We start from the raw sequence: 72,089 nt of genomic DNA on the forward strand, positions 1-72,089 counted from the left end.
CAGCTGAAGTTCTCTCTCCTTCCTGCAGATTTTATTTTGGCTTCACTTCTTGTATTCTCTGGGAAGAGCTCAATGTATGCAGCGATGTCTGACCACATCTGCCTGTTGTAGAGTCCTATTATCGCTAGGTAGTTCGCTGCTCTGACAGTAGTGGCAGCCACGGTAGAGAAGCGTTTCCCAATATTATCCAGCCTACACCCATCTTGATTGAGTGGTTTTGTAATAGGGGTGGATGGGTTCTTTGAGCGATGCGTCATAACTGAAAACATCTTGGGATGGCCAATAAAACATGGCGATAAATCGTCCGGTGCTTTATACGTTTTATCCAGTCTAGGCAGCAATGCTGACACTAACTTGAATCTTCAGAGTTTTGATGCCTTCCTCTCATATAAAATCCACAATAGTGATGGCCCCGATTGATTTTTTCATGGGCTCTTTGAAATTGTATAGGAAGCAATCCAATTGTTTTGTTGTTAAAGGGAGGTGGAACATTTTAGCTGCTTTATCCATAAGGATGTGGAAGCTACGGATGTTATCCGGTGGGGAATTCATTGGTGATGACACAGGTGGGGAAGGTGCTGGGATCAAATAGACATCCTAATCATTGGGAATTGAATCAGTGTCAAAGTAAACAAAGGTATGCAGTTCCTATAAGTGGAGAATGAGGGAGAGATCCCAGGAAGACAGTAGGTTGTCCTTTATGAAGGAAGGGAAAGGGGAATCCCTTCTTTCAGAATTGGGGCCCACACACACCGCCAGTTGGGTGTCATGCTTCATCATAGGGCATGCTCCTCATCAGGTCGGCGCTGCAATACCCGACGGGCACCCTATGAGGGGCTCTTTGGCGGAGATCTTTTATTCTTTTCCATATGGTGCCGTGGGTGTACGGGGCCTAAGATTGTAGATGAGTTTTTTGGGAAGGTCAATTGACTGTGCAAAATTAAAACAGGAAATGGAAATCCAGGGAGAACAATTTTAATGACCCTAGCTTCCAATCTGGTTAATATGGTTAATAAGTGTAGTGGCGACATGCCCTTAAATTAACTACATGTTGACAGGGAGGTGGGATGCACCCTTTGACAATAAATACCGGGTACAGCTCAACGTGTGTAAGAAACTGGCTCTATATATACTACAACAAAATGAGGTATAGTGTGTATAGAGTCCAGGTGACCCCAGAGGTAGGCAGAGGTTAAAGTTAGATAGAGCCTTACTCTCTATCTGTGGTAGAGTGGTCAAGCAGTAAGGCAGTATCAGAGGACATTGTTAAGCATTCGATGTACACTCAGTCAGCAAATGATTTCACACACTCAAGAACTGAACTCTTTGTATTAAAAATATACTGTTGTTTTATTTTTAGAACCAATCAAGCCTGGCACAGGTAAGCATTAAATACTTTTCAGTAATAAGTTGCTGAATATAGGACAGTTTGAAAATGCAATAGAAATTGTACTTTGTTTGATTTACAGGCGATGCAGTAGGTTGCAACACTTGGCAAATACAGTACATTGAAATGAATAGGCGTTTTCAGTAAATTACAGGTAAGTTACTTTTTATGTTACTTTTCTAACTCAGTGCTGGATACCTAGATTCAGCATTGGGACATTTCCTGCAAACAGGTAAGTAAATATGTTTTGGTTATTTGTGCGATTTTTAATTAATATTTTTAGATTTCAAAACATCACACAAACACTTTTTGGAAGAAAACTGTCAATGTTATCCTATGGAGGAAAAACAGGTTATCGGTTCACAGGTAAGTAATCAACTGTGGAAGTTAAGGTTCTGGGGTTAGACTCAGGGGTCCCCCAGGGTCAGTGATGCACTATTGCTGCACCCTCAGTGGCACTAGGGAGTCCAGGTGCAGAGTGTTGAGGCCTAATGTTATCCAATGGGGGATACGGGGCCTTGGGTTGGTGGCTACTGTTATTAAAATAATCTGCAGAACCAAAGAAGCTCTTTTGGTACATTTGAGATTAAAAAACGGCCGAGAAAGTGAAAGTAATCCCGGTAAAGTGCGGCGCTCGCGCCCGCGCACATGCACTGTAGCTCTAGGCTGGCCTGGTAGCACTTTTTGGAGCCCTCTCAATAAGTCTCGCCAGACCAGCGCATGCGCTGGGTCAGACGAGACCTAAAAGACGTATCCAACGATGGAAAGAATCCAACTTTTACTGGACATAATAAATTCCCTATCAAAAAGAATGTCAACTTCTGTTCGAACTTTCAAGTCAATGTTGGGAAGGTTGTCTTCTTGCATGCCCTTGATTCAAAACGGTCATCTTCACGAGACCTCTGCAAGAACAGCTGGATGCACAATGTTTACAAACTCAAGTTACGTTTGAGGACACCATCCATATTACTTCAATTATGAAACCGGCAATGTCATGGTGGAGAACAAAAGAAAATCTCTTTTACACCGTCAGTTTGTTATGACAACAGATGCATCCTTGATGGAACTAGAAATTTAAGGAAAATGGTCATCTCAGGAATCAAAAATGCATATCAACCTTCTAGGGCAAAAGGCTGTTTTCATGGGCCTACTAGCTTTCCTTCCCAGGATTTGCAAATCCTCGGTCCTGGTGAGGACGGACAACACGACAACCATGTTCTATCTCGCCAAACAAGCGGGAACGGGATTGAAGCCACTATCTCTTCAAGCCCAGCAAATATGGAACTGGCTTATAACCCACAGCATCTTGTTACAAGTTGGACACCTTACACAGGTGGAAAACAAATGGGCTGATTCTCTAAGCCGCACTACAAGGCAGTGTCATGAGTGGGAAGTGAACCAGGACCAGATGCTTCAGATCTTCGATCAGTGGGGTACCCCTGACCTGGATTTATTCACTACACTTCAGAACAAAAAGTGTGTATTGTATGCCAACCTATTTCATTAGAGGAAATTTTGGGGGAAAGTCTTTTAGATGGCCTGGATAGGGATGTTCGCCTACGCATTTCCGCAATTCCCTCACATTCCTCGAGTGATTTGGAAAAGGAAGCAGGAGCCGGGTCGCCTCATTTTGATAGCCCTGGCATGGCCGAGGCAGTTTTGGGTACACATAGCTTCTTCTCCAATCTGTGTCCTCACATCCTGTTCAAACCACTGGAGAACCGCATCGCGATGAACAAGTTTCCCATCCGCCCAAAATGTCAGCTTGGCTCCTCACGACAATGAGTTCAGATCACTGAATATTACTCTGTAATGTAACTCATTCTTGAGTAGTTCTGCGCTGTGACAAGTAAATATTTTTGCACTTAATGGTTCTGCTATAGGTGAAGCAAATACAATCGACATCCTTTTGTTTCTTCTCCAGAATAATTACAGCCTTGCTTTCTTCGTCTTGTCAAATCAGGCCTAGCCCATACATCAATTAAAGTGCATTTGCCTGGATTTTCAAGGTTTCAGAGGATGATGGGCGAAGTCCCTCTGAGGTCATGAAAGGAATGTTTAAAGCTTCTCCTCCTGCAGAATGTCCTCCGGTATCATGGCAGCTGAATACAGTCTTATCTCAGCTCATGAAAGACCCATTCAAACCTATTCACAAGGCAAATACTGAATATGTTTCATAAACCAGGCTCTTGTCCTGGACAACCCTTCTGCAAAGCGAATAAGTAAAATCCAAGCCTATAACATTTCAGAACATTTCTTACAATTCAAATATGACGGAGTCATATTGAGGACTAATCCCAAGTTCATTTGGAAGGTCCCAACTTTGTTTCACTTGAATGAGCCTATTGTGCTATCAACGTCTTTTTAAAATCCTACTGCAGCAGAGATAGCCTTGCACTCTTTAGATGTCAGACACAATTTGAAATTTTATATTGAAAGGATGCAGACTTTTAGAAAGTCTGACCAACTTCTGATCTCTTATGCTGTGCCTAAGAAGGGTTATGCTTTGTCAAGGAACAGTATAGCCTGTTTGGTGTCTGCAGCAAAACAACTGTGGGACTCCCACCATGACAATGGAGAAGATTCAAGCATGTGAATCTATGAAAGATTCAATACTGGAGAAATGTTGTCGTAGTGGTGGTGACCGTCAACGTTGTTGCAGACGAGGAAGTCTTTAGCAGCGCCGTCTACAAGAACTCAACGGAAGGGATTTGGATGATATTTTCAGTTGATGCTTCCTTCTGTGAAGGAGTGGTAGGCTCAGGTGGAACTTTCTCTGAGGAAAGTCTCTCATTTGAAGAACGTGGACGTTCCTCTGACCTTTTTTATTGTCCAGGACCCATGGTGGGTCTTCTTCCTTGCCTTTTTAGGTAATCCTGGAGACAGACGGTTGAAACATTGAAATCGAGTTGAAAAAAACAGCTGTTTGTGTCTACATTTTCACCTGTAACTTCTTCTAGCTATGGCAGATTTTTTAAAGCAATATACCGTTCAGTTCGTGAGACCCTTTTGGTTGTGGCTATATATAGGGCTAATAGGTACACCAAGGACCTGAGGTAACCAGTCAATAACTTAGCTGCACCTTGCAATGGTTTTTCATTTTGTATTGGTTATACAGCAGTTCATTTGGTAAAATATAAAGAGTAAAGAATAGGCACCAAGGAAAACCTATGTATTTCTGAAATAGGAACAAGATATGGAGTTAAGAAGTAGTGGTTATTTGCACATCTCTGAATTTTTGGGTAGCCATACTAGCATGTGAAATAAAGGCTTTTTTCAAAATGTCTTCTTTTTTACCCACTGTGTTACATTTGGAAGGTAGAAATTGTTAGAAAGACAACCGGTAATAACACTTGTTCTACTATTCTATGTTCCCCTGGGTCTCCTGATAAAAATGGTACAGCACTTGTGTTAGTAGGCCTAGTGCCCGCGACAGGAACCAGCCCAATACATTATGTGAACCCAGCACGTTTTTCCACAGAAAACAGACCCTTTTGTAGCAAAGTGCCTTGCTGTGGGTTCTTGGGCCCTAGCTCAGCCAGGACCTAGAGAAACCTAGCAAACCTGTAAACAATTTTAAACTATACACCCGAGGATTCCACTTGTGTGGCTCTCACCAGGTACTAATATCCAGAATCTGCTACGAACCTCAAACTTCGTGAGAAAAACAACATTTTCCTCACGTTACTGTCATGGAAAGTCCTGGAATATGCAGGGATCCACAAACTTCCACCCACCTAGCATTACCCCAAGTGTCCTAAAAAAAAAAAAGGTACCTCACCTGTGTGGGTAGGCCTACCGCCTGCGACAGGAAACAACCCAAAACGCAACATAGACCTATCACATTTTTCCTCAGAAAACAGAAGACTTTTTTGCCAAGTGCCTAGCTGTGAATTTTGAGTCCTAGCTCAGCCGGCAGCTAGGAAAACCTAGCAAGAATGTACATTTTTTTTAAATCTAGACACCCAGGGGGATCCAGAATGACGTGATTTGTGTGGCTCTCACCAAGTACTGTAACCCAGAATCCCTTGTAAAGCTCAAATTTTGTAAAAAGAAAAACATTTTCCTCGTATTTCTGAGATGAAAGGTTTTGTAATATGTGGGCAGCCACAAACTTCCACCCACCTAGCATTCCCCCAATATAAATAATACCCCACTTGTGTGGGTAGGCCTAATGTCCGTGACAGGAAACGGCCCAATATGCAACATGAACCCATCATGTTTTTCCACAGAAAACGGACCCTTTTTTTTTATGAGTGTCTAGCTGTGGGTTTTGGTCCCCGCTGAGCTGGCACCCAAGGAAACCTAGCAAACCTGTACATTTTTTAAATCTAGCCACCCTGAAGAGGCCAGAGTGGGGTAACTTGTGTGACTCTCACTAGGTACTGTTATCCAAAATCCTTTGCAAAGTTCAAACTTTGTAAAAAAAAAAAAGAAAAACCAGTTTACTCACATTTCTGTGATGTAAATTTCTGTAATCTGAGGGAAGCCACAAATCTCCACCCACCCAGCATTCTCCCTCCCACCCCCACAAGTCTCTCGATAAAAATGGTACCTCACTTGTGTGGGTAGGCCTAGTGTCCGTGCCAGGAAATGGCCCAAAACGTAATGAGGACGAGTCACATTTTTCCAGGGAAAACTGACCTTTTTTTGCAATGTGCCTAGCTGTGGATTTTTGGCCCTAGTTCAGGCTGCCATCTAGTGAAATCTACCAGAGATATTTCTGAAAACTAAACACCCAGGGGAGTCCGATGATGTGTGGATCTCCCAACGTTTTCCTACCCAGAATCCCCTACCAAAAACGTAAGGGAAAAAACTGCCCTTTTTGGACTCACTTTGGTTACCCCTCAGTTGTTTTTTAGGTCTCGCCTGGCGATCGCTCAGCGAGACTTATGTAGGGGCTTCAGAAAATGCTCCCAAAGTCTTCCCAGGCGGATCGGGTGGCGGTTACGTGCACAACCACGCGCATTCCATTTGCCACCCGCTACTTCCTGCCCGTGCACCGCCTCACGCATTCAGAGATTTAGTAAGGGGCACAAGACCTTAGAAAGGCGGTTTATGGCCAGTGCATGTGAGGCATTCAAGCGCGAAGCTGGCATCTGGCATCGGACTTGAAAGCAGCAGACTGCTTTCGCCAGCGCGCGCTTGGCCTCACTTCCTGCATCCCCTCTTACAACAATTAACTTTCGTTATAACTCACACCCCATATGCTCGTTCCCTCCCACCCTTCCTTTGATGTCCACTTTTCTTGTTTAGAAACCACGCCACACTGCTGCACGCCACACACTGCTGCACGCCGCACACTGCTACACGAAACACTGCTGCACGCCACACACTGCACGCCACACACTGCTGCACGCCGCACACTGCTGCAAGTCAAACACTGCTGCATTACTCACTGCTGCATGCTGCACGCAGCACACTGCTGCACGCAGCACACTGCTGCACGCCTCACACTGCTACACAAAACACTGCTGCACGCCACACACTGCTACACGCCGCACTGCTACACGAAACACTGCTGTTCGCCACACACTGCTGCACACCACACACTGCTGCACGCCGCACAATGCTACACGAAACACTGCCGCACACTGCTGCACGCCTCACACTGCTGCACACCTCACACTGCTGCACACCTCACACTGCTGCACGCCTCACACTGCTGCATGCCACACTGCTGCACGCTACACACTGCTGCACGCCAAACTCTGCTGCATGACACTGCTGCACGCCGCTGCACGCCACAGTGCTGCATGCCTCACACTGCTACACAAAACACTGCTGCACGCCACACACTGTACACCGCACACTGCTGCACGCCTCACACTGCTGCACGCCTCACACTGCTGCATGCCGCACACTGCTGCACACTGCTTTTATGCGAGTTTATGCTACTGACATTGTAAATGACAATGCCTTTTATTTGTTTTAAAACCAAAACATAAATAAAAGGCATTGTAATTTTACAATGCCAATAGCTCAAACTCTTATAAATGCGAGACCTATTGCATTGCAAATGCTTGTTTTAAATAAGTTTTTAGGTTCTCTGCTTTGGGCACCTACACAAGCGAGGTATAATTTTTTCCAAGAGACTGAGGGGAACGCTGGGTGGTGGGAATTTTGTGCCAGAGCAGTGATCCGACATATTTTCCACACAGAAATGAGGCATATGCAAATTGTTAGCTAAATTTGAGGTTTGCATGGTATTCTGGGAAATAAAACACTGAAGGATCGACGCAAGCCACACCAACAGCCAAGCACCACCCATTCACACAACCAGCAAAGTGATAGTCCAGACACACAGGGGGACGTCATCCACGCAGACCGCTAGTCAAGCGACTGTCCACACAAACTGCCAGCCAAGCGTTAGTTCACGTACACTGCCAGCCAAGCGTTCGTCCACAAACACCGCCAGCAAAATGGAGGTTTACCCACAACCAGCCAAACACCAGTAAACACAGACCATCAGCCGAACTCCAGTTCACACATACTGAAACATTCACTAGTCTAGTGGTTTTCTGCCCCCCTTTGGAGCAGATGTACCTAAAAATATTGCTGATCTGCCCCCAAGGAGTTTATTTCACATGCCTCAATAAAACAAATATACAGTTGATGAAATGCATACAAACTTGGCTGTGTATACAGTAAGTTCTTGAAGTACACTTTAGAATTGCTTTCACATTTTAACCCCTTCAGTGCCCATGACGAGCTGGACTCGTCATGGGCCGCGGTTGCGCTGTGCCCATGACGAGTCCAGCTCGTCATAGACCCCGCCCGCTAATGCAACGGCCGGCACAGGGCGGGGAAGGCACTGAAGGGGTTAAGCACGCTAACCAGGTTATATGTGCCAGCACCTATGTTGTAACTACAAGGAGTTCAGTGTGCACGTGCCTTGTTGGGCCTGAGGCACTTCACTGTAAATTAATTAGGCAAACTTGTCGCACTAGGCTTGAATACTCACTTTTTATCATACAACGGGCAAAACTGAGTACATTTGGGTAATGTGGATTCTATGTGAATCATCTAGATCCAGAGCCCCGAAGTTCCGCAAGCCGAACAACTGACTTTGCCTTAACGTGGTTAAGGCAGTCGGCCTTGTGTTCTGGATTGGTGGGGAGAGAGCATCATCAGAAAGCGAAAAGGACAGGTAAGAGAGATTTGGAGTTGTTTTTAGGGGCGAGATTCAGGGTAGTTTTTAGGGGTTGGGGGTTCAGGGTAGCTTTTAGGAGGTTGGAGGGTGTATTTAGGGCTCTGGGGTGACGGAGTGGGTGGTAAGCTTAGCCACGGATAGCCGTTTACCGTGCATGCCTTTAACACGAAAATTTGTGGTAAAGGAATGCATGGTAAAGCAATTTGTGGTTAAGACACGGTTATTGTAGAGACCGCATTGTAAAAGTAGGCGGGTAGAGGAACTCGGTGTTCCGACATACAACCGGATTCTATGGAACTCACCGGGCAGCATACCTAGCATGCCATTCGTAAATAACGACACAGTGCCCAAGTCTTCTTCTCAGGCTGTCAGATTCCTTCTGATTAAGCAGGTGTGCTTTGAATACAAAGGTGGTAGCCTCATTACCCCACATCCATTTTGAATTTTGTAAATCGCAGTTTTGGTTTTCTTATTGATCTGTGACACTTTGTCACAGGTGTAGAAGACAGCTCCGTACACCATGGCTTTTTCTTTGCAGCAGCCGCACGCGGCGCATGGGTGAGACTATTATGAAAACGGCAGTGGGGTTATCGAGTGATCACCCCTGCTGCCAAATTGGTAGAGTACGTCAGCGCTGCCATGTGAGCGTGAATCGGGCGATTGAGCCTCCGGACCTCCCAGGAATGTGTTCCGGGCCATGTTATGAACCACTGCACTGCTGTTAACGTTACATCAACTGTAGAAATATGCTTTGAAACGCCTCTTTTTTTGCATACTCTCAACATGAGACTGTGCATGCGTATCAGATATCATTCATCAGGCCATACAGCAAAGGCTACTCGTCCCACCCATGGTGGTTCAATTTGCTAATCATTAGTGTCCATCTTGCTAGCTACACAAACTGCCATGTTACATCCTTTCTAAACTTGACTCCCAGTCAAAAACTTCTTCAGGGGGTTATGTGGGGGGCAAAAAATCACAACTCATTCAACCAAGACACACAACAACACACAGCCCAGCCCGTACCTTTTGAATGAAAGAAAACTACTGTAATGGCACATCGTAACCAAGAATCAGACATAGGGCTACAATCCTGTGGGACCCTGCTTGAGGTGCTACACTCACAAGTACCTCCCTGCTAACAGAATTCCCCCAGCATCAATAAATATGGTCATGTAATCTGGGACAAAGCACTGATTAGGCACAGGAGCTGTTTACTCAAATAACCTCCAAGCTGTAGATGCACCCAGCAGTTCAGTTTGCTTTCACCTCTTTGCTATTACCTAGTTAAAGGCTTACTTCATTTTGCAGACCTCGATCTGCTGCTCCACACCAAGTTTTAGGTACCACAGTTGTGCTCTGTTGCGGTTTGTGGTGGGACAGGGAGGGCCCATGCATTGCTCCTGTAGCTCTTGAACTGTATGGTCCACAGCATAGCTCCTAAGATGACAGACGGAAGATGTCCGCGCATCTGCTCCCACAGCAGCTCCCTTCTTCAGCAGCAGTAGTAGTAGTAGTCTTCCTAGGCCATGAGCACATGAAACATTGCACAGGTAGGTACAACCTCTGGGTGAGTCTTGACCTTGTGGGTGCCTCTGGTGGCTGTGCCCAAGATGATCAGGGTTCCTACCCCTGCAGCAATGGAGCACTCAGACCACGACAACAGCAAAGGCAGCACCAAGCTGTGATGGCAGACTGCAGAGCACTCTTGATTCTTGGTATCTGCACAAATCTTCATTGGGTTCATGATGAAAGCCATTCAGGGAGACTAGTTCAACACACTGGTCTCTCTTGGCTTTGGCCCCTAAAAATTATCGGACTATTCCATGTCAGGACTACACTAAGCATCTACTCTTTGCAAAATCCCTCCTCTAGTATGGCTAGAAATTCTCATTTTCTCTATCAGCAGGCAGTGTGCCTTCTAGGGAGACCATCTGCAGTAAGTGCAGACTTCAGGCAGTAACCCCCTCACCTATGGCAACATGACCGTCATGCAGATACCAGTCCTGGTCAAACAGTAGTCCGAGTAATCTACCAATAACACTTTCCCACTGGCATAATTCAGAAATTGACTGGAGTGGTGTAGGTTCCACTTGTATACACAACTTCTAGACAGAGGATGTGATTCCACTGTCCAAAACTGTTGTGGGGTCCTCTGCAGGCTGCTCTTCGGGGGTCAGCCTTTTTGTGGTCATGTTTCTTACAGTAGATAACATTGGGGCGGTCAAAATTCTGGAGCGGCCACAAAAGGGTTTTAAGTCCAACAACAAATGGGGTGGTATGTTCCTACGTTTAGACATTTTCCACACAGGTGATGTGGATCCACGGTGTAAGGTTCAAGATGAGGTTTAGGTGGTTCTCTTTTACATATGCTCCTTAGAAGCAGCCTTTGTGCTATGCAATAGCACTCTCAGTAGGTAGCAATGAGGATGGCCCCAATTAAGATCATACAAAGCAAGGGTACAATGAAAAGCGAGATCTCTGTACCAGTCTGTCATCAGCCTTGCTGAAACAACAATCCGGGACAGAGGAATCACTCAGAATTAACTTCAGTCTCATACCTCACCACTACCATGACATTGCTCAGGATGACGTAATCAGCAGTCCTGTGCCCACGAGCTCTTTGTTTACTTTCAGGGGGATCCCAGTCACTATCATTCACTTCAGCGTCTGGGTCTCCAGCCAGAAAATACACTACCACTAATCAGGGACGCTGTTATCCACCCTTTGTGTGGCATGCTTAAACAGGAACAACCATAAATAGGTCCCAGTGCTCCATCAGCAAACATATGTGGTGCGAGAAAACCACCCTCCCAATCACAGGAAAAAACGTCAAGGCAAACTATGGATCCATGAAAACACTACATGCCATCACCGCCATTTATGCATGACTCACTAGGGGGAGCTGACAGTATTCTATGCCACCTGCAAGAACACACTTGGTGCACCCCTACAGATCTTAGACGATTTCTGGACTTTGTGTTACCAGAGACAGGCCTAAGCCTCTAGATTAGCATGATGCTAGGGCCCCAAAAAACCGGTCAGGATACAAGTTTCACAGGAAGTCTGGCACTCAGGGAAGTGGTACATCTGTTCACCATGTAGGGGATATTCCTGTACAGCTTTTATTAACTTCCTTTACGGAAATGTTGCACGAGTGTGCAAACAGTACCAGCGTTCTAGTCTCCAGTGTGCTGCATACTTTCAATCCTTATATAAATCAGGTTTTTAATTTTAGAGAATGAAGAGTATGTTACTAACCGATTAATGTTGCATACTGATCATAACAAGACAACCCCCAACATGTTTAGTCATTCTGTTCACCCATATCATGCCAAGAATGTAAAATCATGCCCGAGAACCAAAAAAAGAAAATCAAGCTGTGTGTCACTTAAAGTGGTCGCTACAAAACAAAGCTGAATCGCTGGGATTTGTTGTATGTAAAATAAATTGATGTTTATTTGTAAACTTAGCAGGTCTCATATGGTCTTACATATTACCACAACTTGAAACAAGTCATGGTTGTGGGAAACTCAGTTAAGTACCTAGATTGATGAAGACAGTACCACATTCTCATTCCTCCACACAAATTAATCCATATTGTAAATTGTTCCAAGTCCAAACATCCTGCTCAAAAGAAGTCAGAAGCAGCTAAAGAAGTCTTCATCCAGAGTGAAGCAAATAAATAGCAATCAAAGGGGCATATTTAAGCCTGGGGTTGTTCCAATCTTACACCAGGCAACATGATGCAAGCATGACAAGCCCAAGATGTTCTTTGCCAAGCAAGGCCACCTTAAGTGGTTTCATAAATCTGGAGTAACATAAATCGCTGCATTAGGTATTCCATGGGTATTCTTACGAGTGGAGCATGCCCTAGGAGGAACATTAAGTACTTGTTAGGGATCAATGAAGCAAGTCTGGATCCATTTGACAATCCACCTGGCTATGCAAGGCTTGGAGAAGTGATAACGTGTGAGGTTTAGCAAAGGGAAGGTGAAAAAAGTTATTAAAGATTTATGAAATGGTTTGATACCTGCCTTTTCACATCCAACGCTCTTTCTGCCACAGATGCTGGTACGGAAAGATTTCATTGAGAGGAAATGGTAAAGCTATGTTAGGGAGAACCTTGCTGCTAGTACTGAAAGCTACCCACTCTTTATGTACTCGTATACATGGATCTGGAGTATCAAGAGCTTGTAGCTCACTGATCCCCAAGGAAAGAGATGCCGACTAGTAAGGCTGCGATCCATGAAAGAAAACTGAAGGGTCAGGATTAATGGTTTAAACCGTGTCCTCAGGAGGTGGGCGACTTGGAGAAAGACCTAGACTGGTCAATGTTAAGAGGAAAAAAAACCCTGTATATGAAGCCCATGGCTGCCCTAAGAAGTGGGCATGTGAAATTCCTATCGTGGAGATCTGTCAGCCACTTTTCTCCCCCATTGAAGAGGGCCCCCCCCCCCTTGCTCCAGACAAATTCCGATATGACTTAGACACACTAATTGATGTACCCCATCTCCAACTTGTGATTCTCTCATTACTCCTCTGTAATGTGATTGATATGCTGGTGCGGATTACTAAAAAGTTTTAATTAAAAAAATATATCAACAATGGCTCCATAAAACAGATAAGTACTATATTGAGATAGACCAGCTAGAGGAGCAAGAGGGGCATTACAATTGAGGACCTCAATTAACACTTGGACACCTGGAATTCGAAAGTCCCCCCCCCCCCATGTACGTATCAAATACCATGAGATGGTGTGGCGTTTAGTTTGGAATTATTCTTAATTCCTAGTAATGGATAAATGTTTTCCAGTTTGTTAAATAGCTCGCCCGACGCCCATGTCTAGCCTGCTTAAGGATAAAAGATATTTTTCTGGTAGCCGTCTGGCCTAGGTTGCAGCAACTAAAATGAGGGACTTCAGACAGTTTCCTCAAGACAAACAGAAGCAGCAGGAGAGGCTAAAAAGTATATGCAAATATCTCAAACTAGTTGATCCACGGTGCATTCCCATTGGGCTGGACATCTGGCAGCAAAGTATTGGGTAATTTGCATTTTAGGGTGTTGAAAACGGGTAGATTTGCAAACAGCCCACAGTTGGAATTAGTATGGGCCTGCAAATGTGTAAAGCAGAGTAGAAAACAAAAAGTTGTATTCCTGGAAGGTGCTCTGCCACGAGGTAAATCTTGTGGCACGGTGCCAAATGAGAAAGCTGTGGCAATTGTGTGCCTTCATGCTTTTGTATATAATGCATTGCTGTGATGTCTTGTTTTGATTAGGGCTAACTGTGCCATAAGTGATCAAGAAAGCCTTTGAGAGCAATTCATGTGACAAACTCTATGAAGTTGACGTTTCTCTTGACATTCAACAGCATCTACCACAGAAGAAACGCGTCTGGTAATCACCACATGGGGAAACTTGGTGTGCAAGATTAACCTGGCACACCAGGTTGGCAAGTGTTCACCATTGCAGACTAATGTTCTTAGGCCTGAAACACCACAAGATCTACCAATTGACCATGGGCCTCCGACCAATGGACTGCCAAGATTCAGATTAGTTTTTCCTGCCAAATAGAATGTTAGTTTAAATGAACAGATTTTGGGCAGTGTAATCATGTATCTTGTAAATTAGCCTGGGTAGCCATTTGGTTTGAAATAGCCCTGTTCTTAAATCCGATTCGTTGCCTAAAGATACTACCACCTTGTTAGTCCCGACTATAAACCAGTCCACTGGTACAGAGTTACGGTCCACAGGAGTACCTATCAGCAACAGATCTGAACGTTCAAACACTGCTACCGGTTTAGTTTCGTATTGTGCACAAGGGACAGTGAGACTTGCCCAGAGAAGGCACTCTCATTTAATAACTGGGAAACTGTTCAGAAAGGAGTTGAGAATTACATTGAGGAGACGATACTCCAGATTTTAAGACGGGGTGTTTAGTTCACATTAGCATATGTTAAAAAGATGAGGTGGCGAGTGACTCGCGTGGATCACTGTCAAAATATTTCTAGTTTGGTGGGGACTGGGGTCTGCAATAGGAGCTGTGGTGGGGACAGACAATAGAAAGATCTGCCGGTGCCCACATGTATCTGTAATTTCAGGGTTGCATCCGATTACAGATGCAGGTGACATGCATAAATGTAATCGCTGAATACATGTTCTGTGATTTGTAAGATTACCAAACATATGTAGGAGATGTTTATACGAGTGATATCCATATCTACCTCTATTAGCGAGATGGCAAGAGCAGGGTTAAAATAAGTAAAAGGGCTCAAAAGGCATGAATACGTGCAGTCACCATGTGGCCCATAACAAACGTGTTGAAGCGAGATAAAAGTTGTCCGGTATACATGGGCTAGCGATTAATGCATGCGGTATTGAGTCATGATGTCGTGGGTGGCTGGGCTCACTAAGGAAACTTGAAGCCGCGTGGATGAAAAGGGAAACGCGGCAAGTTTCCCCTTTATGACGGGGAGGGGGGGGGCGACAGTTGCACTCCCTTTAATTTCAAAATGTAATAAAAGAATAGGTTATTGCATCCATTTTATCCCACTAGAGGTCAGATACTGTTCACAGACACCAGCTTTGAAATAAATTCGAACAGAGTAAACAAACGACCATGTTGACGGAGGTTTATTTCAGACTTTGAACAATGTGGCACAACAATCACGTTAAGAAAAAGTTGCACAAAAATCCAGCCGAACAGACCCCATTGCCGCAACATTGTCCCTCCCTCTGAGCAGATCAAATTGAAACTACGGATGCAGACTGTTGTCTCTATAGAATTAGAGCAACACGATCCCGATTCACTTTTTAAACTTGCACTCAAAAACATGTATTTGAAACTTCATTAACTATAAAAATGCAGCGAAATAAAAACATCACGCAACAATAGAAACAAGTAACGAGAAAGAAAAAAACAAGTCTCGATTCATGAATTTGACGAGAATTTTTGGAAGAGAACTGAGAAATGACAAAATGGTACGTATTAGATACAGTCCATAAAAAACAGGCTCGTCCGATGCAACGTGGCCGCCGACAATCTATGAAGATGCGAACTTTCTTACGCGACAGCAACCCGAGATTCAGCCTGCGTTTATTCTACCTGGAAAAAGAAAAGCACAATAGATGAAAATTCAAGTTTATAAGTTATTTGCCCCATTTCCTTAATAAGGGAAGAGTCATGGCGAAGAGTGCTATCCAACTGCATAACACTTTAAAGAAGTGCCACAGGACTTTCCGAAAACCCCACTTGTTGGGAGTTCGCTAAACCGCCCGCCAACTTTCGTCAACCTTCAGTCAAACATTATAGAACTTTAGCCACAATGTGACTGAAGAAACGCGCAGGTGGGGTGGGCTTGACACCAAGGCATGTGCTGCTTTAGTGCTATTGGACCATAACACAGCAACCATACACAAAATTTGTCCCAAGTGATTTGCATACCACCGCCCACCCAATAACATTTAAACATGGTCAACCATTAAGCAGTCTTAGAATTACTTCAAATGAAGCGATCAATTAAATAACTTATACACGCGACCACAAATTGAACTTTGTGTCGTTTGGTGTATTGGAATTGAGCATTTATGACTCCCAAGCGGAGAAGTAAATACACAATCCCAAATTTAAAAAGCAAAATATCCCCATGTCCTGACCGCTCTTTACCACCACGTGTATTTAACTTCGGTAAGGGCACAGTAACCAATGCAAAGCATGGCCCCAATATCAAACTCAAAACACCCATCTGCATTCAATGCAGTTAGAATCAACCTAATGCAGAAGATGGCAGGAATGCACTACCCTGGTTCTCAAAGGCAGTACTGATTTATACCTGCAGGACAAGCATTCCCAACGATGCTGACTTGGGCCCAATCTTAATGGATTAGGCGCATTCACTGACAGACTAAAGCCAATTTCCCCGAACCACCACACACAAACGCGTTTTCTGTAGCTGGTGCATAGCTTTCAACTAGCATCACTTCAAAGGAACCGCACCCCTCTCAAAACTAAAAACCAATTAAATTTGACTCACCTTGCGCTTAATATGCAGTGTACCGCGACCTCTCCGTATACGCTTCCCGCCCATACCGAGGAAGGTCGTAGAGAGCACTCCGAGAGACCGACGAAACTGGAGACAGTCGTGTACGCTCGTATGCGTATCCATTTCCGAGTGTGGTAGACGCGGCTGAAGAGCGACGCAGGGGGCTGCGGTCTCGCCCGAAGTAGGAAGCTGTATAGGAAGTTGATGGGGCAGAGACCAGGCGTCTCTCATAATCTAGGGAAGCGGAGAGAGTATCTCTCAGGGCTGTAGATGACATTGGTGGAAGAGGGGGCAACCGGCGATCTGCATAGGGGTCTAAGGCCGCAGCACTGTAAGCCCCTGCACGATATCTCTGGTAGTAGTCGACCACTCCATACCGATCCCGATCATCATAATATAAACGGTCTGTGTACGCTGAAGGGTACGAGGGGGCTCGTACAGGCGGGTACGGCTCAGGGGCTCGCAACGGCGCAAACTGCTCAGCAAAGTTGTCCGGAAATTCAGGCCCACGTCCTGTACGATCTATTGGACACTCTTTGGACCAGTGTCCTTCTCGCCCGCACCGGTAGCAGCCGCTAGTTTCTCCCATCCCGGGCGTACTCCGAAGTCGGCTCGTGGACAACTGCACATGCATCCGTTTGCCTTTAAGAGAGTAGACGCAAGAATAGTTGATGTAACACGTTATATAGAAACAGAATTCAGTCGTCAATGTTAAGTGCATGTTAAAAATTGACAAAATAATGTAATACAACAGTTATGAATAACTGAGACCCCCGCACCCCAGTACTCAACCTTAATGGCTGAGCCCCAAGCACTGAACACCATACGTGCATTATACCCCAACATAAGGTGTACCATAAAGCATACTTTCAAATCTAGTGTTTAGCCGACATACATCAATGCTAAATTGTCGCTCACAGAGTGTAATCCCACCTAACTCGATCCAAATAAATTAACTAGGCCGCTGCAAACTAAACATGGGTTAAAAAGTTCTGAAATAGACGGTCTATAGTTACATTAACAGCATTCTCGGAATGCGTGTGGAACCGAGAGGACTTGATTTAGGTGGCTAGGGCAGATTACCCATGGACAAATTAAGGCTAGAATTTCAGACACCCACCACTGCAGGTTAGCCTGCTTGGTGCAATGGTACCCATGACCTTAACTTTACATTGCTCTGAGTGATGCTTGAGATTATTGCATTTCAAAGTCAAGATATAGTGCCATTTATTTTACTGCTTCCAGGTAATCTACCCTAGGTAATCGTAATATTTCACTGTCTATGTTAATTTCACCTTTGAACTCTGTGTTGTCTAGACCCTTGATTGCCTCAATAGCATCCTCGGCACGTTCCATGTGAACAAATGCGTAATCCTTCACAATATCACATTCGAGCACAGATCCGTATTCTTCAAACTTCGCCCTTAATTCATCGTTGGTGCAACCGGTACTGAGGTGGCTGACATGAAGCTTGGTGGAGGCCTTGGCTTTACTTTTGCTGAGCTCAACGTTGATGGTGACGCCGTGAATTCTGTGGTGATGGAGTTTTCTGACAGCCTCATCAGCAGCACTTTTCTTTTCGAAGTGTACAAATCCGTAATTCTTGATGATGTCGAATTCGACCACTTTTCCATACTGCTCAAAAAGGGCCCTTACCTCCGATTCCTTTGCCTCACGGGGCAAGTTACCAACAAAAACCTTAACCATTTCTGGAGAAGAAAAAAAAAAATCGATTTAGTAAGTTGCTCAATTTTCGGCGTAAAAGTAGCTTCAAGACCATTTACAACTTTGCTCTGGCCCGCACTCACACACACAACAGTACAATCTAATGCGTTTTTACGAGGCTGACTTACAAAAGTAGGAAAGGTTTTAACTTATACATTAAGCGCACGGTCCACTCTTCATTTCGCGGATGGGATGAATTGGACCCCAATTCACACGACTTCCCGCCAAAGTATTTGAAAAGGCGCCGCCCCAAGCCTGAGCAGAAAGCAATCCCCGTAAAGCAACAGCGTGCGCCATTTTAGACTGCGATAAAACTGCCGTGAAATGGGTTAGAACACGTGACCGGATCTGTAGTCATACCAAACCCCAGCTCTGAAGCACAGAGAGTAACCAACACGGTCTTCCGGTATACTGCAGAAGGGGCATGCGGGAGGTGTTCCATGGCAACCCCGCCCCCCCCCACCCTCTTCAAATTGCGACAGTTGTAAGATTACAGAGTAGTCCGAGAAAGTGCACGGTACACACATCATTGCTAAAACTACGTCCACTCAACAACGCATCTTCGCTCATACACCACCCGTACAATCGAAACACGGTCTTGCCCAATGAATCGTCTCACTAAAACTAGGCCCGCCATTTGTTAACGTGTGGTTATCAAAGATAGAAGCAATACGCGTATACGTGGGGTTGGATCATGTTTTTACGGAGTTCTTGACTCAACCAAAACCTTTAAATGCATATTCAACCAAAACCTTTGAATGCATATTCAACCAACAAACAACCACAATTAGTCATAGACCCCAATAGGCTTAAAATGGCGCGCATGACTATGAGTAAACTATTGCCTGCGACATCCAAAAGGCGAAATATCATATCCTCGTCTAACATGGTAATACGTTGCCTCCATCACAAGAAACGTCCTCTAACACGCTACAACCCCACGGTAAAAGTGTTAAGATCGGAAAGGTGACTCACCTGAGCAGTAAGGGACACGTCCTCCACCACGAACGACCAAAGAAGAAAGAGAGAAAATGGCGCCTTCCCCAGCGCTCACAAGAGCAAGAACTCACATAGGTCCGCCCACAGTGGGCAGTCAATTTCTGTTCATTGGTCACGAATCAGCGGTGTCCCTTTGTTTACTGACTCTAAGTGGATCACGTTCTACGTCAATCAAAATGGTAGGCGGAAGTCCTGGGATCAGTGAGCCAATAGAAAACTAGTTGGCGAATAAGGCAGACGCAGATCAAGCTTCTTCGAGAAGTGTTCATTGGTTGGCTAATTTCTCTACGACGATTAAACGAACAAAAACTGGGCGGTGTTCAATAACTGAAAACATGGCGTTTCTTCCGTATCTAGCCCCACCTAACATTAACTTTTTATTTGAGTGAAAAAGCTCGTTTCCCTGGCTTGAGGTCAGCCGATCTTCAAAACATTATAAATTGCCAATAGGTCTTGACTTTACGAGGGATCTTGGCATTGACAATGTACTTTAGCCATGCTTTACAGCAGCAGAGACAAGCAACAGGTCTCTCATTACTGAAAGCATGAGCTACTGGGCTAATGTTTTCTAGCTGCCCAACATTCATAGAACTTCTTAGGTGAGATTATCAGTTCTGCTGCAGAGTTGCGAGTGCACTCTGTGATACTCGTTTTAGAAGCTATTTATAATCGTTGCTAATCAAGTCATATCAATAGCTCCGAAAAGCAAAGTCAAGCTAAATTAAGACCATTATTTGTACATTATGAAGGCCAACTTGACTGCTGATGTTCTGTGCAGGGTCATTTGGCCTGGGCACTGATGAAAAAAGTGGCCCACATTCGCAGGGCGTGGCCCACATTCGCGGGCGGGCCCTTTAATTACACACCATTTGGTTACTCTTAGTGGTCTAATTTGTAGAGAAATATTTACTAAATTAAGCCCTTTAAAGCTTACAAAGCCAGTAACATTGCTAAAGACTAGGAACACTGCAGTTCTGAATACTGAAAAACAGCGAGGCCCCTTTCTCTTAAAAAAATATTGCCCAGCCCTACAGTGTAGGAGCACCTGAAAAACAGTGAGGCCCCAGGTATTAGTAAATGACTCAGCCCTTCCCAGTAGGGTGACCAGGCGTCCTGGATTTGTCCAGACGGTCCCCGTTTTTCACCAGCTGTCCGGGCAGATTTCGAGAAGTCAGACCCCCCAGGATATAGCGGCATAGATTAGCAAATTTAGCGGCACAAATATGGAAATTTAGCGGCACAAATATGGAAATTTAGCGGCAATTTTGCGGCGTTTTATTTGGCAGTTTATCCTACAACAAACACAGATCTCTTTGTTTTTTGAGTTATTTAACACCATGAAGCTATGTTTACATAACTGCATAAGCACATAAATATATAAACATGTTTTATTATGAATATAGGAAAGAGCAAAACTATTCATCATTTGAAATGTTCTAAAAAGAGGTTGCATCTCATCTCACCTGCGGCCCAAATTACACTATCCCCTCCACCCACAACCAAATTGCTATTTTTCCCCTAAACTAGACATTCCCATCATTGCTCCCAAACCCCTAAACCCATTCCCAAAACCCTAGAACACCCCAAATTACCATACCAAAAACGTGCATTACCGCGACCTCGCACAAGGCCTAAAGTCGCGTCAAAAATGCACTTTGAAACTAGGCCCAAAACACCCCTTCCCCTCCATAGATTTCCTTCAAAACACTTGCAAACAAAATTAGACATTCCCACCTCTGATCCAAGCTAAGTACATCCACTCGGAACCACCTGGAACACCCTGCAATCGAACCCCAAAAACATGTAAACACTCACATTTAACATGGGCTCCTATGGCAGCTCCTTCCTTCCTCGACTTTGACTAAAAACACCCTTCCCATCGATCGATTCCTCCCAATCTTCCTGCACACCCATGAATTCTCCCTCCCTATCACCCACAGCAGCCCCGTTCCTCTCGAGCAAGTGGAACACCCTTAAAACCACTTCTCCACCATCCCAAAAACGCCCATTGGATAACATGGCATTTCGACCCTTTCAAAAAAGAGCGTTTTTTTTGCACTTCCCCTACTTCGAACCTCTTGAAACTCACTGGGACCGTAGTTCCAGCGATTACGAAGAATCTCAGCAAAAATTACACAAATCCATTCAGTGGAAGGGGTACGACTTTTGCGTCAAACACGCGCCCCCCGCAAACACGCAGAATCGCCCCAAAATCAGCCAAATCTGGATCGATTTTTGCCAAACCACTGGCAAACCTTCCCAACACCAAACCACACAAATCCAAACCAAATCCAGCCAGCTCACAGCAGCTTACCTGGGCCTCTGGGCCTCCTGAGACGATGATCCACCACCAGCACCAGCCACAACGATACGATGACGATCCAGACCAGGTGAGTCGAGTCGTCAGCACTGCCTGCTGTGAGGACCCCCCCTACCCCCCTTCTATTGGTCTATTGGACCCGTGGCAAGAGCCACTGGCCCAATAGAACAATAGAAGAGGAAGAGGGGCGGGTGGTCTGCTGTCTGCTGCTGGATGGGGGTGGGATGCTGCCAGGATGCCAGGATTTCGCGGGCACTTTTGTAAAAATCGCGGCATTTTTACAAAAGTGCCGATTTCGCAATTTTTTTGCAAATCGCGAAATCGCGAAATCCTGGAGGGTCTGAGAAGTTTAGCTCAAGTCCCGGTTGTTTGAGAGGGTCGACTAAAAACAGGGGGAGGTGTTTTTCATGTTTTACAAAGCGGGGATAGTTAGCAGTTGTTTCAAGAAAGCAATTTAATTCACAGGCAAGCTACTGGGTTTAAAAATAGCATTTTATGAACAGGGGCGTAGGAGACACTAAAATTCTGGGGGGGACAGGGACAACCTTGTGCACTTTCCAGTGACCCTATACAAATCACCGCCCGTTAAACAAATACAATCGCATACTTTCGAAGTGAAATATTGAGAAAAGCAGGCATGTAGTCACAGTTTGCATGTATGCTTTATTGTTATTTACATTCATATAGTAATGAGACCAAATGTTTAAAAAAAACATATATATGAATCTTGCATCTTAATGCACAAAGCAAACAAAGGCCGCTGACTTAGGGTGGGGGCGTCGTGTTTGCAAGTGCATTAGGGTTTGAAAAGTACCTGCTGCTGCATTCTTGGTCTCCAGCAATTTTCAGGCAACAATAAAAATGTGAAGATAACTTTGGTGATTAATGTTCTTTTTTGAGAGAGATCGAAGGCTTGTCTAGTGAAAGTTTTAATTCAATAGGTCAGTGAGTTACTGCTTTTGTCTGAGATATTCTTTTGGTATTTGAAGTTTATAAGTTAAAATCCTAACATTGAACAGTGAGCTATTAACCGTCATCAAAGAGCTGCATAAAAACTTCAATGTATAGATTAGAACGTTATGATTTTTGTGAGAAGTTGGCCTGATATGTAGTGCTCACTATTCTAGTGATCACTGTGTATCATTCCAAACGACCCTTATTGATGATTGGTTGTAAGTCAACCTTATAGACCAGCTATCCTAGTAGCGTGGATATGAGCAGTCTTAGGCTAAACTCTAGAGGGCGTGTTAAGCCAGCTGTTTACCATCACATGTACCCCTTGAACACCAAGTGAAAGGACACCACACAAGTTGTTATGAAAATAAAGGATATTTATTTATAACAAGACTACCCTGGCTCTTTATGAGTCAGGGAGCTAAGCACAATACAAAACTCTTAGGAAAATACTTCTGGTTGCACAATTTACACAAATGCCCGAGGGCACGAAACCATTACACTGCAAGTGGAAGGGGAAAGTTAGAAAGTCTAAAGTTACTGATTCCGGAGTGATCCGATCAGTGGGACTAAACGAAAAAGGAACTGGACACTTGTAAAGCGAACCTGCGATGGAGCACCGAAATGCTCGAGTTACCTAGCCCAGAGGCTGCGGCTGTGGAGGGTTCGGCAAGATGTCGGAAGTCCTCGCTGTAGTCTCAGGAGCCTGAAAGAAGAGTTGCTGGCAGGCGACCAGTGTCGATGTTCAGCGAGATCCAAGCCTGGATCGGTGATGAAGGAAACCTGAAAGCAGAGGGGACTCAGTTCTCAACCGCTAGCCAGCGATCGTGTGGGCACCAGGAGGGTACCGGCTGAAGTCACCTCGACCAGGTGAGTGGATGACGTCGGACTCGGCTGTTCCTCGGACCAGGAGGCGCGGCGGCGACCAGGATGGAGGGCGAGCTGTCCCACGAAGGTGTCTGCTGTCGATGATGCTGGGCCCAGGAATGGGGCAGCGGATCTTGGCAGTGGCAAACCCACGCGGTGGAGTCAAGATGGCGTCTGGAGTGGACCAGGAGGGTCCGTGGTACTCCTCTGTTGAAGGGGAGCAAGAGCCAGTCTGGAGCAACCAGACTAGTGATGAAAACAATCGTGGTGCGTCGTGAAGAGGGCCACAAGCAGGTCGGCAAGTGGTTGAACAACGCGGTGAACAGCAAGGAGCGGAAGGGCCCCCACGCAGATCTCGTGGATGCTGGGGAGGCAGACTTCGGTGCTGGAGCTGCTCAGGGTTAGGGCTTCTCAAACCCTAGGTGCACTCACTCGAGGGTCCCTCGGTGGGCGTGCTAGATAAGCGTCGTGCAGGTTCTGAAGATGGCCGGTCCCGCAAGTCTCGTCACACCTACGGCTCTCAGCTGGGCTGATGAGGTAGGTAAAAGGTCAGAGATGGCAGGGGACTCGGGTCTCGTCGAGCTGGGCAGTCTTGATCCGTAGGAGAGACTTACAGCAAACCGCAAGCGCTTAGGTGGTGCCTGCTGGTGCAGGGTGGCTACTCCTTAGCCACAAGGGAGAGTCTTCAGAAATAGTCAAGAGTTCCTCTCGTGGAAAGTAGTTCAAGATTCAGAATTATCCAATTTGGGAAGGGGACTCGCTCCTACCTTTATTCTAAGAAAAGGGGCTGGCCCGTGACTAGGTTCTACCTATGGGTGGAGCCAGGAGGGGGGTGGTTACACCCCTATCCTTTGTCCGGCTTCGCCCCAGCTCAGGGGCTGGTGTGCCCCCGAAACTGGTTTGAGCCGGGCTATGCACAGTGAGCACCGGGGTGCCACTTGCAATCACCTTCCTTTCAGCCCTGCCTACCTGGGATACACAAACCCTGTCTGGGATGGTGCTAACACCGCCCTCGACAGGAAACCCTTTGTCCAAACTCCCTTCGCTGGAAGGTCTCCCAGCAGCAGGAGGTCAGACTTGTGTCTGGTGGCAGCATCCATTTTGTGATGCTGAGGCCTGAGTCAACTTTAACCGGGGTTCAAGGTTACTTCCATGTCGTGCCCCTCTAGAAGGGGGGAATGCTAACCCCGTCGCCAGAACTGGCGAGGGGTTCGTATTCCAATTCGTATGACACCTTACTCGACATGTGTAGGTGATGCGATGCCAAAGTTAGCAAATAACCGCAAGGATTAAAATGCATTTAAAAGTAGTTGGCCCGCGTCACCATGGAACGGCCATTAGGACTTGGTTCCGCAAGCCGTCGATGGGCTCAGCTCGCGCCAGAGCACCGTCCCACATGATTCCCTGCACTCTGCCTTCAGGATTGATAAGGCCTGCCATAGGAGTGACTGATAGGAATCCATGTGTCCATTTTAGGGTTAGGTGTAGGAATACTACACCTACAGCAACGGGTGATTACACCATGTGGCCCCAGCTGTCGTGCAGCCAGTTGTGTCAGATTTGGGCGGCCATTCCAGGGGTGGCATAATACATGCTGCAGCCCCTGGTAGGCCCTGGGTACACCGATGCCCTGGATACCTGTGGTATGCTGAGACAGGGACTGACAAGGCGGCCCAGTTCCAATTGGTGGATGCACCTAATGTACATGTGTGTTAATTTTGAGAGAGAACAGCTAGGCTGTGGGTCTGATTGGCAGGCCCACAGCCGGGGAAAGTCGTAAACCAATGAAGCAAAAGCAAAAATCTGGGTGATCATAGGATTGCAGACCCTACCCTCCTACATGACCCCCCCCAAACTTTGGGACAATAAGCTAACCTTGACCAGGTGAGTCTTCTTGCTCTAAGTGGAAATACCTGGAGAGCCCATCGGCATTGCCATGATCAGTGCCAGGTCTATGCTCCACTGTGAAGTCCATCCCCTGTAGGGAAATGGACCACCTAAGTAGTTTGGGGTTTTCACCCTTCATTTGATTTAGCCACAAGAGGGGCTTATGGTCGGTCTGAATCTTGAAGTGAGTGCCAAACAAGTATGGCCTCAACTTCTTCAGGGCCCAAACCACAGCAAAGGCCTCCCTCTCAATAGCTGACCAATTCTTCTCTCTGGGGGTCAGCCTCCTGCTAATAAAAGCTATGGGCTGGTCATGACCATCAAAATTCAGTTGAGATAGAACAGCTCCCACACCCAGCTCCGAAGCGTCTGTTTGGACAATGAATGGTCTGGAGTAGTCTGGACTCTTTAGGATAGGTGCTGTGCACATGGCCTGCTTTAGGTCATCGAATGCCTTCTGACAGCTTGCTGTCCACTGAACTTTTTTTGGCATCTTTTTACTTGTCAGATCGTTTAGCGGGGTCACAATGGATCCATAATTTCTGACAAATTTCCGGTAATAACCAGTCAGGCCCAAGAAAGCTCGAACCTGGGTGGTTGGAGGAGCCCAGTCCTGGATGGCCTGTATTTTGCTCTCCAATGGTTGAACCTGGCCTCCACCTACAAGGTGGCCCAGGTATACAACCTGTGTCTGCCCTATCTGGCACTTAGTGGCCTTGATAGTGAGGCCTGCCTTTTGCAGGGCCTCTAACCCTTTCCTCAGGTGGACCAGGTGATCCTCCCAGGTGGAGCTAAAGACAGCGATATCGTCCAGATACGCCGCGCAGAAGTCGTCCAACCCAGTGAGAACTCGATTCACCAGCCTTTGGAAGGTGGCAGGCGCATTTTTCAAACCAAAGGGCATTACCACGAACTGATAATGCCCACCCGGGGTAGAAAATGCTGTTTTGGGCTTGGCCTCCTCAGCTAATCTGATTTGCCAATACCCAGCTGTCAGGTCAAACGTGCTTAAGTAGCTGGCCGAAGCCAACCGGTCGATAAGTTCGTCTGCTCTTGGTATTGGGTGGGCGTCAGTCTTAGTGACTGCATTGAGACCTCTGTAGTCCACGCAAAACCTCATCTCCTTCTTACCGCCCTGGGTGTGAGGTTTCGGCACGAGAACTACGGGACTAGCCCAGGGGCTGTCCGAGGGCTCAATGACTCTCAGCTCCAACATTTTCTGCACCTCCGTCTTGATGCAGTCTCTGACATGATCAGGTTGCCGATAGATTTTACTCTTTACGGGCAGACTGTCCCCAGTGTCGACCTCATGGGTACACCAATTGGTCTGACTGGGCGTCAGAGAGAACATATGTCGGAAGGATTGAAGAACCTGTTTACAATCCTTTTGTTGATGTCCAGAGAGGCTGCCACAAAAGACAACACCATCTACTGACCCATCGTCAGGGTTCTGAGAGAGCAGGTCCGGGAGAGGGTCACTCTCCTCCTCCTGTCCCTCATCTGTGGCCATGAGCAAGCCCATGCCCTCCCTGTCGACATATGCCTTGAGCCTGTTTACATGGAGCACCCTGTGGGGGCTCCGGGGAGTTCCCAGGTCTACCAAGTAGGTGACCTCTCCCTTTTGCTCAATGATTGTGTGGGGCCCAGACCATTTGTCTTTGAGTGCTGCTGGGGCCACTGGCTCCAGCACCCACACCTTCTGTCCAGGCTGGTACACAGTCAGGACAGCCTTTTGGTCGTGCCAAGCTTTCTGTAATTCTTGGCTCGCCTCAAGGTTTTTAGACGCCTTTTCCATGTACTCTGCCATCCGCGAGCGGAGCCCGAGTACATAGTCCAAAATGTTCGATGCCGGCTTTCTGAGAGGTCTCTCCCATCCTTCCTTTACCAAACAAAGGGGTCCCCTTACAGGATGTCCGAACAGAAGCTCAAAAGGGCTGTAGCCAACCCCCTTCTGCGGGACCTCTCTGTAGGCGAACAAGAGGCATGGTATCAGGACATCCCATCTCCGCCGAAGCTTTTCAGGTAGTCCGTGAATCATCCCTTTTAGGGTCCTGTTGAATCTCTCAACAAGCCCATTGCATTGTGGGTGATAGGGTGTGGTGAACTTGTAGTTGACACCACACTCCTTCCACATTGCAGTCAGATATCCCGACATGAAGTTTGCACCTCTGTCTGAGACGGCCTCCTTAGGGAAGCCCACTCTGGAGAACACTCCAAGTAGGGCCCGTGCCACCACAGGTGCTGTGGTGGTCCTAAGTGGAATTGCTTCAGGATACCTAGTGGCGTGGTCCACCACCACCAGTATAAACTTGTGCCCTGATGCTGTCTGGGGTTCCATTGGTCCGACAATGTCGATCCCCACTCGTTCAAAGGGTACCCCCACCACCGGTAGTGGTATGAGGGGGGCCTTTGTCGTGCCACCTGACTTACCACTGGCTTGGCAAGTGACACAGGAGCGGCAAAACTCCTTCGTATCTTCGGACATGTGGGGCCAGTGAAAGTGTGGAACAATTCTGTCCCAAGTCTTATTCTGGCCTAAGTGACCTGCAAGGGGAATCTCGTGGGCCAAGGTAAGAAGGAAACCTCTCAGAGACAAGGGGATGACCAGCCTCCTGGTCGCACCAGGTTTGGGGTCTCTTGCCTCGGAGTATAGGAGTCCATCGTCCCAGTACACTTTGTGGGTACCTGTGGCGTTCCCTGAAGCCTCAGCAGCAGCCTGCTGTCTGAGGGGTTCAAGGGAGGGGCAGTCTAACTGTGCCTTCCCCAGGTCTTCCCTGGAGGGTGCCCCTGAGCCCAGAAACTCAACCTGACCAGGTTCAAGCTCTTTCGGCTCAGTTTCCCTCAGTTCTTTAAGGTCAGCCTCCTCAGAGACTTGATCCACGACCTGGGGCAAGGGGGAAGGCGAAGCCTTACCCTTACTGCTCCTCTTCTTGAAAGGTGTCTGGTCCGTTCTTCCAGGATCCAGCACCGGTTCAGTGGGGCATCTTTTGGCCTGTGACCTGGTCACAGCAAGGACATGTGCTGGCAAGCCTAACATTTCCATGTGAGTCCTCTGCTCCACTTCTGACCATTGTGACGTTTCCAAATCATTGCCCAACAGACATTCTACGGGGAGGTCTGAACTAACCACAACCTTTTTCGGGCCACTTACCCCTCCCCAGGAGAAATCAACAACTGCCATACTGTGATTGGTAGTGACGTTGCTGGCATTGGTCACTAGGTAACTGGTACCTAGCATGATCTGTCCAGGGTCCACAAAGTTAGGCGTCACCATGGTGACACTGGCACAAGTGTCCCTGTAGGCCTGAGCCACTTTTCCATTAATCAAAGGTGTCTGTCTGTATTTGCCCAAAGTATTGGGACTGGCATCAGGGGACATATCCATATCCCCTGTACAGACAAGGACGGCCTGAGTGAGTGTGCCGACTAAGTCGTCACTCCCCTCGGTTCCCAAGGTTAACCCAACTAATGCCTTGGGAGGCGCACTACCACTGCTGACTGTACTAGGGGGTGCAGGTGCCTTAGGGGCTGCAGTGGCAGGAGTTTGCCCTCCTTTCTTGGTGCACTCACTAAACCAGTGAGTCTTACTTTTACAGTATTGGCACCACCTTTTTGACTGGTCTTCTTGAGTCTTCTTCTTCTGTGGAGCCTGACCCCCACCCTCTTTGGTTTGTTGGGGACCTGTCGAAGACTTCTGGTCATTTTGTTCGTTCTTGTTACCACCCTTCTGGTCTGCTTTCTTCTGACCACCCTGGTTCTGGTTCTGCTTGACCCTTGTTCTGACCCATCTGTCTGCCTTCTTTCCCAATTCTTGGGGAGAGGTCAGATCCGAGTCGACAAGGTGCTGATGCAACAATTGGTTCTGACAGTTGTTTAAAATCTGTTCTCGCATGATAAGATTGTACAATCCTGTGTAATCAGTAACCTTGCTACCCAGCAACCAGCCTTCCAAAGCCTTAGTGGCACAATCGACAAAGTCAGTCCAATCCTGAGACTGAATTTTCTGGGTGTCCCGGAACAGCACCCGGTACTGTTCCGTGGTTAAGCCGAACCCATCAATCAGTGTGCTCTTCAGGACTTGGTAGTTGTTAGCATCCTCAGCTCTAGTAGTGAGGAGCTTGTCCCTTCCTTTACCTTCAAAGGAAAGCCACAGTATAGCTGCCCACTGACTTGGGGGGACGCACTGGACAGTGCAGGCCCTCTCCAAGGCGGTTATCCACTTGTGGATGTCGTCCCCTTGTTTAAAGGGGGGCACTATTTTACTCAGGTGTCTAGTGTCTATACCCCTGTCTTTCTCTCTATTGGGAATGCTGCCACCAGTGGGATCTAACCCACTTAATTTCTGCTCTCGGGCCAGGGCAAGTCTTTCTTTGGCGAGGGCAAGTTCTTCCCGCTCGATCCTCAGATTGACTTCCCTCATCTTCGCTTCATGCTCCCTTCTCTGAGGGGACGTCATTCCTCTCTGAGAAGATGCCTGAGAGACATGTGTATGAACCGATCTGCCAGAGCCTCTGGAGAGAGACCTAGCTCGTCCGTTCCCAAGGTTAGGCCTGCTTGAGCGTGGGCCCGGGGCTCCCCCAGTTCCATTCTCATGCCTGCTTAAGTTGGTCCTTGTAAGCCTGCCGACTACTACTGGACCTTTGTCTGCCTCGTCTCCTGATAACTCCTCCTCGTCCTCCTCCTCTGTGTGGAGGTCGAGGTCTGGGTCACCGAGGGTTCCCTCTAAGGGAGGCATGTTCCCATCTGCACTGGGGGGACCTGTGTTAGAGGACCTCCTAGCATCGTACGCCTCTAAGAGACCTATCAGAATTGCGATGGTAGGGTTAGAACCCTGGTTTAGCTTCCTGGAGGCACACAGTTGTCTCATCTCCTTGAAGCTAAGAGTTGCATATCGTGACACGACCTGTGGAGGGTCACTGACCACTAAGGGAGTCTGCGAAGACTCTCCGTGGACCGACATGCTTTTCTAGTGAGGTGTAAGTGATGCACCTACCTACACTATGTGTTTACCTACTGATCCCTTGCTAAGAGTTGTAGTCAGGGTGTGCTAAGCCCTGTTACACTACAACAGCCGGTTCAGTAGAACTCGGAGTATTCTAAGTTAAGTTATATGTACCTGGGTACTTATGTGATCTTTCACTTTGATATTCTTAGGATACGTGTGTGGTAAAACAACAGCAAGCTCAAATCCCAACCGCTGCTCACCAATGTGAGAAGTTGGCCTGATATGTAGTGCTCACTATTCTAGTGATCACTGTGTATCATTCCAAACGACCCTTATTGATGATTGGTTGTAAGTCAACCTTATAGACCAGCTATCCTAGTAGCGTGGATACGAGCAGTCTTAGGCTAAACTCTAGAGGGCGTGTTAAGCCAGCTGTTTACCATCACATGTACCCCTTGAACACCAAGTGAAAGGACACCACACAAGTTGTTATGAAAATAAAGGATATTTATTTATAACAAGACTACCCTGGCTCTTTATGAGTCAGGGAGCTAAGCACAATACAAAACTCTTAGGAAAATACTTCTGGTTGCACAATTTACACAAATGCCCGAGGGCACGAAACCATTACACTGCAAGTGGAAGGGGAAAGTTAGAAAGTCTAAAGTTACTGATTCCGGAGTGATCCGATCAGTGGGACTAAACGAAAAAGGAACTGGACACTTGTAAAGCGAACCTGCGATGGAGCACCGAAATGCTCGAGTTACCTAGCCCAGAGGCTGCGGCTGTGGAGGGTTCGGCAAGATGTCGGAAGTCCTCGCTGTAGTCTCAGGAGCCTGAAAGAAGAGTTGCTGGCAGGCGACCAGTGTCGATGTTCAGCGAGATCCAAGCCTGGATCGGTGATGAAGGAAACCTGAAAGCAGAGGGGACTCAGTTCTCAACCGCTAGCCAGCGATCGTGTGGGCACCAGGAGGGTACCGGCTGAAGTCACCTCGACCAGGTGAGTGGATGACATCGGACTCGGCTGTTCCTCGGACCAGGAGGCGCGGCGGCGACCAGGATGGAGGGCGAGCTGTCCCACGAAGGTGTCTGCTGTCGATGATGCTGGGCCCAGGAATGGGGCAGCGGATCTTGGCAGTGGCAAACCCACGCGGTGGAGTCAAGATGGCGTCTGGAGTGGACCAGGAGGGTCCGTGGTACTCCTCTGTTGAAGGGGAGCAAGAGCCAGTCTGGAGCAACCAGACTAGTGATGAAAACAATCGTGGTGCGTCGTGAAGAGGGCCACAAGCCGGTCGGCAAGTGGTCGAACAACGCGGTGAACAGCAAGGAGCGGAAGGGCCCCCACGCAGATCTCGTGGATGCTGGGGAGGCAGACTTCGGTGCTGGAGCTGCTCAGGGTTAGGGCTTCTCAAACCCTAGGTGCACTCACTCGAGGGTCCCTCGGTGGGCGTGCTAGATAAGCGTCGTGCAGGTTCTGAAGATGGCCGGTCCCGCAAGTCTCGTCACACCTACGGCTCTCAGCTGGGCTGATGAGGTAGGTAAAAGGTCAGAGATGGCAGGGGACTCGGGTCTCGTCGAGCTGGGCAGTCTTGATCCGTAGGAGAGACTTACAGCAAACCGCAAGCGCTTAGGTGGTGCCTGCTGGTGCAGGGTGGCTACTCCTTAGCCACAAGGGAGAGTCTTCAGAAATAGTCAAGAGTTCCTTTCGTGGAAAGTAGTTCAAGATTCAGAATTATCCAATTTGGGAAGGGGACTCGCTCCTACCTTTATTCTAAGAAAAGGGGCTGGCCCGTGACTAGGTTCTACCTATGGGTGGAGCCAGGAGGGGGGTGGTTACACCCCTATCCTTTGTCCGGCTTCGCCCCAGCTCAGGGGCTGGTGTGCCCCCGAAACTGGTTTGAGCCGGGCTATGCACAGTGAGCACCGGGGTGCCACTTGCAATCACCTTCCTTTCAGCCCTGCCTACCTGGGATACACAAACCCTGTCTGGGATGGTGCTAACACCGCCCTCGACAGGAAACCCTTTTTCCAAACTCCCTTCGCTGGAAGGTCTCCCAGCAGCAGGAGGTCAGACTTGTGTCTGGTGGCAGCATCCATTTTGTGATGCTGAGGCCTGAGTCAACTTTAACCGGGGTTCAAGGTTACTTCCATGTCGTGCCCCTCTAGAAGGGGGGAATGCTAACCCCGTCGCCAGAACTGGCGAGGGGTTCGTATTCCAATTCGTATGACACCTTACTCGACATGTGTAGGTGATGCGATTGAAGGACTGGGTTATTCTTAAGACCCAGCGGTGCCAGGGAACAACACCTGAAACCTTCGTGGGTTACCTGTTCTGGCGTACGAAACACAGAGACACGGGACACTTCCAGCGACGTCAGAGATCAGCGTTTATTTACTGCAGGGATACAGAGGTCACAAGAAGTACACACCGTGTAGGTTCTCGGAGACTGCTTCAAATTGTAGAAGTGGATTGGTCCTTTTATACAAGTTTTTGCCATAGCACAGTATGGCGAACAAAGGTTACAACTCAGTTCCCACAATAAACTTCAAAAGGGTCGCGTTCATGTTTCAGGAGGCCGGAACACAATTACAACAGTCTTGCCGGTTCCCAACTGTAAAAACATATCTTCTCTGCAATAAACACATTCCATCCTAACCGTAAACACATTAAGAGAAGGGACGAAAACAGATGCAAAGAAAGGACAAGGATGCACAACAGATTAGAAAAGGGTGTTAGGAGTAATAAAGGAAACTTGATAACGGGATCAAAGACCTCGTGTCCAATGTATGCATAGCTGAAACAATAGACCGGCGCGGCAAGATGAGCCTCGAGCGGGGCCATCTGCCTTAGCCGTGTCATTTCCCTCATCGTAAAAGTCACCTCAAAGAAACACGTGTCCCTCGTGTAAGCTTGGGAGTCCCAGGGTCACGAGGCGGACAAAGTCCGTTCGCTGGCTACTTGAGGGCAAGAAACAAAATGGACGCTGTATCTAAAATGGAACCCGAGGGTTCGGATGAACAAACCCAAAAATAAGACGAACCATACGTGGTTGTGTAGCGAAACTGCGTACACCCACTATACTCGTCATTTGCGGTTCGTAGACATCAAACTCATCCATATTCGTCACCACTCAAAAGTGCCGTTCCGTCCCACACGGAACCTCAGACGCTCCTTTTGCCCTCATGTAGGCAAGCACTAGTCAAGATTGGAATCTATTTCAATATTCATCAGATCGTTCAGCTGCTGCTGGAACATCATTCTATTCATCAACGTCTCCTTGGTAACAGATGGCCGCCTTATACACGTTGTAGCACATAGGCCACATAAGGCAGGACCACACTGTACACAAAGACAACACGTGAACAGAAACGTTACAACAACCCCTACGATCATCAGAATCTTCCAACCCCAGGTTGACATCAGGCCCCAAAATCATCCTAGGAGCGTCCAATTACCTTCGTCCACGTGTATGGACTCGGAAATCTTGTGCAACTTCGAGATGGCTTGGTAGACAGTTGGAGCATTGTCAGGAATAAAAATGCAACAACTCGAATGGATAACTTTACACACACCACCTCTATCTGCAAGAACAACGTCTAGAATCATACGGTTCTGCAACGTCATGAGTCTATCCGCCTGAAGTTCAGCTGTTAAATTACCAAGGGCACTTGCAGTAATATTAGCAGTCGACTCAACTACACGGGTCAACTGTCGTAGGTTCCTACTATTAACCATAGGTCCCCAAAACGGCAAGAAACCCTTAAAGAAGTCTCCTGCTTCTTGACCAGCAGTATCCTCTTTGCTAATAACGCCTCTCACGACTCTAGTTTTGTGATAGTCTGAAGCAACCGTGAAAGTCGGTGGTAAAAGATTCGCAATATAACAGGTACCTGAAAAATCACGGGGTAACCATGTATATGCGCGTTCATAACATACAAAATAAGTGCCCTTAGCGGTCAGAAAAACAGGGGAGGAGAGCATCGGTAGAACATACGTGTCAGTGCAAGCACTGTTCCCAAGTTGTGCTCTCGGATTTCGACCCAAACCTTTCAAGCAGAAATTACCAAGGTGTGGTACAATCCATATTGGGGACGAGCTCTTAAGCTGTCTATCACCCACTGACGTACTATACTCAGCCTCGCTCAGATCCTTATAGGCCTGCACTTCTTCATCTGGAATGAGTGATGCATCAAAAACATCTCTATCCAGATCCGCTATTGCTATCGCCAAAGGCTTGTGATACGGCCCAGGACCAAAATTGACAGAACGTGGCTCTCGACTGGGGTAGGAATCTAGTGCACTACGGAACATAGTTTGGAATGCTCGAGCTGAACCCTGGGAGCTGTAAGGAAGGACCAAATACGGAATACCCCTATCCATGGTATGTGGCATTAACCCACACACCCAACAATTGGTAGTATTCATCACCAACTGATGCTGATGTAGGAGTTGAACGAAGGAATTATTCATGAATTCCGCACGTCTAACCCGCTCATGTTGAGGCAAAGGATGAAAAGAATGCGGGGAGACAGTGGTGAGGGAACTTAGTTTAGGAGAAAGGGTAGGTGAAACAGAAGGTAATAACAACGGTACTCCAAAATACACTCCACCCACCAATAACATAGATACGGTCAGGAACAGTAGAAACACCTGAAACAGAAAACATTTTGTTTGTACAACCCTCCGTAGCTCTAATCTCTGCACCGACATCCTTTCTACTTCCAACAGCTTAGAGAATGCCATCCTGTACAAACCGTCCGTGACGTACTTGACGCACTTCGTTCTGAGTAGCGATTATCAATCCCCAGGAGTTCCCAGGAATCGACAAAAGTAACCGACCTAACGTCAGAAACCTGCTAAACAGAAAGGAGTACCCGCACGGCCCTACGGTAACCCGGATGGAGAGGTTTCCTCGAAACGTTCAGTTTTATTACAAATCTCTTAGCAGTGGAAAAGCACATAAGAACTCAAAAAGAAAGGATATAATTGTCCATAATGTTCATAACATCAAAAAGCAAATATACTACTAATTTTTATTAGTCCTTGAACGAAGAAAGTATCGACTTCTTCCAGGTCGAGTTTGCTCTACAAACAATTGTTCAGCTGGCGCAACAGTGTTCGATGAAGTGGACAACGAGTCAGACCTTAGGTTCTCTGCTACCGATGACTCCACATGTGGGTTTGGCAGTGACAAATCCTCCCCCACAAGTTGAGCATCGCTAAACGGCACAAAGTGCAAAGGAGTCTCAGTTTCTGTGGCCGAAATTCCAGTCCTCACCCAACCGTCCGTTGGTAAGGGGATCGGTACCTTTTTTGTGTGGCTGGCATGGACCCAGTTCTTCCGGCCCTCCAGTCGAACCGCTGTCCTTGTTGTCAACAAGACTTGAAAGGGTCCGACGAATCTTGGCTCCAAGTTACGTTTCCGACCGAAATTTCGGGTAACGACCCAGTCACCTGGCCGGAGCTGGTGTCCAGGACCCTCTGTCTGCGCCGGTAGAGCTTCAAAGACCTGTTGATGGATTAACCGTAGTTTAGTGGTCAAATCATGCAGGTAATCAATTAGCATTGGATACTCAAGACTATCAAAAGCCCTCGGCCTCGGGACTCCCCAAATATTCGCAGGGCGGCCGAACACAATCTCATATGGGCTAAGCCCTACTCGAGAGTGTACGGTCGCTCTGGTCGATAGGAGAGCCAGAGGCAAGGCATCAGGCCATGATAGACCAGTCGTAGCTTGAATCTTGGCGAGTTTTAGCTTCAGGGTACCATTGTACCCTTCAACCAAACCCGCTGCCTGAGGGTGATTAGCACTATGAAATTTTTGACGAATTCCCAGGCCCTTACACACACTCTGCATTACACTTCCCACAAACTCGCTTCCATTATCCGACCACACGATCCGTGGCATTCCATACCTAGGAAAGTACTCCTTCAGCAGGATTTTTGCTGTGGACAGGGCAGTATTATCCTTAAGAGGATAGGCCTCAATCCATCTGGAGAACGCGCAAACCACAACCAAAACATACTTCAGGTTATTGCATCTCTCCATATGGATAAAGTCCAGCTGGATAACCTCAAAGGGACAAACAGGAGGAGCGAAATGACCGGGTGGAGTGGGGGTGCCCTTTCCAGGATTGTGCATCAAACACACCATACAATTCTTAACCACTCTCTCGGCACACTTAGCGATACCCTCATTCCTCCATACAGGGGACAAGAACTTACATATTCCTTTCGCACTAATATGTGACAACCCATGAGCCATCGTCACAACAGCTAATACGTACGCATCTGGTAACATCCACCTCTGACATTCCGTCAGGTCAACCCAACATCCATGCATATCCAACTTTCCTGTACTTTCTTTCCACCTGGTCTTTTCGGCTTTAGTAGCTTCGTTCTGAATTGCTTTCACACTCTCAACGGTATTTTCACACATACCAGTCTCCGTCGGCCACCTCACTGAACTCGTGACATACATTCGGGTCGCAAGATTCTTAGCCGTTTCCTTAGCAATCTCATCCGCAAACGCATTACCACGACCAACATCATCCGTCACTTTCCGATGTGCACTACATTTAACGATCGCCACTTGTTTAGGCAATGTAAGTGCATCCAAAAGGTCATTCACGAGCTGCCCATGCTGAATCTTCGTACCATGCGATGTCATAAATCCTCTTTCTCTCCACAATCTTCCAAAATTATGCGCAACACTGAATGCGTACTGACTGTCGGTAAACACATTCACTCGCTTTCCTTTCGACAGAACACACGCTCTTGTCAATGCAATTAACTCTGCCACTTGTGCTGAATTCTGGTTCAATCTCGCAGTTTCCACAACCGTGCTCAACGTCACTACAGCGTACGCAGTCGTCACATCGCCATTCGGCAATTTAAAACACGAGCCATCCACATACAAAGTACCATCGGGATCTGCCAAGGGAGTGTTTTTCAGGTCCACACGACCTTTTGTTTCTTCCTCAGTTCGTAAATAACAATCATGTGGCAGCACATCATCTGATTCCATATTAATCGGCAACAATGTCGCCGGATTCAGTACATTACAACGTTTGATCTGTATATGACTTGCCAAAAGGGTCAGCTCGTACCCAGACAACCTTGCACTCGTCAGATGTTGAGTCTTTGTCCGATTCAAGAGCGTATCAACTGCATGCGAAACCATCACTATGAGCATATTATCCATAACAAGACCTGCGGACTGCCGAATAGACGCCGCCGCTGCTGCTGTCGCCCTCAAGCAACTTGGCAACGCTCTAGCTACCGGGTCTAAGGTTGAGGAAAAATATGCACACGGGCGCTGCTTGCCGCCAAATTGTTGCGTTAAAACACTCAACGCACAACCTTCCCTCTCGTGGACGTATAATGTGAAAGGCTTGCTGTAATCAGGAGTACCTAACACAGGAGCCGAACACAGTGCATCACGTAGTTCAGAAAAACTTTTCTGACATTCCTCCGTCCATGGCAAAGGAGTCGAAACGTCCTTACACGTGAGAGCTATCAATGGCTTCGCTAACAGTGAAAAATTTGGAATCCACTGTCTGCAGTATGACGTGATACCTAAAAAGGCACGCACATCTCTCTGGGTCGTCGGCACAGTCATTCGAGCAATCGCTGCGATTCTTTCAGGGGTTAACCTTCTTCCCGCCTTTGACAATAAGTGACCTAGATAGGTTACTTCTTGACAACAATATTGCAGTTTAGAAGGTGACACTTTATGATGTAAGTCACAAAGATGCTGTAACAGTGACACTGTAGCAGCCTTGCAAGTCTGCTCAGTGTCTGCAGCTATCAACAGATCGTCGACATACTGAATCAAGGCCGCACCAGTTGGCAGTATGAACGCATCAAGTTGACTCTTAAGAGCTTGACTGTAGATCGATGGACTCTCACAGTAGCCCTGAGGTGCACGTTTGAACCGGAAACTACGACCACCCAATGAGAAACCGAACAAATCTCTGCTTTCCTCAGCAATCGGAATGCTAAAGAACGCATTCTTCAGATCGATTACCGAGAACCATGATGCAGAGGCTGGAATCAGAGTCAGTAAAGCTGTAATGTCTGGCACCACAGGAAACTGCGGAACAACAATTTTATTTACTTCCCGTAAGTCGATAACTAGACGGTACACGGGAGGCTTGGAGGGATCCGTTCGTTTCAGAATAGGCAACACGGGACTATTACACACATTACCCCGTGTCTCCTCAATAACATCTTTACCGATCAGATCGTAAATGATCGCTAATAGTGCCCGTTCACCATCAAGGGAAATACGATACTGGGGTATGTGCGGTAAGCGCGCACCAACTTTCAATTGAACAACATAAGGTGGTATATCCGGCAGGCCCACATCATTGGGACCTGTCGCCCACAAAGAGACCGGAAGAGAACTTAATTCCGGTGGGAGCTTATCGATCGATAAATACATAGGGGAAATCACGCTCTTACCCAACGTAAGCTCCACGCCCGTAGGAGAACAGTACAAAGTCGCATGTAACCTTTTCAACAAATCCAAGCCCAAAAGATTCTCACCACAACCAGTAGTCAAAATCAAAGGAGCTTCTAGCTCATGAGACCCAATTGTAAGGGGCAAGGGGCTAGAAACTGGATTGCTAACAGGGGCGCCAGAAAATCCAACGGAAACATTCGTTAAGCCAGACAAAGGCGCGCCAGGGAGTTTCGAATGCATGATGGAACTTTTTGCTGCACCAGTGTCCAACAGAAAAGGCTCAACGACGCCCAAAGTGGCTACTGCAACATAAGGCCCTCTCTGATCAACCGGAACTGATACTTCTCCCTTCCTTTGTCTATTGCTGTCCTAGTAGATACCGTCCGTATCAACATCACACTCGACGTAACAGTCATCCACATGATACTGTGCAGATCGACCGGACGATGGTTCGTGCCGGTCGAAACAATTTTGCGAGTCCGAAGACGTGGCAAAACGTTCGGCCTGATTCTGAGTAACTCCACGACCTCTACCACGAGAAGCCTGTTGAGGACCACTACGTCCTCCTCGAGCCGACACACCATTGTTCCTATCACGGAGAACCTGACAATTAAACTTCAAATGGCCCTCCCCTCGACAATATGCACATTGATTATATCCCAACACAAAGCGAGGTGCGGGAGAGTCATTTCGCGTCTGTGATCTGGAGAACTGTGATTGTGATCGATTTGGCTGCTGCGAGTCACTGAAATTCGAGCGCGGAGGATAGGCTTGCTGCAATAAGACCTTGGTTTTAAGATCCTTCGTTTTCTTATCTGCACGCTCACTTTCCTCCTTTTCTCTATTTTCGTAATATTGGGCCGTAGCCAATATTTGAGCAGTGGTAGAAACAGCCCACGAACTCTCAGAATTCTTCAACTTGTTGCTAAGGTCGGGCAACAAGTTCGATACAAACTTATCAACGAACAGCCGCTGACCACCCTCTGAACCCATGTCCTGGCCACTATGATCAACAAACGCTTCCTCAAATCTCGTAAAGAAATCAGAAACGCTTTCATCCCTCTTTTGCTTGCACGCTGATAATGTCCCAATTGACGCGCATCGCTGGCATAAGCGTTTTCATTAGGGTAATTATCCTCTGAGGCAAAGCCACAATAAGCTGTTCAGGCTTAGCCCCCCCGACCTGCTGAGTGTCTGCCGCCGTAAGGGCAGCCCAGTCACCGCCTAACTCGGCTGCGTGATTTTCGTGACGAATTTTCGCCCAAATCGGCTGAGGCACCACATTGCCGAACAACATGTCGATATCGGCAAGATTCATAACAGTAGCATCCACCAATTGGGACAGCTCCTTATAATAACCTGCAGGATTTTTACGGGGATCAGGCAAAGATTGCTTCACTTGTAAAACTTCCGATCGTTTCCAAGGGAGGTGTATCCACACTCTCTGGAAACGGCCTGGGACAGCAGGGTTAGCAATAGGATTACCTGGCATCCATACCGGGGGAACTTCCCGCATAGGATATTGACCAGGTTGTGCCATCCATTCTGCAGTCTCTTCCTTAAACAACGCACGAGGTTGCACTGTACATCGAAAGGATAACAAGCGTTCTAGAGCATCTCGAACCTTGTCACCTACGATCACACCCGTGGCGAACCGATGCTGGAGCTCAGAAACCTCAGACGGTACATTATCAACCACATCATCATCCCACTCCTCCTTCAACGATTTACACAGTTCCTCAAACACGAATCGTTGCGTGGGCGCATTAAACTGAGAAAACGTTTCAAACACTATACGCGAGGTGTATTTAACAGGATTACGAATCCATCTACGTGCCATTTTTACCAGCGATTCACGTTCCCTACCATCAGGAAGCTGGCTGCGCCTTTGAGCGACATCTGAAAGAGTCGAGCCGAGTATCGGCCCCAAAAAGCGGAGAATAAAGAGTAGCAACAGCAGTCAGGAGACGACTACGAACAGAAGGAGAAGAGGAAGAAGATGCAGGCGCGGCAACAGTAGGGGTGGAGGCAGTAGAAGTAGACGCGGCAGCAGGAGTAGCAGGAACGACAGGCTGAGGAGGGACTTGGAAAGGCGCAGTAGGGAGAGAAGCCGGCACAAGAGGATGAACGATCTGCGGCACAAGGGGATTCGGGAGAGCGGGAGGAACGGCGGGCTGACCAGCAGCCGCCAAAACAGCGGGTTGAGGAAGAGGTGGATGCACGGGACCCATAGCATCGGGAGCATAGGGAGGTGGTGATTTCAACAGATAAGACAAGAGCGAATCCTCCATCGCTTCTTCTCCCGTCTTATCGACATTAGAAGGTAGCACCGGATAACATTTATCCACCGCCATATGATGAAGCCGAGCACTAACTTCCTGCTCTTTCTCATCTTTGTCTAACTGATACTGTTCTGCATTTCGCATCACCGTAATAACACCTTTTTTTTTTATTTTTCTTACTCTGTTTGATTTCTTTCTGCTTGGCCTCTTTCCGCCATAACCGGAAGGAATCAAACATGGCCGGCCTAGCCTTCTTTTTAAACAATTTAGCTTCCAAATTATCTAAAACGGCAGTTTCGAAACTACCATGAGATGGCCAACTAAGGACGCCATCATTTTTAGTGTAGCGGACCCAATATTCATTATATACGATAGGACCCACGCCATGACGACTATAGAGCTCGTAAATTGGAGTTCCAACCGGAGGTATCGGACATGAATCCTCCAGCCGGGAATCCATTCTGCAACATTTGAAAAACCCAAACAAAGTACTACGGCCAGGCATCGTGCACACTAACCGAGTATACAAACTTCAAGGGCTATCGAATTACGATGTCCTCGCAAAAAAATGCAAGACCCTCGGTTTTTGGCAATTGCAATCGTCAAATAAAACCCAACAACTAAGAACCACGAATGCTATGGAACCATGCAAACAACAAAGGAACACTGGGAGCGACCCACAAATACTTAACTGAGAGAACAATGGCGTCACCAGGAAGGCCCGTTTATCGTCTCGCCGTACAAAGGACTACGCCAGGCGCCAAAACAGGTCGACAGTCAGGGCATCGGTCCGTCGCAGCCGTCAGGAGGCGGGGATCTTCGCGGGAAAAGACGTCGGGCCACTTATTTCGACAACTGGATCGATGAAGCGGGGTGCACCTTCCCTCGGAGATTTTGCACGAAGTTCCTCACGATCGTCGGGCTTTGGACCGGTACCGTTGATGCCGCCCCACGTTGGGCGCCAACTGAAGGACTGGGTTATTCTTAAGACCCAGCGGTGCCAGGGAACAACACCTGAAACCTTCGTGGGTTACCTGTTCTGGCGTACGAAACACAGAGACACAGGACACTTCCAGCGACGTCAGAGATCAGCGTTTATTTACTGCAGGGATACAGAGGTCACAAGAAGTACACAACGTGTAGGTTCTCGGAGACTGCTTCAAATTGTAGAAGTGGATCGGTCCTTTTATACAAGTTTTTGCCATAGCACAGTATGGCGAACAAAGGTTACAACTCAGTTCCCACAATAAACTTCAAAAGGGTCGCGTTCATGTTTCAGGAGGCCGGAACACAATTACAACAGTCTTGCCGGTTCCCAACTGTAACAAGCATTTACAATGCAACGGTCTCGGCATTGTTAAAGTTAGAGCTATTGGCATTGCTCATGACATTATTTTTGTTTATGTTGTTAAAACATTTAAAGAAACGGCATTGTTATTTACAATGTCAATAGCTTAATCACTCTCAAAAGCGAGATTTATTATGCAAGCATTATTTGGGAAGTTTGGCAAATCCATAATTATGAGGAAAACGCTGCAGCATCGCAAAATGCCAGTGGCCCAGACTAATATGCATGATTAGTATTTGGATTCCATGCCCATCCCTTCTTTGTCCTCTCTGCTGAAACTGCTGTCTGAAGTGTCAAATGTTATTAATACTAAACAAAAATCGCACTACCGTGCCAGCGCCAGACTTGGCGTTGATAATGATTGTTTGAAAAGGGAACTTTGAAAGGATACGAACTTGACCAATTCTGGTTTCAAAATATAAGAGAACACTGTAGAGGCATGCGACTGTTATATATAATTTGGGATATATTTCTTAATCTGTCGAGTTCAGCCACTGCATGATTATATTGTTGTCTCTTTTTGAAACTCAGGAGCATTTACATTGTCGTGGTGTCACTAGGGCTTCAAGTGGATGCTTTTTCAATATTATATACAAGCCACAGTTACTGCTAATTTATCTTATGCAACTAACAACGATTGACAAAGCCAATAGTCCTAACTTGTTGTAGGTATCATGTCACTTGTTGTATCATTATGCCTGGATGCAATGACAAAAGAGACAGCAAAATACAAGTCGTATAGACCCCGCGCAACACCGCCCCCCTCCCCCACCCATTTTTTTTTATCCCACTTAAAGCCCTGGGTAGGATACTCAACAACAGGGCCGAACTGGAACCCCAAAGTAGGCCTGGCAATTATGTCGGACCAGCTGGAGGGTCATGGGGGAGGTTAACTGTGAAGCACTTTTGCTACAGGAAACGCCCGATGCCCGGGCAAGCCAGCCCGGCCCTGCTCAACAAGCCCGTTCTCTCCCGCATTTACCTGTGATCAGGCGCGCATCACCCATTGAACTGAAAAGGCTTCAGCTCCCCCCCCCCCCCGTCGTGTGTGGCAGCCCGGGATGAGACCGCTTCCTGGGCAGACAAAGCCGCGCCCGAGCACTTCACAGGTCTTTAAAAAGACCATTTGCATGTTAATGAGGCCTCGCTGTTGGTTCACCCCTTCTAAGAATCCCCGCAGCTCCACTCTGCCTAGATTCAGCTCCCCCCCCCCCGAAATCAGCGCCACTCTGCCTACTGTTTAAAGATTCAGCCCCCCCCCCGAAATTTTTGCTTAGCCCCCCCCCGAACATTAACTAGCAAGTGATTTCGCTGGTCGCTTTTTCACAAGCTCTGAACTTTGGCAGTGATGTTTAACCTTGATAGAGAAGTTTTAGTTTCTCTATTTGGATTCCATGCCCATTCCTTCTTTGTCCTCTCTGCTGAAACTGCTGTCTGAAGTGTCAAATTTTATTAATACTAAACAAAAATCGCACTACCGAGCCAGGGCCAGACTTGGCGTTGATAATGATTGTTTGAAAAGGGAACTTTGAAAGGATACGAACTTGACCAATTCTGGTTTCAAAATATAAGAGAACACTGTAGAGGCATGCGTCTACCGACTGTTATATATAATTTGGGATATATTTCTTAATCTGTCGAGTTCAGCCACTGCATGATTATATTGTTGTCTCTTTTTGAAACTCAGGAGCATTTACATTGTCGTGGTGTCATTAGGGCTTCAAGTGGATGCTTTTTAAATATTATATACAAGCCACAGTTACTGCTAATTTATCTTATGCAACTAACAACGATTGACAAAGCCAATAGTCATAACTTGTTTTAGGTATCATGTTACTTGCTGTATCATTATGCCTGGATGCAATGACAAAAGAGACAGCAAAATACAAGTCGTATAGACCCCGCGCAACCCCACTTAAAGCCCTGGGTAGGATACTCAACAACAGGGCCGAACTGGAACCCCAAAGTAGGCCTGGCAATTATGTCGGACCAGCTGGAGGGTCATGGGGGAGGTTAACTGTGAAGCACTTTTGCTACAGGAAACGCCCGATGCCCGGGCAAGCCAGCCCGGCCCTGCTCAACAACCCCGTTCCCTCCCGCATTTACCTGTGATCAGGCGCGCATCACCCATTGAACTCAAAGGGCTTCAGCCCCCCCCCCCCCTCGTGTGTGGCAGCCCGGGATGCTCCCCTCACCCCACCTTCCCAACTTAACTGCAACGCCTCCGCTCAGTGAGAGAGTCGCATCTCTAGAGCCCTCCTCCCCTGATAGCGGACCTTTGCCCCATGGCGGCGTTTATACCACCCACCCTCTTCAGCCGGAGTCCTCATGCGGCTCCGTACTTCTGTTCCCGGACAGTGGTGGTTCTATGCACCCCTCCCAGAACGTTCAGTTACTTCTTAGCACTGGGATCAAGTGCTTTCACTAAGGATAAAAAAAAGCGGGGAGCGTGGGTAGGCAGCACCTTAGTAAGGGAGGGCGCTTGTTTCATTTTGTATTCACCCTTCCCCACTGTATGAATGAGTGAATTGCAAGGCTCCTTGGAGCATACACTAGAGCGTGCTGCCACTTCCTCTACGCCCAGCGGGGGGCGGACTACAAAACTAGCGCAGCGGGTGTTTGCCCGAGATGGATGCAAGCACTACGCCATTTCGATGCCCAGTTCACCGTCCCAGCATCCCGTCAGCGCCAGGCTAACGGGGATCTATTCATTTAATTTTTATTAATACTCCTCTCCCAATAATCTGTTCCACTGAGCTCAAGTCTGCGCATTAGAGATTTAAGGGCAACATCGTTTTAAGTGCCTCCGTAAACTTACAAAGATAACTGGCAGAAACGTCTAGCGTGTTTACACCATAAACTCCTGTGTGATTAGTTCCTATTATTGCTTATTATTTGTGCTTTGTAATTATGTGCGCGATTTAGGAATGTGATGCAAATTTTTTGTTGTTGTTTCAAACCGAGAGCAGGGGGGAGAGGACAAGCACACCACCGCCTTTCTCCGAGGCAGAGCAGAATGCCTCGGAGAAACGCAGCGTCGTTTCGGATTCGGGGGCGTGTTTTGCTGTTGTCTCCTCCCTGAGACTTTTCGCAAAAACCACGCCCCCCGATCCGAAAAGGACGGGGCCTGATCGGAGTGACTGACCTCTTCTCCAGTGGCTGGCCAGCATTTACGAGGCCAGCCAATGGAGAACAGGGGAGAAGAGGGGCTGGATCAAGCCCCTCTTCTCCAAGTCATTAAATCTCCGACTTCCGGTTCTGCCTTTCGGCAGACCGGTAGTCCTCGACCTAAAAATATATCTTCTCTGCAATAAACACATTCCATCCTAACCGTAAACACATTAAGAGAAGGGACGAAAACAGATGCAAAGAAAGGACAAGGATGCACAACAGATTAGAAAAGGGTGTTAGGAGTAATAAAGGAAACTTGATAACGGGATCAAAGACCTCGTGTCCAATGTATGCATAGCTGAAACAATAGACCGGCGCGGCAAGATGAGCCTCGAGCGGGGCCATCTGCCTTAGCCGTGTCATTTCCCTCATCGTAAAAGTCACCTCAAAGAAACACGTGTCCCTCGTGTAAGCTTGGGAGTCCCAGGGTCACGAGGCGGACAAAGTCCGTTCGCTGGCTACTTGAGGGCAAGAAACAAAATGGACGCTGTATCTAAAATGGAACCCGAGGGTTCGGATGAACAAACCCAAAAATAAGACGAACCATACGTGGTTGCGTAGCGAAACTGCGTACACCCACTATACTCGTCATTTGCGGTTCGTAGACATCAAACTCATCCATATTCGTCACCACTCAAAAGTGCCGTTCCGTCCCACACGGAACCTCACGATGCCAAAGTTAGCAAATAACCGCAAGGATTAAAATGCATTTAAAAGTAGTTGGCCCGCGTCACCATGGAACGGCTATTAGGACTTGGTTCCGCAAGCCGTCGACGGGCTCAGCTCGCGCCAGAGCACCGTCCCACATGATTCCCTGCACTCTGCCTTCAGGATTGATAAGGCCTGCCATAGGAGTGACTGATAGGAATCCATGTGTCCATTTTAGGGTTAGGTGTAGGAATACTACACCTACAGCAACGGGTGATTACACCACGTGGCCCCAGCTGTCGTGCAGCCAGTTGTGTCAGATTTGGGCGGCCATTCCAGGGGTGGCATAATACATGCTGCAGCCCCTGGTAGGCCCTGGGTACACCGATGCCCTGGATACCTGTGGTATGCTGAGACAGGGACTGACAAGGCGGCCCAGTTCCAATTGCTGGATGCACCTAATGTACATGTGTGTTAATTATAGAGAGAACAGCTAGGCTGTGGGTCTGATTGGCAGGCCCACAGCCGGGGAAAGTCGTAAACCAATGAAGCAAAAGCAAAAATCTGGGTGATCATAGGATTGCAGACCCTACTCTCCTACAATTTTTCCCCAGTCTTTCCCTATCCTAATGTTGGAAAATGGGGTTCATTAGGATAGAAATCAATTCTGATTATTGAAGAGAACACCCCAACCATGGTGTTATGTTTTACATTCTGAGTTTGTGTTTCTCTAGTGTTGCAAAGCCGCCCTGGGCACTCCCCAACTTTTTGCTGACTGGTACTGGTGGTACCTGACTGACTGACCCTGGCCTCTGCCTAAACAGCCAGTACTATTCTGAAAGAGGCACTTAAAAATACAGTGAAAACACCTACATACACTAGGGTGCACTATGAGTTAGGGTACCCCTATGATTGGCATGACCTCTCCTATAAGGCCCTAGTACATAATAGGGCAGGGGGATTAGAACTACTTTTAAGTCCCTAGAATATAATAAGGCATGGCAGTTTAGAGGCCAGCAGCCCTTTCTGCGCTTGCATGTGTGCACTGCTGAAGCCTGAGGTCAGTTTAAAAGTAGCCCTGTGTTATAGGGCTGCTTTTAAAATGCAAATTGTGCCCAAACTCGACTTTTGGGTCTGGGGAACTTACAAATTGATCAACTACAATGTTGGGGCAAAATTAAGTGGAAAAATGTTTTCCACTTAACTATGGCTGTATTATATTTGCCACATAATACATCATCTGCTGCATAATCTAACGATTTCCTCCAAAACAATTTTGTAGTTCAAACGGATCCCAAATTACTAAAAGAAATGTGACTTGTGTTGCTCTGAAGTTTAGGGCCCTTTGCAAAGGTTAGTAAAGAAAACAATTCCTAAGAAAACAATTGGTCCCAGACACTCCTAATGACACTCAAATTAATACCTGTAGGAGAGTGTAGTATGCAATCAATTCATACAACCAAAAATGTATAATGTAAAGGCGCATTCAACAGGGAAATCTCATAGATAAGAGGCCAACCAAATTTAATTAAATTGCAAACATCAATTTATTTCCTGCAGAATCATATTCATAAAATGCAAACTTAGGGGCTGACTATGATAGCAGGCGGACTTCAGTACCACCGCCTTCGAATCGGGGAATGGGACCGCTGGCCTTCAAGGTGGAGGCCCCACGATAGGTATTACAATGCGACTGCCACTACGGTGTTCGCAGTGCCTATCTTTTACATTGCAGCAGGTGCTGCTGGCTGTATCATCCGCCGCAAAGTAAAAAAAAGGAACATGTTAAATATATTGGTGCCTGCCACATGGTGCAGTGATATGTTGTGGGGCATCATAGATGCCCCCCAGGACCCATGTCTGAGGGCCAGGGGTAAAGGGGCCTGCTACGGGCCCCCAATGTCCCTTTCGCCAGCATTTCCATGGCAGGTGAACCGCCATTGATAAGCTGGCGGGTAAGGGACATCGTAATCCCTGCTGCGGTGCATGGTAGGCACCACCAGCATTGTAGGAACCACGAGCCCCTCCACCACACCGGCGGGCTCAAGAAGCCCGTCGGGTGCGTGGTGGTTGGTCTTTCCGACCGCCAGGTAACCACCCGCCATTGTAATATGGCAGGCTGTGATGCAGTCACCAATGGCGGTGGTACCGCCACCGACTGGGTGACGTGGCGGTCCCACTGCCATTATAATCACCCCCTAAGTTTGGTGTGCATGCAAATTCTACATTGCCAACCCCTGGCAAGTTGCACTGCTAGTGCTGGAAAAAGGCCAATGGAGGTACCAATGGGTGTGGTGGACTGGCCTCAAGGGTCTTGTGACCTCAGTGACAGATTTACTGTCATTCTAGGATGTGCTTCTTCATATGCCTGCCCGTAAGACTGGAAGTGAACTGCAGTATGGATTGTGGTGGACAGGTCCACCTGCGGGTGCTAAGACACCTGGGCTTCTAAGGTCTATCGGGCCTTCTAAGGTGTAGCATCGGAATAAGCTCTGTCAGGAGTGTGGTATGGTGAACTGGTCATGAAGGTCTGAACATGGTTCTCCAGTTCCAAATTCAGCAGCTCTGGCCAGAGTGCCACATTCTCTCCCACATTCTCTTCCACACTGAACACCATACTGCCCCACTGCGAGAAACTCGCACTGCCTTCAGCACAACTCAATTGTGCTGCTACTAAATTCAAATTATGCACTAGACAACAGTAAAATGCTGCCTGAAAAAAAATGAATAACACCCTGGAAAAAGCAAACACTCATAGGGAATGCAAGAATAAGCAAAGCATGTGAACTGTAATCAGAATAAAACATGGTTACCTTAACGGTTTTAAACTCATTATTCAGAAATCAGTAAGTGATTTTGCCTGAAAAGTTCAAGACATGGCTACAGGACCAGGAAGTAACCCCTTTCAATGTCCATTGCTTATATCCTTTCAAAATGTATGCAGTTTGGTTTAAAAAAGACCACATCCCCAAACACGGAGCCACATTTTATAAGCTAAAATAATTAAAAAGTTGAAAACGATCATATTAAACGTTTCCACTCTACCCATCAACCAGGTATTGCAGTCCCTTTAGGAATGGCGCACTTACCCACCCTGGGAAAACAATGTTGTTCAAAGAAAGAAGATAAAAAGAAAGTAGCGCTTTCACTGGCAAACTCTGTAAAGTGGCGCTAATGTGTGTGGGTGTAAATAAAAGTCTGGCCTGTCTGCTGTCCACTCTGTATTGCTTTATTTAGGTATTTAACTATTTTTTCTCTCCATTCCGAGGTTTTTCTTTTCAATAGAAAACGGTCAGAAAATGAGGACATTTACAGCCAAAGTTTTCAGCCTTTTTTGGATCAATTTCACAGGGGAACTGTAGGAGAGTAGGGTCTGCTATCCTATGGTCACCCCAAATTTTTGCTTTTTGCTTCACTGGTTTTTGACATATTGAGGCTGTGGGCCTGCTAATCAGACCCCTAGCCTGCTGTTCTCTCTACTAAATTTACACTATGCACCCTAGGTGCATAACCAATTGGAAGTGGATCACCCTGTGAGCCCCTGTACCAGTGTACACTAGGTACCCAGGGCATTTGTGTATCTAAGGCCTGCCAGGGGCTGAAGCATGTATTATGCCACCCCAGGCTTGGCCTAACAAATTTGACACAACTGGCTGATCACTCAGCTGGGGTAAGTTGGTGTAACCACCTCTTACTTAGGTGTAGTATACCTATACCTAACCTTAAATGGGACACATGTTAACCTATAAGTCACTCCTATGGCAGGCCTTAACAATCCTGAAGGCAGAGTGCTTGGTTCCATGTGAGATGGTGCTCTGGCATGAGCTGTGCCTGTCTGCAGTGGTCGGAACAACTTCCTTCTACTGTTTCCAGATATCGTCATACCATATACTCAGTCAGTCAGTCAAAAAGTCTTTATTCGATTTGCATCATAAAAGACATACTACACATATTAGACAATTCGACTATAAAACAATTCATGTACAATACAAAAATAGACTGTAAAACCTTTAAAATGGTAGATAAAATAATAGATTAAAAATGATCACATCATGTTAAAAAATACAATAAAGTGCAAAAAGAGACGTGCCGTTTATGCCATGGACCAAAGTAGATACTATTGTGTGGCAGCAGGGAACACAGATTACGGCTTCAATTTCTTGGCCCTAAGGATCCATGCCCAACTAATAAATTTAGCAACACCAATTACTATAGGAGTGGAAGTATCGGTTTTCAAAATTCTACTAGCGACCTGTGCAGAACGAGTGCTCATTAGTCTGCATGCAGGTCGAAGCCAGATACGTCTAGGAAGTTGATAAGTTGGGCAACAAAAAAGGAAGTGGTCCATGGTTTCAATCTTGTCAACACAGAATGGGCATTTATCACTACCAAGAGGACTCCAACTTTTGGTGAGTCCTCGCAGTGGTAGAGCGCCCACTCTGAACTGGTGATACAACTTACGATCTAGAAACTTCAAGATGGTATCCCAGTAACTTTCATAGACAGAGTCATCCTTAAAAACTAGGAAAGAAGCAGTCATTGTGGAACCTGTAAGGGAAGCACATCTCCTATTCTTAATGTAATTCCAGTATGCATCCTTAAGCACCTTTTTTGCCGGGAAGACTTCTGTATCAGGGTTAACCCATAGATCACGCATCCCGAGATCATATAACAGGGTTTTGATGCTAGACAACCAGGAAATCCTATGAGACCCCTCCAACCCTTTGATCTCCAGAAGGGCTTTTGCATAGTTAGATAGTTCGGGGGTCGTCCACAAGCGGCGCCAGAACGCCAGGGGTCTATACCCTGCGCAGTCCTCTATAGGCTGAATTCCCAGGTCAAACAAAAGAGGGATGCGTGGAGTGGATTGGGGAAGCCCAATAGCTGACCGGAGGAATTTATTCTGGGCAGTTATCAATTTGGACAAATTATTAAAGCCCCAGATCTCAGCTCCATATAAAATTGCAGGTAAAATTTTGGAGCCGTAGATCTTCATGAGTGGGGCTATTGGTTTTGTTAAAGAGTGTTTGTGCTCTTTCAACAAAGCTCCTCCCAATTGGGCATGCTTGAGTGCGAGAAGATCCAGCTGGTGAGACCAGCTGCACGTCTCGCTAAAAGTGACTCCAAGATAAGTAAATACTGCCGTTTGGGATAAGTTGACACTACCCAAACACACCTCCGCCTTAACCCGCCGAGGGCCACGAAAAACCATAAACTTGGTCTTCCCAACGTTTATTTCCAACTCATGCTCGCGGCAAAAGATCTCGAAGCGAGACAGGGCCAACTGCAGTCCCTGTCTCGTCCTCGAGATCAAAAGAGTGTCATCCGCGAACATGAGCAGGGGAATCTTCATTCCTGCCAATGTATGTGCATCTGTAGGGCTATTTAAGAAGTAGTTTACAACCCCATTGATAAATAAAGAAAACAGGGTGGGTGCGAGTACACACCCTTGTCGTACACCTTTGGATACTTTAAATCTATCGGTCAGTTCCCCGGGTTTACCCCATCGGACACGGGCGTACGTATTTTCATGTATGGTGACCAAAAAAGAAACCAGATCTTTTGGCATGCCCATGTCCAAGAGAACTTTCCATAGCTTGTCCCTCGGCACAAGGTCAAACGCAGACCTTAAGTCTACAAAGGCTGCATACAATTTACCTCCCCCCAGAAAGACAACCTTCCAATACAGAAGTACTACCCTGAATACTTGGTCCAGGGTCCCAGTGTGGGACCGAAACCCTGCCTGAAGTGGAGACAGCACGTCAAAGTCAGACATCCAAATTTGGATACGACCGGGTACAAGGCGGGCAGTAATTTTTTTACTGCGTCTATTAGACTAATGGGTCTGTAGTTACCCGGGGCAGAGCGATCGCCTTTCTTATATATCGGCAGTATCTCTGCCCCGAGCCACGAGTCAGGGACTACAGCACCACCCGCAAGGGCGTTAGCCAGGAGGGTCAAGTAAGGAATCCATACATCTTGTTCCTGAATAAATAGGTCAGGAGGGATACAGTCAGGTCCTGGGGCTTTACCACTCTTAATCGAGCGTAGGACTAACTTGGTTTCATCAGTGGAAAATTTTAATGTATTTTCAACAACTAGAGGACAAGAAAACTGCCTGTCCGTTAAAGCACCAACCTTAAATTGTTCCTCAAAATACGCTACCCATTGTTGTGGTTCTACTTGATTAGAGGGGCGAATATCCGAGGGGGAGTTACCCCATTTAAGGAGATGCCAGAATTGGACCATGTTGCGATCATGACAAGCCTGATATAAATCCCTCCAACGCTCCTCATCCCAATTTTGCTTGGCCTTGTGTTGGGCGTTTTTGTAAACAAGTCTACACTTTTGGATGATAGAAAGAGAGCCTGATTTAATGGCCTCTTTCAGGGCACTTTGAGCCATTCTGCAATCCTTGTTGAACCATGTACGTGGTCTCAACTCTTTACCCCTACCGGTGGCGGGTTGGCTTTTCACAAAAAAAGTTTTGAGCTCCGCGAAGAGTTTGTTGTGGGAATCCCGGATGTTATCCTTAATCAAGTTTTGGGATTCCATTTTATTAAGTGTGACCAGGGTACTGTTGATTAATTCCCTGATGGCCACACGTGAAGATTCACAGGTGGCAATCTTCGGCCATCTCACCCTTCTAAGATCGTTGGTAACAATGACATCTATAGGGGAACTGCCATCTGGGTAGGTAGGGGAGGCTGCAAAAGTATTAACCTTGATACACAGTGCAAGGGGATTGTGATCACTCTCGACTCTACTTACTACCACCATGTCGTCTATGAGTGGCCACAAATCCAAGCTGGCTAATATATAATCAATGTAATTCCATGTGAGATGGTGCTCTGGCATGAGCTGAGCCTGTCTGCAGTGGTCGGAACAACTTCCTTCTACTGTTTCCAGATATCGTCATACCATATACTCTTAAGTGCATTATGAACCTCGCTGTTAAATGATAACTTTGGTTTGGCTTTATCAAAACATGTCGAGTAAGGTGTCATAGGAATTGGAATACTAACCCCTCACCAATTCTGGCGACGGGGTTAGCATTCCACCCTTCTATAGGGACACGACATGTACAGTACCTGAAACCCGGGTAAAATCAGACATAGCCTCAGCTCCACAAAATGGATGCTGCCACCACAGACACAAGTCTGCCCTCCTGCTGCTGGGAGTCCTTCCAGCTTGGGAGGTGTGGACAAAGGGTTTCCTGCCAGGGGAGGTGCGTGCACCACCCCAGACAGGATTTTGTGTATTGGTCAGGTAGGGCTTGAAAGAAACCAGACATGCCCGAGGCTCACAAGGAGCCTCGGTGCATATGCCAGTTCAATCCGGTCCTGGGGCACACCAGTCCCGGGCCTGGGGCGAACTGGACAAAGGATTGGGGGTGTAACCACCCCCCTTCCTGGTCCCACCCTTAGGGAGGGACCTAGCAGGTAGTCCGGCCCCTAGAATCCGCTTAAAGGTAGGAGCTGTGTCCTAAGACTTCAGACATCCTGGAATTAACTTAACTACAAGAAGAAGACGGGAACTTCGACGCTCTGCCGCACAGAGGACTGAAGCCAATCTCCCCTGTGGTCAGGGAGTGACCACCTTGCTAACGCAAGCACCATCCAGCGAATCAACGTCTGCTTTGCCGTCGCCTCCCGCCAGAGCCCGAGCCCAGAGACTGACAAGACCTGGACCTCCAGACCTCTCACCGCCCGATCCACAGTCCCTGAAAAGAAGGAACCCGTGGAGGCACCGAGACACGTGGAGCCAGCCATCTTGAAAAGACCACGACAAGCTGCAAGCGCAACAACCGAGGCTCCCTTCAAGTTGTGCTTTGGGATCTGAGAAGCCCAACACCCGAGCAGCATCTGCACCAAAGGTGAGCCCTCCAGCATCTCCACGATCTGCGTGGGGCCCTTCTGCATTTTGCCACTCGACGCGCCTAACCGGTTGCTGGCCCGCTGGCTAGTGGCCATCTTGGCGACGAACTTCAAGAACTACACTGCTGGTCTGGTTGCTCCAGACTGGCCCTTGCTCCCCTCCAAAGGAGCAATCCCTCTGACCTTGCTGGTCAGAACCATCAGCTTATTTCTTTTTCCACAACAATTGCTTTTGCCAAGGCTTGTTTGCTTCGATCAAGTCGCCGACACCGCCGACAGCGAGAGCCTGCGTAGGACAGCTCGTGAACCGACTCCTGGACGTCATCGACCTTCAGGGACCACGTGGCTGCAGAGACAAGCTGCACCTTTCTTCCTGTTTGCACCCGACATCGCCTGGTACCCACCTGGTGCCACGCTGGTCACTGGCTAGTGACTGTGAACACTGTCCCCTCTGCTTATAGGTCTTCTACAACTCCGATCCACTCTGGGATCCACCGCATCTCTTCCGGACCGACCGCCTGCAGCATCTTTGTCCACAGGCTCCATTGAACAGATAGAAGAAACCCGACGCACTTCGAGGCCTATGCACCCGCTTCCTGTGGGTGAGGTAAAGCTGGCACTCCGGTGCCCAAGTGTAGAGTATCATCTCTAGTGTCTGTGTTTCCAATCTTGAGTTCATAGTCCATCCGGACGATCCTCTTTGCAGTAACTTTGTAACTTTTACGCACACATTGAAAACCTATGGGAGCCCGCGTGTGACTATTTGCTCTGCACACGCAACCCGTGGACCTCCTGGTCACTAACTAAAGTTAGCTCCTTGTAGGCCCAGCGATTCTAGAGGCCCTAGGCCTTTTCCCTTTTCTGTTCGTGGTACTTATACCACTATTTTAGTATATGGTTTGAGTGGCCACCAGGGCCTATCCATATAAAGTGCAACTTCTGTGTATTCTAACGTATTCTTGTTTAACGATTTGTGCTCCTGTGCTCATAAAGAGTCTAGGGGATACTTTGAGAAATAAATACATATATATTTTCAATATATATCTGCGTGGTGTCCTTTCATTGGTATAAAAGGGGGTTACATTTGGTAAAACAGCCTGCTTAACACGTTTCACGAGTTTAGCCTCAAAGACTGCTTAGCCTACGCTACCACTAGGGCAGCTAGTCCGGAAAGGTTGACTTACAACCACACCATAAGGGTTGCTTGGCATGGTACAAGGTGGTCACTTTAACTAGTGAACATCATATACCAGGCCAACTTCTCACATTGGTGAGCAGCTGTTGGATTTGAGTTTGCTGTGTTTTACCATTGTAATCTCTTGGTTACCAATTGAAAGATCACATAGGTACCTGTAGGTACATATAAAACAAGATTAGATATACTTAAGTTCTACTGAACTTAGTTGTTGTAGAGCAAAGGGAGTAGCACACCCTGACTACAACTACTAGATAGGTTTAGTAGGTAAACCCAAGTGTAGGTAGATTGCAACACATCCACCCACACTTAAGAGCAATGGCTGGGGCAGAGGGGTCCAATGTACCCATCTCTGTTGAGAGTGACCCCCAGAGGGCACCATCCATCTTTGCTACCCTAAACCAAAATGAGCTCAGGCAGTTGGCAAATATCAGGGGCCTTAAACAGCCCAAGAATCCTACTTCTGCTGAACTCAGAGAGCTTTTACAGGCTGATGAAGATCAGAAAGCTCTCAGGAAAGCCTCCCAGTTAGGCCCCTTAGGGACAGGAACAGGAGGTCCCCCTTCTGAAGATGCTACTGAAGTACCCCTTTCCAATAGTCATCCCTTAGATGAGAATCATACTACAGAGGAGGAAAGTGATGGGGATACAGGAGGTAGTGAGGATGAAGGGAGAACTAGCCCAGTGCCAAGTGTTATACGTGGCCCAGCTAACTTAAGGCTATTGGGGACTGACAATGGGATCATCCCATTGGATCTCCCCAGTGGACTTAACCAGGGGTCTGGGAGGCAAAGGAATCACTCAGGTGAATCTAATGCTTCTCATGCCTCTAGAGGCTCTCAAGGTCACTCCAGGAGAAGGATGACCACCCCTCAGAGGAGGGAGCATGAGGCCAGAATGCAAGAAGCCCAGCTGAGGATCAGGAAGCAGGAGCTAGAAGTAGCTCTGATGGAAGAGAAACTGAGCAAGGCTAGGCAGCATAAAGAGAGTGGGTCTATACCCACTGGTGGCAGCATTGTCCCTAAGGACAAAGATAGGGTCTTTGATAATAGGAACCTGTCCAAGGTTGTGCCCCCCTACAAAAGTGGGGATGACATCCACAAATGGATGACTGCTCTTGAGAAAGCCTGCAAAGTGCAGCGGGTTCCTGAAGACCAGTGGGCAGCAATCTTATGGCTCTCCTTTGAGGGGAGAGGCAGAGATAGACTCCTCACTGTTAGAGAAGAGGATGTCAGAAATTACAGAGTCCTGAAGAGTGTCCTAGTTGATGGGTTAGGCTTAACCACTGAACAGTACAGGTTAATGTTCAGAGACACCCAGAAGACACAGACTCAGGACTGGTCTGAATACATTGAATGTGCCACTAAGGCTTTGGAGGGTTGGTTGCTGGGAAGTAAGGTATCTGATTATACAGGATTGTACAATTTGATGATGAGAGAACAGATTTTAAATAACTGTCAAAACCAGCAACTGCATCAACACTTGGTTGACTCTGATCTGACCTCTCCCCAAGAATTGGGAAAGAAGGCAGACAAATGGGTCAGAACCAGGGTTAAGCAAAAGAACCAGAACCAGGGCCAAGGGGGTGATCAGAAGAAAACAGACCAAAAGGGTGGAGATCAGAAATCTAAAGACCAGAAGTCTTCAACAGGGCCCCAAACTAGTACTAACGAGGGTGGGTCCCAGCCTAAAGGGAAGAAGAAAGAAGGTCAAAAGAAACCCTGGTGCAACTCTTGCAAGAATACAACTCACTGGACTAGTGATTGTAAAAAGGGTGGAGCCCCCAACACTGTTGCCCCTAAGGCACCGGCTCCCAGTACTACTGTTAGCAGTGTTGGTCCCCAAACAAAGGGTGTAGTGGGAATCACTATGGGAACTGAAGGAGATTCTGACTTAGACAGAACCCTGACACAGGCAGTCCTGATCTGTGATGGGGACATAGATTTGTCCCTGACTGTGAGCCCCAGTAACCTGGGCAAGTACAGACAGACTCCTTTAATTAATGAAAAAGTGGCTCAAGCCTACAGGGACACATGTGCCAGTGTCACTATGGTGACACCAGGCTTTGTGGATCCTGGACAGTACATACCAGGTGAGAATTACCTGGTGACCAATGCCAGCAATGCCACTACTTCACATAGTGTGGCAGTTGTTAACTTCTCATGGGGAGGGGTAACTGGCCTCAAAAGGGTTGTGGTTAGTGCAGACCTCCCAGTAGAATGTTTGTTGGGCAATGACCTAGAGAGTTCTCTATGGTCAGAAGTGGAGTACAGGACACATGCAGAGATGTTAGGTATATCACCACATGTCCTTGCTGTGACCAGGTCACAGGCCAAAAAGTGCCTTACTGAACCACAGGTCTTGGATCCTGGAACAATGGACCAAGCACCTACCAAGAAGAAGAACAGGAGGGTCAAGGCTGTGCCTTCCCCCCTGCCTCAGAGTGATGATCAACCTTCCCAGGAAGCTGATCTAGAGAACCCTGAAGGAACTGTCCCTGAAGAGCTTGAACCTGATCAGGTTGAGTTTCTGGGGACAGGGGGACCTTCAAGGGCTGACTTGAGGCAGGCTCAGTTATCCTGTCCCTCTCTTGAACCCCTCAGACAGCTGGCTGCTGCTGAGGCTGCTGGGAATGCTCAAGGTACCCATAAAGTGTATTGGGATGATGGGCTCCTTTATTCAGAGGCTAGAGACCCCAAGCCTGGTGCAACCAGGAGGTTGGTTATACCTCTGCAATTTAGGGGCTTCCTTCTTACCTTGGCCCATGATATTCCTTTAGCAGGACACTTAGGCCAGAACAAGACTTGGGACAGGCTTGTCCCTCACTTTCACTGGCCTCACATGAATGAAGATACAAAGGAATTTTGTCGCTCCTGTGTGACCTGCCAAGCCAGTGGCAAATCAGGTGGCACAACAAAGCCCCCCCTAATACCACTACCTGTGGTGGGGGTCCCCTTTGAAAGAGTGGGAATAGATATAGTGGGTCCCATGGATCCTCCCACTGCATCTGGGCACAGATTTATACTGGTGGTAGTGGATCATGCCACCAGGTATCCAGAGGCAATTCCCTTTAGGACCACTACAGCACCTGTTGTGGCCAGGGCCCTGCTGGGAGTATTCTCCAGAGTGGGGTTTCCTAAGGAGGTAGTTTCTGACAGAGGTACCAACTTCATGTCAGGATACTTGACAGCTATGTGGAAGGAATGTGGTGTCAACTACAAGTTCACCACCCCTTATCACCCACAATGCAATGGGCTTGTTGAGAGATTCAACAAGACCCTAAAGGGTATGATCAAAGGATTACCTGAAAAGCTCAGGCGAAGATGGGACATCCTTCTACCCTGCCTTCTGTTTGCTTACAGAGAGGTCCCACAAAAAGGAGTTGGCTACAGCCCCTTTGAATTGTTGTTTGGGCACCCTGTAAGAGGCCCACTGTGTTTAGTGAAGGAAGGATGGGAGTTACCTCTCAAAAAGCCTAAACAAGACATAGTGGACTATGTACTTGGTCTCCGCTCCAGGATGGCTGAGTATATGGAGAAGGCATCCAAAAACCCTGAGGCAAGCCAGGCCTTACAGAAAGCTTGGCATGACCAAAAGGCTGTCTTGGTTGAGTTTCAGCCAGGACAGAAGGTATGGGTGTTGGAGCCAGTGGCCCCAGCAGCACTCCAAGACAAATGGTCTGGACCCCATACAATCCTGGAAAAGAAGGGAGAGGTCACCTACCTGGTGGATCTAGGAACTCCCAGGAGTCCCCACAGGGTACTCCATGTTAACAGGTTAAAAGCATATGTTGACAGGGCAGACATGGGCTTGCTCATGGCTACAGATGAGGGACAGGAGGAAGAGAGTGACCCTCTCCCAGACCTGTTGTCTCAGAACCCTGAGGATGGCTCAGTTGAAGGAGTGACCCTTGGAGGCAACCTCACTGATCATCAGCAGACTGAATGTAGACAAGTTCTACAATCATTTCAACACATGGTTTCCTTGATACCTAGCCAAACTGACTGGTGTACCCATGTGGTGGACACTGGTGACAGTCTGCCTGTGAAGAACAAACTTTACAGACAACCTGACCACGTCAGGGACTGTATAAAGGCTGAGGTACACAAAATGCTGGAATTAGGTGTCATTGAACCCTCAGAGAGCCCCTGGGCTAGCCCAGTGGTTCTGGTCCCCAAACCTCACACCAAAGATGGCAAGAGAGAGATGAGGTTCTGTGTGGATTACAGAGGACTCAATGCTGTCACCAGGACAGATGCACATCCTATTCCAAGGGCAGATGAGCTCATAGACAAACTAGCTTCTGCTAAGTTTTTGAGCACATTTGACTTGACAGCTGGCTATTGGCAAATCAGATTAGCTGAGGAGTCTAAGGCCAAAACAGCATTCTCAACCCCAGGTGGGCACTACCAGTTTGTGGTGATGCCCTTTGGTCTGAAGAATGCACCTGCCACCTTCCAAAGGTTGGTGAATCAAGTCCTTACTGGGTTGGATGACTTTTGTGCAGCATATCTTGATGACATTGCTGTCTTTAGCTCCACCTGGGAGGATCACCTGATCCACCTGAAGAAGGCTCTTGAGGCTCTGCAAAGGGCAGGCCTCACTATCAAGGCTACTAAGTGCCAGATAGGGCAGAGTAAGGTTGTGTATTTGGGCCACCTTGTAGGTGGAGGCCAAGTTCAACCACTGAAGAGTAAGATACAATCCATCAAGGACTGGTCCCCTCCAACCACCCAGACTCAAGTTCGAGCTTTCTTGGGCTTGACTGGGTACTACAGGAAGTTTGTTAAGAACTATGGGTCCATTGTGACTCCTCTTAATGATCTGACATCCAAGAAGATGCCCAAAAAGGTTCAGTGGACAGTAAGCTGTCAAAAGGCATTTGATGACCTGAAGGAGGCCATGTGCTCTGCACCTATCCTGAAAAGTCCTGACTACTCCAAAGAGTTTATTGTCCAAACAGATGCTTCTGAGTTGGGTGTGGGAGATGTGCTGTCACAACTTAATGTAGATGGTCAAGACCAACCCATTGCTTTTATTAGCAGAAGGTTGACCCCCAGAGAGAAGAATTGGTCAGCTATTGAGAGGGAGGCCTTTGCTGTGGGCCCTGAAGAAGCTGAGGCCATACTTGTTTGGCACTCACTTCAAGATTCAGACCGACCATAAGCCCCTCTTGTGGCTAAATCAGATGAAGGGTGAAAACCCCAAACTGCTTAGGTGGTCCATTTCCCTACAGGGTATGGACTTTACAGTGGAGCACCGGCCAGGTACTGACCATGGGAATGCAGATGGTCTCTCCAGGTACTTCCACTTAGGACATGAAGACGAGACTGGTCAAGGCTAGTTTAATGTCCCTGCGTTTGGGGGGGGGGGGTTGTGTAGGAGAGTAGGGTCTGCTATCCTATGGTCACCCCAAATGTTTGCTTTTTGCTTCACTGGTTTTTGACATATTGAGGCTGTGGGCCTGCTAATCAGACCCCCAGCCTGCTGTTCTCTCTAACTAAATTTACACTATGCACCCTAGGTGCATAACCAATTGGAAGTGGATCACCCTGTGAGCCCCTGTACCAGTGTACACTAGGTACCCAGGGCATTGGTGTATCTAAGGCCTGCCAGGGGCTGAAGCATGTATTATGCCACCCCAGGCTTGGCCTAACAAATTTGACCCAACTGGCTGATCACTCAGCTGGGGTAAGTTGGTGTAACCACCTCTTACTTAGGTGTAGTATACCTATACCTAACCTTAAATGGGACACATGTTAACCTATAAGTCACTCCTATGGCAGGCCTTAACAATCCTGAAGGCAGAGTGCTTGGTTCCATGTGAGATGGTGCTCTGGCATGAGCTGAGCCTGTCTGCAGTGGTCGGAACAACTTCCTTCTACTGTTTCCAGATATCGTCATACCATATACTCTTAAGTGCATTATGAACCTCGCGGTTAAATGCTAACTTTGGTTTGGCTTTATCAAAACATGTCGAGTAAGGTGTCATACGAATTGGAATACTAACCCCTCGCCAATTCTGGCGACGGGGTTAGCATTCCACCCTTCTAGAGGGACACGACATGTACAGTACCTGAAACCCGGGTAAAATCAGACATAGCCCCTGCTCCACAAAATGGATGCTGCCACCACAGACACAAGTCTGCCCTCCTGCTGCTGGGAGTCCTTCCAGCTTGGGAGGTGTGGACAAAGGGTTTCCTGCCAGGGGAGGTGCGTGCACCACCCCAGACAGGATTTTGTGTATTGGTCAGGTAGGGCTTGAAAGAAACCAGACATGCCTGAGGCTCACAAGGAGCCTCGGTGCATATGCCAGTTCAATCCGGTCTTGGGGCACATCAGTCCCGGGCCTGGGGCGAACTGGACAAAGGATTGGGGGTGTAACCACCCCCCTTCCTGGTCCCACCCTTAGGGAGGGACCTAGCAGGTAGTCCGGCCCCTAGAATCCGCTTAAAGGTAGGAGCTGTGTCCTAAGACTTCAGACATCCTGGAATCAACTTAACTACAAGAAGAAGACGGGAACTTCGACGCTCTGCCGCACAGAGGACTGAAGCCAATCTCCCCTGTGGTCAGGGAGTGACCACCTTGCTAATGCAAGCACCATCCAGCGAATCAACGTCTGCTTTGCCGCCGCCTCCCGCCGGAGCCCGAGCCCAGAGACTGATAAGACCTGGACCTCCAGACCTCTCACCGCCCGATCCACAGTCCCTGAAAAGAAGGAACCCGTGGAGGCACCGAGACACGTGGAGCCAGCCATCTTGAAAAGACCACGACAAGCTGCAAGCGCAACAACCGAGGCTCCCTCCAAGTTGTGCTTTGGGATCTGAGAAGCCCAACACCCGAGCAGCATCTGCACCAAAGGTGAGCCCTCCAGCATCTCCACGATCTGCGTGGGCCCTTCTGCATTTTGCCACTCGACGCGCCTAACCGGTTGCTGGCCCACTGGCTAGTGGCCATCTTGGCGACGAACTTCAAGAACTACACTACTGGTCTGGTTGCTCCAGACTGGCCCTTGCTCCCCTCCAAAGGAGCAATCCCTCTGATCTTGCTGGTCAGAACCATCAGCTTATTTCGTTTTCCACAACAATTGCTTTTGCCAAGGCTTGTTTGCTTCGATCAAGTCGCCGACACCGCCGACAGCGAGAGCCTGCGTGGGACAGCTCGTGAACCGACTCCTGAACGTCATCGACCTTCAGGGACCACGTGGCTGCAGAGACAAGCTGCACCTTTCTTCCTGTTTGCACCCGACATCGCCTGGTACCCACCTGGTGCCACGCTGGTCACTGGCTAGTGACTGTGAACACTGTCCCCTCTGCTTACAGGTCTTCTACAACTCCGATCCACTCTGGGATCCACCGCATCTCTTCCGGACCGACCGCCTGCAGCATCTTTGTCCACAGGCTCCATTGAACAGATAGAAGAAACCCGACGCACTTCGAGGCCTATGCACCCGCTTCCTGTGGGTGAGGTAAAGCTGGCACTCCGGTGCCCAAGTGTAGAGTATCATCTCTAGTGTCTGTGTTTCCAATCTTGAGTTCATAGTCCATCCGGAAGATCCTCTTTGCTTGCAGTAACTTTGTAACTTTTACGCACACATTGAAAACCTATGGGAGCCCGCGTGTGACTATTTGCTCTGCACACGCAACCCGTGGACCTCCTGGTCACTAACTAAAGTTAGCTCCTTGTAGGCCCAGCGATTCTAGAGGCCCTAGGCCTTTTCCCTTTTCTGTTCGTGGTACTTATACCACTATTTTAGTATATGGTTTGAGTGGCCACCAGGGCCTATCCATATAAAGTTCAACTTCTGTGTATTCTAACGTGTTCTTGTTTAACGATTTGTGCTCCTGTGCTCATAAAGAGTCTAGGGGATACTTTGAGAAATAAATACATATATATATTTTCAATATATATCTGTGTGGTGTCCTTTCATTGGTATAAAAGGGGGTTACATTTGGTAAAACAGCCTGCTTAACACGTTTCACGAGTTTAGCCTCAAAGACTGCTTAGCCTACGCTACCACTAGGGCAGCTAGTCCGAAAAGGTTGACTTACAACCACACCATAAGGGTTGCTTGGCATGGTACAAGTTGGTCACTTTAACTAGTGAACATCATATACCAGGCCAACTTCTCACAGGAACAAATAAAGAAAAGGAGAGGCAAGAGAGAGTACCTTAAGAGCTGCCTCTTGAAATCAGCACGTAAGCAGGAGCGAGACAGAGACAGAAAGAGATGGAGGAATAAAGAGAGGAGGGCAGCCGCCAGAGGCAGATCAGGAGTAGTGGACACGGTCCTTGCCATGAAGGAAAAGAGACAGCGTTTATTTTTTCTCCGTTCTCTGCCCTTCCCAGAACGGCTGAGCCTTCCTGCAGCATAACAAAAGGCAGAGGGCGGGTGGCCTCTGACTCCAGGCAGGTCAAGTGCAGGGCCATTAGGTAGCGCTTTCGCGTGCTAATGGCCCTGCGATAACAGAAGGGAGAGGGTGTAGAAAATAGGCCTCAGCTAGGCCTACCAGTGCAAGGGGTTCGCCCTTCTCTGCACAGAGTCCTCAGACTATTGGAAAAAAGTTGGCACAGAAACTGAAATAGAAAATACAGAATTTAATAAACCTCATGAGGTGGAACTACATTCAGACAGCACCCTTCGGTATTGAATGAAGTAGCACACTGAACAGCAGGGCCATGGTCCTTTTATACCCAAACAGGGGCTAAAAGAAGACGGTACAAATATACTTGAGAGGAGTTATGCACAGATATGGTCATACAGAAACTGCACAGTCGACAAGTGGGAGGAGTTAACAGTTTGCTAACACTGGTAAACATATCCTGACAGTTACATGATACTAGCAGCTGCAAACTCAACTGGGCATGTGCGGAAGTAGGAGATACTAAATATAGTTTGTTGCTAGGCAGATTACAAGAGCAGTCAACACTAAGGGAGGACAAAGCACATGGTGAGCACATGGCAAACAAAATAGCTGCCAGAAATACAAAATGGATTCTACAACATGGACAAGATAGCCTCTAAATACCAGATGGATTCCGCTAATGCTAATCCAATTGCTGCCAATTTACAACAGACGACCCTTTTAGCATTAGCTGAAGACATCTGTTCCTCTAGGGTAATCTAAATATGTATCACTTACATCTATTAACATTATTTCGGCCACTTCTTTATTCAACATTTGTTGGGCCTTGATCTCTTCAATATTCCTTTTAACAGGTATACAAGCAGAAATGCAAATGGAGCAAAGCATTGGACCACATTGAATACATACGCAGCATGTAAATAAAACAGTAATAATTATACACAAGATAGTTAATAGCTTCCAGCCCCAAGCAGAAACGAGAGTCCAGAACCATCCAGCTAGTGTCCAGGTACCAGTCTCTGCATGAACTTCTGCAGCGATCTTATGCAGTTTTGAAATTGCGTCATACACTGAAGGTGAGTGATCCGGTATGAATACACAACAGCTGCTACCGATGATGCGACATGCACCACCTCGATCAGCCAGAACAACATCTAGAACCATTCGATTCTGGAGAGCTACAATCCTTGCAATTTGCAGCTCCTCTGTAATATTTCCAAGCGCCAAGGCTGTCTGATTGGTAACAGCTTCCACAAATCTAGTCAATCGTCTAATTTTCCTACTGTTTAATGCAGCTCCCACAAAGAAGAACAAACCCAGATTAAAATCAACATACCGTTGTAGAGTGGTATCTGTTTGGTCTACTTCGTCAACACTTATTGTCCTTTTATATCTGTTTTTAGAGATATCAGTAAATAACTTAAAGTCTCGGTGGTAGGATGCAGGTGCCAGAAACACAGGGGGCAATAGAAAAGATACATAGCATACGCCTGACCATCCAACAGGTAGGTGATAATATCCGTGGCTACCACAGATAAAGTAAGTATTGGATGAGGCTATGAAAGTGCTATTATTTGTACCCTCAATAGGCAGAATCACAGTACATTCACTTTTCCCCACTGGAATTCTTCCAACACTGCTTACACATAAATCTGCTTTAGCTCTAGTAACAGAAATCACAAATTGTTTATTACTAGGAAAAGTTCTCATATTTGTGAAAATATATGGCGTTGAAATATTGTCCGGTTGATACTCTTCCCATTCCCATTTAGTCCCGTTGGCTTGAGGATAGCCATCTTTGTCTTGGCAGCATACTTTATTGAGGCGAAAAAGAAGCCCGCCTACTGTACGTTTCCCGGAAGCAAACAAAAGCGCATACCAAGCTTGACAAGAACCATTATGAGAAAAGGGAAGAGGAATAAAAGGTGTTCCTCCTTTCTTCTGATGTGCAGGTATCATCCCACACACCCAACAGTTGGCAGTATTCGTGGCATTGTGAGTATGATGCAACATCTGAATGAAGATATTATTCAAGTAGGATTGTCGATGCTTCCGTTCATGGTAGGGAAGCGTGAAGTAGTGGTGTTCAACTGGTACCGGAGTAGTGGCAATCAAAAGTTCTCGGGCAGGAGCCACCTTCTCAACGAACCAGGTTATTACTGCTACAGCCACCATAGCAACAACAAACCCCATAGTACAAATGATCTTTCTCTTAGAAACAGTGGATCTCATTGTGGACATGATCAGCTTATTTGTCAAAACAACCGTTAGAGCTCTTATCCCTGGGCAGCCGTTGATTTCTTCACCGAGGGTCAAGACGGTTGTCGCTACACTACACAGAACTGATCCCCCTCCCCTTGCCACATCGGCATTCCAGTTCACTAACCCAGGGAGGTTGCTCAACCAGTCTTTTTCGACGATGCAGGCTCTTTCCGTGGTCTCAGTTGGTATCGGGATACTCCAGGAATCGTGTGGTCCGGGAAGACTTCCTCAGGTTCGTCAGGTGATATGGCCTGGCCTTTCTCTGTATCCAAGATGTCCCGATGGTCGATCAAAGCAACAGGATCCACCAAGGTAGACGGCACTTTCTTGCAGTGGGTGGAGTGCACCCAATTCCTCCTATTCGTTACTCGAACCGCAGTTCTCGTCGATAGGAGCACCTGCTCCGGGCCGCGCCACCTCGGTTCCAAGCTGCTCGACCTCTGGAACGATCGGATCATCACCTGATCTCCAGGCCGAAGTCCATGGCCTTCACCTGCAGACCTGTCCGGAAGAGCTTCTCGAACCTGTTGATGAATAGAGATCAAACTGTCAGTTAATTGTGCTAAATAGTCACTCATCAATACACACGGTACGTCGTGTAAGGGACGTGGCTTAGGAATTCCCCAAATGTTCATAGGCCTGCCGAACTCCACCTCATAGGGAGTAAGGCTAGACCGCGAATGTGGCACTGATCTAATGGACAACAGTGCCAAAGGTAACGTGTCTGGCCATTTCAGGGATGTGGAGGCTAGTATTTTCGCCAATTTTAATTTAAGTGTGGTGTTATACCTCTCCACTAACCCTGCTGATTGTGAATGAAAGGCGGCGTGGAACTTTTGTTTTATTCCTAACCCCTTCAAGACATATTCGACAACTTGCCCAATGAAATGGGGACCGTTATCACTCCATGAAAATTTACAAACACCAAATCTAGGAAAAAATTCCTTCAAAAGCACCTTTGCAGTGGTGAGAGCTATATTGTCCTTCGTAGGCGCATACCACTACTAGGACATACTTTAAGTAATTACAGCGCTCGAGCTGGATGTAATCCATTTGCAAGACTTCAAAAGGTGCAGTTGGCGTAGCAAACCCTCCTGTTGGAGTTTGCGTCCCTTTTCCAGGGTTATGCTGAAGACAAATCAGAAAGGACTGTACCATCTTTTTAGCTGTGCCGGCAATTTCTGGATGCTCCCAAACTTGGGTAAGCAATTTCGTTATCGAGGAGGCTCCAACATGTGCCGGCCCATGTGCCATATGAATCATAGGTTGTAAATAAGCTGTCGGCAATCTCCACTTACTCATCTCTTTATTCCTCCAACAGCCCTCATCATCCAATGTTCCTTCCTTGGACCATTGCTCAATTTCTTCTGCAGAAGCAGATCTCTGCATATCTAGCACTTCCTGCCTGGTATCATGCCAGCGTTCAGCTTGTGACTTTACTACATACATGGACGTGGTGCTTCGCTGCATGGCAGTTTCACGGGCTGTTTGGTCTGCAAAAGCATTGCCTCGCCCTATCTTATCAACTATTTTCTTATGTGCGCTACATTTAACAATCGCTATTCTCTTCGGGTATGTTAAAGCAGTCAAGAGATTATGCACTAATTCTCCATGCATTATCTGCACCCCATGGGATGTAAGAAAACCCCTCTCCTTCCAGAGTAGCCCAAAATCATGAGCCACTCCAAAGGCATAGCGACTGTCTGTATAAATGTTCACAGATAAGTCAGTACTGAGTTCACACGCTCGTGTCAATGCTATTAGCTCAGCTGCCTGAGCTGACTTCTGTGGGATACGAGCTGTCTCAACTACCGTCTGGAGTGTTGTAATTGCATATGCAGCTGACGTTGTACCATCTGGTAACTTCAAACAGGACCCATCAACCCATAGCTCCCCATCGACACTTAAAAGGGGCGTGTCTTGTAAATCAACACGACCCTTTGTCTGTTCCTCAGTAAGGAATATACAATCATGAGACTCCTGTGACTGAGACTGAGTCACCGGGTATGGCAACAAAGTGGCTGGGTTTAATGTCGCACATCTCTTTAGTGTAATGTGAGGGGCCAACAATGTCAATTCATATCCTGTCAGACGAGCGCTAGTTAAATGTTGCGTCTTCGTCTGATTTAAAAGGGCATCAACCGCATGGGGTACTAGCACCAACAGCTTATGTGACAAAACTATCCCTTCACTCTGACGTATTGACACAGCTGTTGCTGCAACTGAACGGAAGCACCCGGGTAACGCACGAGCAACAGGATCAAGAACTGCTGAAAAATATGCACAAGGACGCTGTTTGTCGCCGTGTGTCTGCACTAAAACTGACAATGCGCATCCATCTTTCTCGTGTACATATAATGAAAAAAACTTTGTATAATCTGGAGTTCCTAACACTGGTGCTGAACAAAGAGCTTGTTGTAACTGTCGGAAAGCAGTCTCACACTCATCTGTCCATGGAAGGGGCATTGGGGTGTCTTTGGTTAAAAGTGCCAGCAAGGGTTTAACAATATGTGAAAATCCTAATATCCATTGCCTACAAAAAGAAGTAAGGCCAATGAATGCACGGACATCTTTCTGAGTACGGGGCACTGGTGTGTCTAAAATGGCTTGAATGCGATCTGGTGTAAGTGCACGTCCCTCCTTAGACAGAAGGTGACCTAAGTAGGTTACCTTCGGTCTACAATATTGCAATTTCTTTCGTGATACTTTGTGATGATGGGAAGCAAGAAAGGACAGCAAGGACAAAGTACATTTTTCAAACTGTTCAGGGGTGTCAGCTGCCAACAAGATGTCATCGACATATTGTATGAGAGCCACTCCTTCAGACAAAACAAAAGAATCAAGTTGTCTTTTTAATGCTTGACTGTAAATACTAGGACTCTCAGTATAACCTTGAGGAACTCTACAGAATCTATACGATCGATTATTCAAAGTGAAACCAAACAAATATCGGCTATCAGGATGAATAGGTATCGAAAAGAAAGCATTCTTCAAATCTATCACAGAAAATGTAGTCGCAGTTGGGGGGACCAAAGTAAGAAGTGTTGTTATGTCAGAAACCACGGGGTATTGTGGTACTACAATCTTGTTAACTTCTCGCAAATCAATAATGAATCTGTAGACCTTAGTGTCAGTATCTTTTTTCAGAATAGGAAGAATCGGACTGTTACAAATATTGTAGGGAACTTCCTCAACAACCCCCACTGCAATAAGATCACGGACAATACATGTGAGTGCTTCTTCACCTTCCTGTGAAATTTTGTATTGAGGCAAACGTGGCAACACAGCGCCCTCCTTGACACTAATATGTACTGGTGGAATAACCATTTGCCCTACATCAGTATCTGAAGTAGCCCACAAAGTACTAGGGAGTGAAGCTAATGCAATATCCTCTTTAACAAGACAAGCTCTCTCCGCCACAGGATGGTTGTAATTCAAGATAACACGGACACCCTCTGGAGAACAGCGTATCGTAGCCCTGAAATACTTAAGCATATCAAGACCCACCATATTGTCTGGTGTATTCGGGGAAAGCAAAAATGGACATGGAGTAGTAAATTTATCCACATGGAATGCAAGTGGTTGCGACAATGGGCTAAGGGAAGGGGTTCCATCGAAACCTATCGATGTAATGGTTAAGCCAGACAGGGGAGCCCTTGGGACCAATTGTTTAGACAAGGCACTACGAGTAGCTCCTGTATCAACCAGAAACTGATCAGTGGAGCCCAAGACATTCGCTGTAACATAGGGACCCCTCTGATCTACTGGAACTTCAACTGATTCCTTACCCCATCTTAGGCAATCCTATGCATGAGCAGAATCTTGAGAATCAGATGGCACATAATCAGACATTTGATATTGGTTCCTTCTATCAAAAGTGTTAAACCCATCCTGCCCACGTATATTAGTATCAAACCTAGCACGATCACCTGTGTTTCCTCTAGGCCCTGAATATCCTGGTCGAGTTCTCATTTGTCCCCGACCACGTGTATACTGCGGAGCACGTAGTGCTGGGCAATCCTAAGCCCAGTGGCCAAATTTCTTACAGTATGCAAACTGGTCAGCAGACAAATTCGAACGAGTATAAGAAGTGAGAGATGAACCATAAGACCCACGTCCACCTCTATCGCTACCTCTGAAAGACGGACCATAAGCCTGAGCCAACATAATTTTCGTTTTCAATTCTTTAGTCCTTTTGTCCTCATTACCCTTTGCCTCTAATTCCTGGTGCTCATAATACTGGGCCATAGTCAAAAGGGAGACCGGGGAAGACGTGGTCCATGAACTCTCACTGGCCTTTAGGCGACTAGCTATTCCTGGCAACAGGTTTGCGACATATTTATCGACAAACAGATGTCTGCCTGTGTCATCTGTCAAAGACTGGCCACTAAAATCGTGGAATGCTTCTTCAAAGCGTGTAAAGAAATCAGAGACCGATTCATCTGCCTTTTGCTTACAAGACACTAAAACAGTCCAATCTATCTTTTTAGGGGGAATAATTGTTTTCAACTTAACTAGTATAGCTGCAGGGAGATCTAAAATTAACTGACATGGCTTCTGTGCGGGTTCCCTTTCGGCATCCATTCGTTCTAAGTCTTTCCATAATGCCCCAAAAGCTGCCTGATCATCAATTTTACGAACAGTTCTCCACATATCAGGTGGTAATATCAATCCGAAAAATAAATCAATATCAGGCATAGTCATAGTGCAAGAACTAATAGCACCTTCAACTTCCTCATAAAAAGCAGCTGGATTTTTCCGCGGATCAGGCAATGCAGTTTTAAGTGCCATAACATCCGTCCTATTCCAAGGAGTGTAAACCCAATTATAAATAAAATAACCCTTTGCATCAAGAGATGCCTTATCATCGCTTGTACCCTGTCCTTTAGGAGGAACATACAAGGGCGCGGCCTCCCGCATAGGTTTCGCATGGACTATCATAATCTTATCTGTTCCGGAGGGAGAAGCTTGTGCCATGCCGGTCTGAGAGGTCTGCACAGCCCCGTCTGCAGTCTTTTTCTCCTCTCGCAAGCAGACTGCATCAACACAAAGTTTAACCAAACGCCTGATTGTATCAGCCACCTGGGAGAAAACAAAAAGACCATCACGCATTTGCTTATAATCATCTGTTATATCCTTAGGCTCTAACTCCTCAGAATATTTCCTAAACAACTCAAGGACCTCACCGGCAAACACCTCAGTAAAATACAGATGCTCCCTTTCATACCACCCTCTCATACTATCAAGAATTTCAGGGGCGGTGGCAGTTCCATGAGCTGCTTTACGAGCAGCAGATCGGAGCTGAGACGAGCGTGCAGCAGTTAACATAGAACGAGTTTCTCGCGTCTTATCTTCCTCCAAACTAGAGTCCTCATCTAACTCATCGGGGGCAGAAGGAACAGTATACGGAGGTGGAGGACGATCTAATAATAAGGAATCATCTTGTGGTTTATTAAGTAGAGGATAAAGGGGCCTCCGAACAGGGTATTGGCCAGTTACCTGTAAAGCGCGCTCCCTATCTTCTCTCTCCTTCAACTCTTTCATTTCTTTGTTCTTTAATTCTAATGCTTTCACATAAACGTTTTTCCGCTGTTCTTTTTCAATCAAGGCTTGCTCACGTTTCATCCGTTCACACACTTCTTTCTCCCTCATTCGTACACAATCAAACATATCGTGCCTAGTCTTTCGTTTAAACATACATTGCTCCACATACTCAATCTTTCGTAAATCAAATCACCCATACATAGGCCAACGCAACTCAGGATCCTTACGCGTATATTTATTCCATAATGTGCTGTACATTATAGAAGAAAGACTGTAGGAGAGTAGGGTCTGCTATCCTATGGTCACCCCAAATTTTTGCTTTTTGCTTCACTGGTTTTTGACATATTGAGGCTGTGGGCCTGCTAATCAGACCCCCAGCCTGCTGTTCTCTCTAACTAAATTGACACTATGCACCCTAGGTGCATAACCAATTGGAAGTGGATCACCCTGTGAGCCCCTGTACCAGTGTACACTAGGTACCCAGGGCATTGGTGTATCTAAGGCCTGCCAGGGGCTGAAGCATGTATTATGCCACTCCAGGCTTGGCCTAACAAATTTGACACAACTGGCTGATCACTCAGCTGGGGTAAGTTGGTGTAACCACCTCTTACTTAGGTGTAGTATACCTACACCTAACCTTAAATGGGAC

General features: G+C 47.2%; 1 protein-coding gene across 1 annotated transcript; it reads right to left on the reverse strand.

Moving 5' to 3' along the window:
* Window positions 1-15,157: 15,157 nt before the first annotated feature.
* On the reverse strand, window positions 15,158-19,470 carry LOC146798223 (RNA-binding protein 4B-like). The gene is made up of 4 exons (XM_085625500.1): window positions 19,283-19,470; window positions 17,878-18,291; window positions 16,574-17,224; window positions 15,158-15,645 (listed from the first exon to the last, which is right to left on the reverse strand). Exons 2-3 carry the CDS (start codon window positions 18,287-18,289, stop codon window positions 16,581-16,583), a joined length of 1,056 nt encoding a protein of 351 aa, XP_085481626.1. The 5' UTR covers window positions 18,290-18,291; window positions 19,283-19,470; the 3' UTR covers window positions 15,158-15,645; window positions 16,574-16,580.
* Window positions 19,471-72,089: the final 52,619 nt, after the last annotated feature.

This window comes from Triturus cristatus, chromosome 9, assembly GCF_964204655.1.
Source record: "Triturus cristatus chromosome 9, aTriCri1.1, whole genome shotgun sequence".
Classification (NCBI taxonomy): Eukaryota; Metazoa; Chordata; class Amphibia; order Caudata; family Salamandridae; genus Triturus; species Triturus cristatus.

Bases quoted from the DNA above. Each gene is read 5' to 3' on its own strand.
- LOC146798223 (XM_085625500.1), bottom strand. From the start codon at position 18,289: ATGGTTAAGGTTTTTGTTGGTAACTTGCCCCGTGAGGCAAAGGAATCG. The intron at 17,225-17,877 runs GTGAAATTAACA...ACTCTCTTAAAG, and splicing joins AGACAACACAGAGTTCAAAG to GCAAACGGATGCATGTGCAG.